Genomic DNA, 72,089 nt, shown 5'->3' on the forward strand with positions numbered 1-72,089 from the left:
GTTAAGCTCACGGTAATCGATGCACAGACGCATCGATCCATCCTTCTTTTTAACGAACAAGATTGGCGCTCCCCAAGGAGACGAGCTAGGTCTAATGAAACCTTTAGCTAACAAATCATCCAACTGCGTCCTCAACTCCTTCATCTCCGTTGGTGCCAATCTATATGGTGCTCTTGCTACAGGCGCCGCGCCTGGAATGATGTCTATTCGAAACTCCACTTGTCTATCCGGTGGCAACCCGGGTAGTTCTTCAGGGAATACCTCAGGGTATTCTGAGATAACAGGGATATCTTCAATCCTTGGCTTTGGCTCATCAATAGTGACTTGTGCCATATAAATGACACAACCCTTCTGCAAACATCTGGATGCCTTGAGCATGGACACTTGCTCCGGCAATCCGTGCTGTGTATCTCCTTGGATAGTGAGTGACTCACCAGACGGAGTCTTAACTACCACTTGCTTTCTGTTGCACACAATCTGGGCTTGGTTATGCGATAACCAATCCATGCCTATCACTATATCGAATCCAGCAAGCTTAAAGGGAAGCAAGGATAACGGGAAAGAATGATTCCTAATGGATATAACACACCCATCTAGGATAGTCGAGGCGGTTTCTATGGTTCCATCGGCTAATTCCACCTCATACTTCACACTTAAGGTTTTAACAGGTAGGTTTAACAATTTACAGAACTTATCATCTACAAATGACTTATCTGCTCCTGAATCAAATAGAACTCTAGCAAAAACATCATTTACAAGAAAAGTACCTGTAATGACGTTGTCATCTTGAATTGCTTCCTTGGCGTCCATCTTGAAGACTCTTGCATTGGTCTTCTTTCCATCATCGGCTTTCTTAGCGTTCTTTGGGCAATTCGGTCGGATGTGCCCTTTCTCAATGCAACCATAACAAGTTGCATCCTTAAGTTTCTTACAATCTAATGCCTTATGATCCGGGGACTTACAAATCCCACATAATTTCTGCTGAGATTGAGATCTAGACTCCTGCCTGCATCTCCCAAAATGATGCTTCCTACAAACCTTGCACCTGGGTTTCTCACCCGACTGATGATCTCCCTTCATGAATCCCGACCCTTTCCTGTGGTCGTTGTTCCCTCGGTGTCTTTTCTCTGATCTCCGTGAGGTGTCGTCCTCACGTTTCCTCTTGTTTTCCTCCGAGCTCTTAAGAGCTCTCAACCGGACTACATCCTGGGTGAGTGAGAGAGATAGATCAGCTACTGATCTGAACGTCGTAGGCCTCGATGCCTTAACGCTCGCCTTGATCTCTGGTGCCAAACCCCCAATAAAACGGGCGATCCTTCTCGGCTCTGGGGTTACCAGGTATGGCACTAGTCGAGATAGAGTGTTGAAAGTGGTAAGGTATGCCTGGCAGTCGAGGTTCTTCATTACTAGGGATACGAAATCTGATTCGATCCTTTCCACCTCATGTTGTGGGCAGAAATTTTCTTTGATCAGGGCTACAAACTGATCCCAAGTCAAACGGTAAAGAGTGGCCTTACCGGCAGCTTGTAGGAGAGATTTCCACCACGCCAGTGCATCTCCTTTGAACGACTGGGACACGTACTTTACTACGTCCCGATCAGCACACCCGCTGATATCAACAACCGTATCCATCTCATCTAACCATGTCATACAGTCGACTGCTCCCTTCTCCCCAGTGAAATCTCTGGGTTTGCATGAAACGAAATATTTATACGTACAGGACTTACTGTGCGTATCATGCTTCTGCTTGATTTCCTGTTTTGGGACACTGCTGTGGTTGGAGGAGTGATTATCCTCATCATTCTTCTTCGGCTTGTCTTTCTTAGAAGGCGGCTTGCTATGAGCCTCCGAATGAGTCTTGGGCTTGACGTGCGATGCGGTTCGGGTCCTACTTTGAGTCCCGCTCGATTCTCTGAATTGCCTATCAATGGCCCTGGCAACAGCATTTTCTACCAGTGCTTGTAGTTCCGCACCAGTTACATGAATCTTGGTGTTATCAGGTTGTTCCTCAGAACGACTGTTTGTTTCTTCCGATTTTGCCATGTAGCTTTAAGAGCTACAATAAAGTAAGGACAAGGTCTATTTAGAAACCTAACAGTATTATCGTTCTTGACGATTTATTAACCATGGTAATAATAGCCATAATAGTTAATTTATTTAATTTCATTCAGCACTTTTATTAGCAACTTTACCATAGAATGAAATATATATATTGGCACAATAGGCCTAGTCACTTGGACAAATTTCTAAATTTTAAATTTAGATTTTTATAGGATTAAAATTTGTATAATTAAACAAATAATCCTTTGCTTGGCAGGGAGTTTATAAACCACAGCTGCCTTTTTGTTTTATATGACATCAGTCATAACCCGTAGGCATCAAGTCATAATCAGACATGTATACAAATATAATTTGGACAATTTATTAAAAAGGGTGACATGTGTGATTTTACAGATCACGCTAGCCAAGAATGTTAACATGTTTACAGATGTTAACAGAGATTGAATCTTTTTAACCAGGTTTTACCATATTGGCCAGGCCTTTTAATAAGACATTCAAGCTAGGTTTTACCTTCTTAAGATTCTTATTTAAATGGTAAATCAAAATAATAATTGATATTTTTCATTTATTTGTATATTATAATCATGCATTTAGATAAAATGAAAAACTTAAATTAACCATTTTAAATAAAGTAGACTAGTACAACTTTGCCCTAAACGGGACTTTTACTCAAATAACATGCCCACGCAGGAGCTAAGCAAATAACAAACAAACAAAACAAACAAACAAAACAAACCCACGCAGGGGTTAAACAGAACAACATACCCACGCAGGGGTAGAACAAGAGAAATATACCCACGCAGGGGTAGAGTACAGGAATAAATGTCCTCGCAGGGACATGAGTAAATGAGCTAACAAACAAAGGATTTAATAATCCTTCTTGCTCTTACCCTTGATCAAGTCAACCATCTTCTTAAACATTCCGCGGTTATGTCGGCGATCTTCCCGCATTTCATGTCGCAATTCACGTCGCACGTCGTTTATCCCCTGAAGGATTTCTTGAACTTGTGGTGGCGACATCATCGGCGCCGGCGGCGGTGGTTGATACTGCGGTGGTTGAGGAGGCTGCGGCTGCTGGTATCCATGCGGTGGGTATCCAAAAGCGGATTGTCCCGTAGCCCAGGGACCTCCAAAAGCACTCTCCTGATTGAGGGGGTTGTAGCCCGAAGCTATCCAGTAAGGATCCCCTGTATAGTCATATCCTGGGGGAAGAGTCGGCTCAAAGGGATTAAATGCGGCCGCGCTAGCATAAGCCGGGATTGGGTTCCCAAAATCCTGTGGTGGTGGTGGCGCGATAGGCGCAGAAGTAACTTCTGAGACGGGATGCGAAGACTCTCCCATCTCTGGCTCCTCATGAAGGGGCGAATATCGGCTGCTACCAGAATGTGGAGGGGTGCCGATGCGTATCCCTCCTCGTGTGGACATCCGGGCGTTCCTTCCCCTTCGCCTCGGAGGCGGAGGAGGCAGAACCGGAGGTGGTGGCGGCGGCGGAGTGACTACGTCGCGCCAGAAACCCTCTGAAGGATCCTGCTGCTGAGGCTGCTGCTGGGAGAGATGCTGGGAGTGCACGGGAGAGCTGTGGTAGGACTGGTGCATGGGAGAGTTATGGTAACTGGGGTAAAAACCCAGTCGTGTTGCTTGAATCTCTCCTCGTAACTGTCGAGACCGTTGTAAGGTGATCCACTGAACGGTGACCCATCTGAAATCTCAATGGGGTGGTTCGGTGTGCCGGACGGTGGCATGGAAGGATCGGTGTCCTCATCGACCTCCATCTCGTTGCCACCCGGGAAGTGGTCTTCAGGTCCAAGTGGGTTATGACCCACTGGTTCTCCCAAGTAATCATCAGGGTTGTACAGGCCCTGATAGACAGGTGCTGGGTAATCATGAGGTGACTGGTGTAGAGGAATGTAGGATTGGTGAGAGTGATGGGGCTCATTTTCAGAATGGGGCCCAAAAGAGTGTGGTAGGGAAGGTGAGGTACTCAGTGAGTGCCTGGCAGGTTCAGCGAACGATCTCCAAAGGTTACGGGCATCCGCGTTATGGGATCCTGATGGGGTTCGCCTATGCGAGGGCCCAGCTTCATGGTCATGAGAGGTGGCGAATGCTCCTCGTCCCCTTCCTCGTACACGTGGCGGCATCTTGAACCTGTCAAAAATCAAACAAGTGGCACAACAAATATATATAAGACAAAGTTAGAAAAATAAAAGAAATTTGAACATTTTCTAAGTTCTTTGTCTAGACTCGAAAATCGAGGAATGTGCAATTGTGTAACTGAGATTAAACACAAAAGACTAGTGTTTAATTCACTCAGCGTTGGCTCTGATACCAACCTGTCACACCCCGATCTCCACGTGTCACCGGTGGGCCCGGTGTGGGGTATGGTGACGTAGTTGGCATCATCATAGACAAACAACACAATATAATAATGCACAGCGGAAGCAGAAATAGATTCATTTCAACTTTAAATAAAATGTAATATTAAATATCACGAGTAGTTGAAACGGATCCACAGGCGGATCAATAAAATAAGATAATTGTTCAACAGTTTTATTGCCGTCCGAGCTTGCGAGACTATTGTGGACGCTCTAGGAAACAGCCAGCCTAGTACGTGTAGTACCTGCACTTAACCTTTTGGGAAAATACGTCAGTTTACACTGGTAAATACAAATTAACTCACTCATTTTGAAAATGATTGAAAATTGATTTAAATGCACATGGCATAAAAATATTTTTATAACTTGGGCTAATTATGCATTAAAATCTTGTGAACGAATTACATGTTACTCGTGCGTTCAGTAGCCCGGGATCTTGTCCGGGTTAAAGATTAATAGACACACCACACTAAAGAGTTATACACGACGGGTGTACGCCTACACCCCGTGCTCTGGTCATGGTCATCTCGTAAGATAATGACAAGGATATCCGGGACATGGTCATTAACCCCCCAAAGGCTTAAAGTAAAACAAGACTGTTTAAACGAGCCGATCAAAATTATTCAATTGAACACCCAAGGGTGCAAGATTTTGTACGCTCGATCAAGCGGTATTCTATATACCGTAACCCAAGCCCGTATAGGGAAAATAAGTTAAAAGTATTTACCTGAGTAAGTATGAATCACAATTGGCAAGTGAGGGTAGCTTTTACTGGGCCTCCTATTCTGGAACAAAGGTTTATAATAACCTATTAGATTCCTAACGGGTCTTTTATTTAAGCCTAAGCTTAGACCGGTTAGTTTAAGGACGATACGGTTCAAGCGCACGATTAAGCGAAGACCGGATAGAATGTGATTTAGACCCGACAAGTTTGAATACTTGTATAATAAGGGTATACTAAATACATTCTGGATTTTGAGACAAAATGATAACGTTTGACCCGTTTCGGTCAATTTATGCAAACTAGTTACATAAACCGAACTGAGCGCTAAAAGAGCGTTACGGGTAACCAAAAGAGTCATATGCAAGTTCCGTGAGATAATATGCTTTAAATATGTTATAATATCAGCAAGTTATGTTCTATTATGCCCCGAATGAATTTAAACTCAATTTATACCTTATAAGGGCATTTTGGTCATTTAAAAGATTATAAAAGAGTTAAATTGGAAATCTGAGTTACAAGTCTGATTTACACAGTAAATATACTTAATTTGACATGTTATAACAGTAGGGTATGACCCATATACAAAACATATCATTTAAAATCAAACTATGCACCGTAGGGGTATTTTAGTAATTTTACAAGGGCTAAAAATGTCAAAACTGGAAATCTGGGTTCAAAAACTTATACTTACTGTTATTCTATAAAAATATGCTAAATACATCAGTAGGTATAATCCTTATATGTTTAATATGGGTATAACGCATACTATGCGCTAAAAACGCTTAGAAAGGCGTATTAGAGCCGTTTCCGGGTTTTCAAAAGAAAGCTGAGATTTTTATATTTCCAGAATGCTCAAAATAATTTATTTAACAAATAAAATCAGTAGAAAAAGGTTTGGGGTCAAAAGGATGTATAAAACTCATTTTGTGGCTTAAACGGTCAAAACCGGCATTAACCGAATTGACTTAGCGACCTATGATACGATCAGCCAAAAATTAAATAAAAATCATCAAAAATCCCAAAATATTATATAAGATCAGTGGGTAAAAAGTTTTATATCAAAAAGTGGCCTTAAATAGGTTATACGCTAAACGCGCCGTTTATTAAACATAAAGCTATAGTTTTACGATATCGGCCATAACTCAAAATCTGGACCTCCAACTGATCTCAAATTTTCGGTGCAAGTTTATAAATCAGTAATAAAGATTTCTACTCTTTCACTTTTCCAAAAATCACGTTTTATATCAAAAAGGGCAAAATAGTCAACTTTAAGCATAAATCGGAAACATGCATATGAGTCGGTTAAGCATAGACTCAAGTTGTAAAAATTCCAGAGAGTTAAACTTAAATAAAAATGGTCAAAAATAAACTCTAATACAGATCTCAAACATGCATGCACGGATCCGAATCGATAGTCAAAGAAAAAGTCGTTTTGTAAGACTTTCGGTTCCAATCCGGGCTTATACTAAAGATTGTCGAGTTGATCATGGTAAAACATATTCTTCTATTCTTTATGAAGTTATTTTTGATGATCAAACTGATTGCATGTCATCTACATTACCATTTATGCCATATTTCGCAAAAACACTTCCTGTTGACTTTTTAAGAACAACTTTGACTCGACAAATAACATGCTTAGAGTGGGAATCAGAGAATACCCTTTTGAGGGTTTATTTCCCACATAAATACCAACTTATAAGTGGTTTCAATTTGAGAAATGACAGAGCCAAATTCGTTTAATCGAAAAGTCAAACTATATTTACTACGGATTGACTTTTGGCTAATAATCTATGATAGAACGAATTAGAGAATGATATGAATGCTTACAAAGGTCCTAATGAAGCCTAGATAGCACTTGGAAGTGGCCTTGTCGATCAGAAAGCTCCTGGAATGCCTTGTGAACTTTTGCAAGTTGCTAGTGCTCTTGTTTCTCCAACTCAAGACCCCCAAATGAGCAATTTGATCAGATTAAGTGGTGAATTCAGGTGTTATAGGAAGCTCACAGGTGTCCATACTTGCATGTAATATGATTGGTGAGTCTTGGAGGTGGAAATAGCTGTTATGCACTCAAGAATCGGACTTAACAGCCCCTGCTCGCGAATTTTTGTATCTGGGCAAGTCATACGGACCGTAAGGTCCCTGCTATACGGTCCGCAAGGACCTGCTCTGCATAAGCAAACTTTTATTAATTGGCAGATTTGGCCCCTGTTCTTCGCACGCGAGTTTTTGACGCTTATCTTGACTCGTAAACCCCCAAACTTGGTTTTTAGGAACCTTGGGACATTTACCAACATGGTAAAGTCCTCGGTTAACTTTGCGCTCACCCGAAAAGTCATGAAATTCGACGTTGACGCTTTTAACCCCTCAAGTACGGTTTTGGCCATAACTTTCTCATACGATAACGAAACTTCATGAAATTTTTACCACATATTCTAGTGAGTATATTTTAGCATTACAAAGCTTCGGGTCTGCCAAAAGATCACTCAGAGGTATAAATTCAACATGTTGACACTTTTGGCCCCTGCAGTTTGAAATTTCTCACTTTCGTGCATTTCTCGCTTCGTATGATCCATGAACCATCCGTTTAGGGTTATAAACATTATGTAGGGTTATTATAGAGTCTATTTATCCATTTTTGACACTTTGGACCCTTACGTTCCATAGTTTTCACTTTTTGTCAACTTTAGTCCCTCTAAAGTTTGTTTTCGCATATGCAAAGTCTATGACACGTGTCAATGCATTATTGGACGAAATTTTTCAAGGTGTTACAACTATGGATTCGAATGAAATCTATCCGAGGAAGTTACTGCCAGTGGAGACTGTTCTTTCATCTGGAGTCTCTCGAGCTGGTGATACGAGTAAGTGGGAGCCGGTTGAAATTGAGAATGTGTTTATGGCAAGTTTTTCTATGACTGAGTCTATGACGACCGTATTGGACCTGTCAGGAGCTTCAATGGGCCTTTCATCTAACTAACTGATGAGAGGGCCACTGCAACTAGGTGGCTTGTTTGACATCTTAGCTTGTTCCTGGGAACAAAGGCTTGGAGAACTCTCATTGTCAAAGTTTTAGCTTATTCTTGGAACTATAGGCTTAGAGGATTTCCGCTGTTAAAGATTACTGGGATTACTTGATGACTGGGTTGATTTTTAGTGTGAATGGTGGGCTTGAGAATTCGCGAGGCCTTCAAGTGGGAGATTGTTGGGTTGGTGAAGTCCTTGGTTTATTAGGCATTTGGGGCTGACATTAGAAGACATGATCCATGCCCAGTTTAGTTTTCTTGGACTCTAAGTTGGTTAACCTAATTGTTCTCTCTCTATATATCCTAGTTATGAATTAAAATCTTTGGTCTGAGCTTAATGAGATAACCTAGTTGCATCCCGTGGATGTAGGTCCCTAACTGGGACCGAACAACGTACAATTCTTGTGTCGTATTTTAAGTATGCGTGTTATATCGTGTGTGTGTGTGTGTATGTAGTTCCGCTGTGCTATTTGAGACCTAACACTTGCAATAATGCACTTGAAGACCAATGAATACAATCAATACGTTTAGTGTGGGTATTTCGTTATTTCACTAACCAAGTCGACCTTTGTCAATTATGGACCACTTTGTTAAAACATTAACCCTGCTCCTTTGCGTCTATGTTCTTGCAAGTTGCAGTTTGTAGGCCATTTGTGATATTGGACCACCATGCATATTGAGAACGATTATGATAATTGTTTTCTTGGTCCCTGCCTGTGTTACTGTATTTTGATATATTTAATATTTAATTTAATGTGGGAAGACCTTATCTATTTCGTTTTAAATGCTGAAACATATAAAAGGTACCTTGTTGCTAATATGCATTATATATTTTAATTATTGATCCTATGATGCCACCGTACTTGCCGTTACACTAGAAAGTCACATGGGAAAGAAAAGCCACAAGGATGTGACACATATACATACCGTATCAAGGGGTAAATTCATAATGAAAAGTGGGCATCGAACGCACATAGGGCTAGCATAATGGGGGTAGATTCACCGCGTAATACGAATTTAAGAGAGAAAAGTATAGCAGGGGCATCGAACGCACATAGGGCTAGCATAATGGGGTAGATTCACTGCGTAATACGAATTTAAGAGAGAAAAATATAGCGATAGTACACTCGAAATAAAGATAAACAAAATGTTCAATTTTATGGTGTAATATTTAAAAAAATAGTTAGGTACATAAAATTTTTTATGTTCAATAAAAGCGATTGAACTAGATAAAGGTCGTACGATAGTCGCTATTCATTTCCCTCTTTCAACGATAATTATGAAAAAAATTATTACAAATTGTCACCACCTCATCTTAGCCACTGACTCCCTTGATCAAATGTAGAGATTTCTATATGTAATTATGCAGACATACACACAGAGAGATTCACTACAAATCAATTTTATATAGAGAATTTTGATACGCGTAACACATATGTAAGCATATATACTTTTGGAAATGATTATAAAGATCAATAAATTTCGATTTAGCCCCAGTGGCGGACCCATAAATTTTTCCATAGGGGTGCGGAACATTTTTAAAAATTTTAGGCCCCAAGGTATATAAGTAAAAAATCGGTTCGTATCGGGTCGGGTCATATAAAACAAAAGAACATCGAACTAAATTTATATAATCATCAAAAATATGTCAAACCTTGTTACAAACATAATTAAAACGTCACCCTACGGGTTTTCATTTTTTGAAATCAATATCCCAAACATGGCTCCATAACATATTAAATAATATATTAACTATTCAAGCCCCTAGAAATCATAATGTAAATAACCCTAAAAATCATTTAAAGAACATATACACCATAAAAAGAAAAAGCCAAACATTCTTCACTAAAATTCCAAGAGATGCGAACGGAAAATTCCAAGGGGTGCGGACGGAAAATTCCAAGAGGTGCGGACGGGATTTTCGACGGAACTTAGCACTAAAATTTGTTTTCCCGGGGGTGCGCCCGCCCACCTTGAATTTGTCTTAAGTCCGCCCTTGTTTAGCCCATGCCACAAAAAAAAAAAAAAAAAAAAAAAAATCCTCTAAATCTAATCACGTCATCTTCAGATTACTTTGCATCATTTAAACCTGAAAACCATACAAATAAAATCCTTCAGGTTATAGTGCTTCATTGTAGTAATTTTCCCACAGGATTTAAGAAATATAAAGACTGTTGAAAATGAAATCAATCAAGATGTCTAAACATAATCAAATTAGCTAGTTTGTGATTTGCATGGTATGAGAAGCCAGGTTTATCGGTTACATAACTTGGAACGAGGCATGTAAACATAGTCAATAATTTTAAATTTGTTATAAAGAAAGTTGAACATTAAGTTATATATATTTAAAATATCCATTAAACATTTTTGTCATATTTATTTTAGGGTGTACATATTCAGACACCTTATTCCCTAAATCCACACCCTTCTAGACGCCTCGTATAGCCCTATACGAGGCGTATAGGTTTGCTTTTCCCGACCGGCTTCTGCACCTCGTACAACGTCACATCAGTCAACTTATACGGGGAGTCTAGCCCTGTACGAGGGGTCAATACGAAGGTACTTAGACGCCTCGTATAGGTCTATACGAGGCGTCTTGGACTGACCGATTTGACTATGATGAGACTATGCCCGACATGACTTAAAGGCATACGGGGAGTAAAGACCTATACGAGGCGTCTTTAGCTCACATAAAATGCAACCTACAGTGCGTTCTTGGTCCACATCCGAGCATTCAACAAACAAACACTCACATTCTGTTTCTTCTTTTATTTGTCTTTGCGTTATTATCATCCCGGAGTGTTGAAATGTCATCATATTGGGACGGCAACTATATCTTCGGGCAGTATTCTAGCGAAAAGTGGGGGCACGAAAGCGTTCCGGTAACAGTTATTAGCGTAAATGTTTTAATTACTTGTTGTTTTAGTTTATTATTTACTAATGATGATACGGTTGTCTATTTTGGAGGAGTCTGGCGTTCCCGATTCTAATGAGCAAGAGGAGGTTGTGTCTAGTATACAAGGAAAACAAAACAGCCCGTTTCTAGATTTGAACAAGCATCCTCCTGTTGATGAAACAGCCCCTGTAGATGACTCATACCATGCTAGTGGATACGGAGGAGACGGTGGATACGGAGGAGACGGTGGATACGGAGGAGACGGTGGATACGGAGGAGACGGTGGATACGGAGGAGACGGTGGATACGGAGGACACGGTGGATACGGAGGACACGGTGGATACGGAGGAGACGGTGGATACGGAGGAGACGGTGGATACGGAGGAGACGGTGGATACAGAGGAGACGGTGGATACGGAGGAGACAGTGGATATGGTGGATACGGTGGATACGGGGGATACGGTGGATACGGAGGAGACGGTGATCATCAGCAATTCATTTCCCCGGGCACTCCTTACGTTCATCAAAACAATTCGGACGTTGGAGGATATGGTGGTTATGGTGGATATGGTAGATATGGTGGTGAAGCACCTCCCATTCTGGACAGTCTGTACTTAAAAAAGACGGTATAAATTACTATTTTATTATTAATATTTTTATTATTTTTATTATTATTATTATTATTATATTATTATTATTATTATTATTATTATTATTATTATTATTATTATTATTATTAATATTGTCGATGTTACAGGTTTTCAACTCCTTAGATGAACTAAAGAAACGGATACAAGAAATAGCAAATGCGGATGGTTTCGTTATTGTCACCCGTCGATCAAAGAAAATCGGGGGAAGAACCGGGAGGGTATGGCTTGAATGTGATCGTGGTGGTGAGCACCAGAGTACAGCAACACTTAGAAAAGCTGGAAGCAAAAAAACCGGTTGCCCGTTTTACCTGCTGGCTGTCCGAAACCACCCGTATGAAACCTGGGAGATAAAAGACGGAACAATTGAACATAACCACGAACTTTGTGAGGACCTGTCGGCCCACGCGTTTGTGCGAAGGTTTACTCCAAGCGAAATGAAACTGATCGAGCAGCTGACAGCTCAAAACATGGAGCCGCGCAAAATATTTCAAACGATAAGGAAGCAGGACCCCGACAGGTTTCATGTTCAGAAAGACGTTCAAAACGTTGTAGCGAAGATTAGAGCCGAACAAAGACAAGGATTGACTCCCATGCAGTCACTAGAAAATGTGCTGATAAACAACGACTTTATTTACGAGACACGGGAAGAACCCGGAACAGAGATCGTAACAGAGATCTTCTTTCTTCACCAGGACTCGAGAGTCATGTGGCGTGCATTCCCCCACGTCATGATGATCGATGCAACGTACAAGACAAACATATACAATATGCCCTTTATCCAGATTGTTGGTATGACGCCTACCAACAAATCGTTTATTATCGCGCATGCCGTTGTTAGTAAAGAACGGGGTGATAACTTTGTGTGGGTGCTTGAGAGGGTTAAGTCAATGTTGGATGAATGTATGGAGCCACGTGTGATTTTAACGGATAGAGACCTAGCCCTTATGGGCGCGTGTGCTAAAGTATTTCCAGACGCCTCCAGGCTTCTTTGCAGGTGGCACATACAACAGAATGTTATGAAGCACTGCAAGGGTGCCTTCACAGACGACGACTGGAAGAAATTTATGTCATTCTGGGGGACATTGATTGAGTCTCCATCCATACCCATCTACGACTACCACTTGCGCAACATGCGAAAGCGACTTGTGGAGTGCAAACGTTCTAGTAAGTTTTTCTAATAACATACGACTCACCTATGCAAATTTTATTAAATTATTTTTACTTTTTAGGAGTCTTCAAATACGTGTACGATAACTGGCTAAAAGACTATAAGGAGATGTTTGTCTTTGCGTGGACTGATAAGAGGCGCAACTTTGGTAATCGTACTACAAACAGAGTTGAGAGCCAACATGCCAACTTAAAGAGATACGTCGAAGAAAGGAGCTCGCTGGACCGTATAGTTGGTTGTGTCCGGGATATAGTTGAGACACAGTTCGGTGAAATAAGGAAGACTTTTCGAGAAAGCATCGAAAAAACAATGAAACACCACAAACACCCGATGTTTCAACACCTACTTGGAAAAGTATCCCACAAAGCCCTTGACTTGTTGCATGGAGAGGCAATTAGGAAGCTAGATGTCTTGGAGCGCTTTAATTCATCATGTGGTTGCCAAATGTGGCACAGCTGTGGGTTGCCCTGTGCTTGTAGGATAGAAAAGTACATGCGTGAAGGTAATAATTGTTGAACGTACAACACTTGTGTGATATATTTCCTTTTTTTCATTTTACTTAAACAATATTGTTTTTAACCGTGCAGAGCGTCCGATTCAACTCGAAGACATAGACGTCTTCTGGCGGAAACTTAACTTCCAAAGTTGTAAATTGATAGACGACTCCCTTGACGTGGTCGAAGAGCTAGATGTTGTTAGACAACAATTACAGTCGCACCCCCCAGCTCAGCAAAAAAGCCTGCTTTCAAAGATTAAAGCGGTGTTGACTCCAACGAAATCTACCAAGAAACCACCGGTTGTCCAACAAAATACTCGTGGCCGACCAACAACAAAGCAGGTACAAGAAAGGTTGGACGAGGCCTCTCGTATAGATGAAGAATTGAGGAGAAGCTCCTTCGGTCATGCAAACACGTGCTTTGAAGGTTCACGACAAAGTAAGTACGATAAACCTCGCCACAGCTCGTACGTTCCGTCTCAGGCCTCACAACAGTCGGTTATAAGGTCCCAAAAACCCAAAGCGACCCTAAGCCGTTCAAAGAGTTCTAAGAAGAAAGAGACACGAGATGATCACGGTTTTCCTTTAATCATTGGGGACGAGTACGTGGGAATCATCGAACGGTTTAAGTCTGACATTCCGCCAGTGTTCCATCCGTACGTCTCGTGCATACGAGATGTGATGCCGGACGGTCATTGTGGGTTTCGGTCTGTGGCTGTGGGCTTAGGGATGGATCAGAGTTCATGGGGGCTTATTAGGAGGGACCTTGTCCAAGAAATGGATCAGAACGAATCGATCTGGTTCCCAATATTTGAAGCATGGGCTGATGGTTATTTTTACACGCATCGTCAGGGCCTAATTTGGGATTCAGTGGCCGGTTGTGGGGAGAATCACTGGATGGACTTCCCCTTTGCAGGACTTCTTATTGCACAAACGTACGGTATCGGGGTGCACCTGTTAACGACAACCATGGGTGCGAGTTCCACTTACTTCCCAATACTAAGTCCTCCGGCTAATCAACAACCACTATTCATAACGCTTACACATGTTAACGAGAACCACTTCATACATGTTAAGCTGGAAGGGGTATACTGAGCGTCTATTAGAGCGGGTTTTTGAAAATTTAAATTTTGAATATCTGAATTTCAAAATTTGATTTTTTTGAAAATGGACGCTTCGTATAGACCTGTACGAGGCGTCTATTTGAGCGGTAACAATTCTTTTCTTTTAAATTTGAATTTTGAAAATATTTTTGGTTAATTACTATTTTACCCCTGTTTAGACCCCAGTATAGCCATTTAGCAGGGGCTCAAAGGTAATTTCAAGCCTATACGATGCGTACAGGTCTGTACGAGGAGTACAACTGAGGCGACTACTTTATCACCTTTTCCTTTTTTAATTATTAAAAAGTATTATTAAATGACCATTTTGCCCCTGTATAGCCCTCCGTATAGCCCTTTTTCAGGGGCAAAATGGTAATTAACCATTCCAGAAATATCTTTTTGGTTTGGTTAATTACCATTTTGCCCCTGAAAAAAGGCTATACGGAGGGCTAAACAGGGGCAAAATGGTCATTTAACAAAAAGAATAGACGCCTCGTATAGATCTATACGAGGCGTCTAGGCTTCGTATAACACAGGGGGGGGGCCTAGACGACACAGATCACACACCCAAACAAAAAACACACACATACGCTGCTGCTTGATCTATACGCCTCGGACGTATTTTCAACCGTATTTTTGAAGAATCGAAGCATCACCGGTACGTATTTCATCCCGTAGTTAAGTATTTTTGTCTCGTTTATGCCTTTAGACCGTAGGTTTGCCCTAAAATTTGAATTTTGTTGGGTTTTGGGGGTTTGAGTATGAGGATGATGATGAACTTGTAGAACAGGACGCCGAGTATAGCCCTATACGAGGGCTATACGAGGGTCTGAATTTTTTTTTATTATTATTATTGTTATTATTGTTTATTGTTATTATTATTATTATTAATTATTATTATTGTTATTATTATTATTATTATTATTTATTAATTATATTATTAAATATTATTATTATTATTTATTAATTATTATATTATTATTATTATTATTTATTAATTATTATTATTAAAAACATTATTATTATTGTTATTTATTATTTATTAATTATTATTATATTATTATTATATTATTATTATATTATTATTATTATTATTATTAATATTATTATTGTTATTAAATATTATTATTATTATTATTATTATTATTTATTAATTATTATTATTAAAAACATTATTATTATTGTTATTTATTATTTATTAATTATTATTATATTATTATTATATTATTATTATTATTATTATTATTTATTTATTTATTTATTTATTATTTTTTTATTTATTATTGTTTGTATACGTATACAGTATTTATTATGGAGGACGATCTGATACCGGGCGATGACATTCACATAGAGCCGGTTCAGCAGGGTCCACGACGGAGACAGCGACCGCCTGTGGATACGCTGCAGGGGCATCCATATCTTGAGTTTCCCGACGGCACTGACGCCGCCCGTCATTGCCAGAAGCTTAGGAGGATGCACGTTGGATCGCATGCATCGATCGACTGGGATGCGATGGAGGAGATTGCTGAGACGCCGAGAGTGCGTCAGTTTATACCTATCGATTCGCCATGGCATCGTCTTTTTGATTTGGCGCACACGCCGACCTACAGGGAGCTGCTGGTCGAGTTCCTTTCGTCATTCACATTTCACCCTCCTGGGGAGCCAGTGCCGCTTCCGTACCCAGGTGCTCCCCATCCGCCTGAGGTTTCTTTCAGGCTTGCTGGCGTTATGCGTTCGATGACGCTAGCACAGTTTGCGGTGCATTGTGGTTTATACATGCAGGAGGAGATCGAGACTGAGATTTACACAGCGGGGCTAGTGGTGGTTGAAAAACCCACTCTTGTAGGGTTTTGGCAGGTGATTGCGGGGGCGGATCATTGGGAGCACGAAAAGTCGAAGGGGAGGGTGTCGTTTGTTAGGGACCCACTATACAGGTATGTACGTTTATTATTGCAATTATTGTGATTATATGCACTGTTTATTAATCTCTGTTTTTGTATTTCGCTAACACTATCTGCAGGTATCTGCACCATTTGCTCGCCACTTCTATTTCAGCGCGCGGCTACAGCCGTGAGTGGTGTACGACCACAGATCTTTTTTTCCTTTACTGTTTGTTGTATAGGAGGCCGTGCGCGCTAGCACACGGTCTAGCCCCGTACTTCGCCTCCGGCCATCACCGGCAAGAGCGCGGATTTTTGTATGGCGGGCCGTACGTGACCGTCATTGCCCGTTCATTGGGCCTCGTACCACACCAGGACCCACATCTACGGACGCCGGCCATCATGCCGACGCGGATGGGTATGCAGTCGCTATGGGGGATGAGGGTTATCAAGAGGTTCCCCGTTGGCCCGCGGTTTAAAAACCGCGACGGGGGCGTATGGAGAGAGGAGGCCCTACCAGAGCATTTCGAGCCCGTTCATCCTCCTGCAGATCCTGCTGATGTAGTGCCCGTGGAGGACCCTCCGGAGGATCTAGACGGTGCAGCGGAGCCACAGCCACCGCCACCTGCCGGGGCACCTCAGTTTCCACGTCACGTTATTCGAGGTCGTGCCCCAGGAGCTGCGCTACATCCGGATGTACGAGCCAAGCTTGACAGGCTCGACGATTTGGTAGGTTGGCTGGTACGGGTGGAGCAGGATAGACGAGAGAGAGAGGGATTACCCCCGATACCGCTTCCACCGGTTCGAGCACCACATCAGCAGCACCAGCCGCAACAGCAGCATCAGGATTCAGATTCGGATTTGGATGCATAGACCTGTTGTTGTTTTTATTGTTATTATGGATGTACAAACTTATCTTATATATTTTTGTTATGGATGTAAACAGTTATCTTATATATGTCATATTTATGTTTGTTTTCAGTTATTCGGTTACTTAATGATTGTTGTCTTAAATTTAGATAATACGGAAACAATATAACCCCCTGAATATAATACGGAAACAATATTTGAAAGAAATAAAATTTTAATCGAAAGAATTATATTTAAAAAAGTAAAATGTTAAAAACAATATAATATTTAATCAATATAATATATTTAAAGAGCCGATTTTTAAAATAGTTGATTTAATCGATATAAAACAAAAACTTTTTTAAACTTTTTATAGTGTAAAAAACAAAAAAAAAAAAAACAAAACTTTTTTAAAAACCAAAAAAGAACGATTTTTAAAGGCAAATAGTTAATTTTTAAAAAACAAAAACTTTTTATAGTGTAAAAAAGAAAAAAAACTTTTTTTAAAACCAAAAAAAATTTCAATTAAAAAAACACATCTTCAAAAACTATCCAAAAAACCATACCAAAACCCACCAAAACACCCCTCATTTCAGCCAAAAAAAAAACCAAACATGGACGCCTCGTATAGCCCTATACCCTGCGTATAGGGTTCCTTAAACAACGTGCCTGACACCCTCTGAGACCCCATCGAATTCAGTGCATGTACGCCTCGTATAGAGCTATACGAGACGTCTAGGTTTAAAAAAGTGTGAAAATAGGCGCAGAAGGTGTCCAAATAGATCCAGCCTTGTTTTATTTCACTTATTGTATTTCCTACTAGAATAAGTTTAGTGTTGGCCTTTTAAGTTGTGCTAGATAATGTGAATATCCTACTAGAATCAGTTGAGGGTTGGCCTTTTATGGTGTGCTAGAAGTGCATTATCTAATATCTATATCTGAATTTATCCAAAGGACCAATCACATTTGGTGGAAGACAGGGATAAAGAAATATACCAACTATGCAACTTTCTTGGTTATTGAGCCTGGACCCATATATTGTTTAGAAAATCATTCCAACTTTTGTGCCTTAATTGGCATCATTCTTAGGGCTTAGGGCTGTAAACGAACGAACGAACACGAACAAGGCTTTGTTCGTGTTCGTTCGTTAAGGAAATAAATGTGTTCATGAATGGTTCATGAACACTTACCGAACGAGATTTTATGTTCATGTTCGTTCATTAAGGAAATGAGCGTGTTCGCGAACGGTTCACGAACACAAATAAATTTGGAGAACGCGACGAAGGATAAAGATAGATGGCCCAGAGAGTAGCACTCAAACTTGAATCCCTTATTGTGGAACGGATGTCGATCGTATTCGTGAATGTAAATAATGAGAAATGAAAGGGAAATGATGCATAAACAAGGTGAAAGTGGGTTTTCTAGTTTAATTGTTAGGGAAATAAAATAAATAAAAGTTTAATAATATAAAAAGTACAAAGATCTTCAATTAAAACACAAACATACGAACATAAACGAACGCAAATCAACGAATGTTCACGAACACGTTCACGAACACCTTACCGAACGTTCACGAACACAATCGAACGAACGAGACCTCTGTTCATGTTCGTTCATTTAACTAATCGAACGAAATTCCTTGTTCATGTTCGTTCGTTTATTAAACGAACGAAAGGAAACGAACTTCCCGCCGAACGGTTCACGAACTGTTCGCTGAACGTTGATCGGTTTGTTTACAGCCCTAAATTCATTCTATTATTTTTCTGACCTTTAAATTGCGGTTTTTTTTTTCCAATTCACTTTACCTGTAAATTGATGGGACTGAAATGGTATCAATCTTCCTTGTTCAAACTCCATTTTGTACAAATTCTGTAAATCAGCATCCCATGTTGCAGTTTGCTGTAACAAGAAAATGTTGGATCTTTGGTAAGAAAGATTATGCCAACATTGACCCGCATTTCAAGCTGTACTTTATGCCATATGGTTGTACTAGATTGATATGAACAATGCTCAAATATTTGACTTCATTTTTAACGGTCAACAAATTACAATTGAAAGAATAAAGGGGAAAGATCAGAAGAAATTACATTGAAAAAAGATGAATCCATAAATGTTTCAGGAATTGAAATAGGAGAACTAATACTTCTTAATCCCATTTCTGCTGAGTTAATTCCCATGTCTAAGCCGCGATATGAAACAACTTGATCCAATGAGTTCAACTGATCAAAATATGCAGAATTCGCTGAAGAGCACGCGAGTGCTGGAAATTCGCTTGTCGAGGAATCAAACATCTGATGATAGTATGAACATAAATCTTGTTAATAACAACTTAAACATCAAGGGAATCACGCAGTTCAATATTCTTACCTCTTTTGTGAATGTGTTATCCATGTTGAAATCTAGCTCTGGATTAACACTTGCAAGCTTCATGGACAGAAACTGTTGGGATCCAAATTACACAAACACTCAACATTTTTTCTAATTATTATTTTCTATAAATTTTTATACATATGCCTAAGAAATTTTATTTATTAATTACCTCCACTTGTTTTTGAAGGGACTGAACATAGTTAATGATTTCATCAAGCATTCCAGCTTTCCCTATGATCTTGTTGCAGCCTGGAACCAAATCCTGCAGGTACTTCATTCTTTCACTGATTTTCTCCCTCCTTACCTGTGTAATAATGACATAATTATACTCAATCATATAATCATCAATCTTTTGTAGAACAAAAAAAAATAATTATCACAAACTTTTGATAGTTTTTCGGTTCACATACTCTTTCTGCTAGACTATGGCTGTCTGTGGCTTGACCACGGCGTGCTCTAACATGAATATAATCTTTCTTTTGGTCCTCGGAAACCTTCGGTTTATCTTTAGATGTAGCTTTCGTAGAAGCTTCTTTGTTGTGGTTGTTACCGTTACTGTTATTGTTACCGTTACTATTTTGACGTGTGAGTTTAGAATCTCTGTCGCAACATCCTTTTATTTTCTTTTCTTTTTCAGAAACTACCTGAAAATGTCACACATCAAAACTTGTTAACACAACTTTATTAAATTAACTTATGTACCATATTTTATATAACTTAACATTACAACATAATAACATAAATAATAAACCTGTAGGGTTTGACCCTTATCAGCTTTCCTCTTCTTAGGTGACACTAAAACTGAACTTGCATTCCCATGTATATTTGACACCTTCAAAGCTGTGTTTTGGTTCAGATATCCATAACCCAACTGACCACCATACGCACCCGCATCGAACCCGACCCAACATTCCTCCATCTCCGGGTCCGGTTTCACGATGTTCAAGGCTGAATCTTTATCAACCATACCTAAAGTAAACATATCTTGAAGGTGATGATGATCATTCACACTGAAAAAAGCTTCTTGTTGTTGCATGAATCCCGGATTCATTTCAATGAAGAAATTGTGGATTAGGTAGGTTTCGTAGTACTTTGTACTATGTTTTACATGCCAAACTCACGTCCTCTCAAAACCCTAGATGCTTTTGCTTTTCTTTTTTGATGTAAAAAGACCTTTTTTGTACGTCAAAGTGTGTATATAACTTTTTTTTCCATGTAAGGGGGGTGGGTATGAAAGTATAAATATATAGAAGAGGAATAATGTCGCCGGAGAGTGACACCTGCCGGAGTGTGACACAAGTAGCCGGAATAAATAAGAGGATAGATGAGAGAGAAAGAATAGCCATCGAATGTAAACACAAGGAGTGGCCATGGGCAGTGGGACAGCCAATGACATGACTGCCACGTGGGTATGTCTTGCCCAACACTCAGATTATTATTTGTAATCATTTTACAAAAATAAAACTGGATAGGGCCTTTGGATTATCAAATCCCTGTACCCCACTTCATATCATTTTTTAAATACTATATAAGAATATCATGCATACACATTTATAGCTTTACTATATTCTTTTATGTATGCGTACAGTGGCATACATAATTTTTTTAGGGGTACAATAAGTTCAATTAGATGAGTAGAAAAGTAATAAGATAAACATCTTGCATGTTATCATGGTCATTATACGTTCAATTAGTGAAGAACTTCTCCAAAAAAAAGTATATATGGTAATTACAAGGTTTAAGTAACTATATGAGATTAAAAATAGTTATAGAGAGGCCGACCTAATTAGTGAGAACGTCTTGGTCAGATGTTAGATGTTGGTGTCTTCTCTGACGATTATAACTAAAAGATTCAACTAGTGTATTTTATAAAAAAAAAGTTCTTAAAATTTCATTGACTCCTTTCATCCATCATGGTTTTGTCCTGCCCAAACTCATAGCACTTTATTGACAACGGAAGCTAATTAAACATGGTTTATCGCAAGTCTTGGGTTTAAAATCAATTAGACTTTGAAAGACTTGGTTTTGTGTCTTGATAAATACTCTTATAGAAAGAGATCCATACATATTATTAAACTTGGAAGGAACACAATTTGATGAGCTCTAAAAGCTTGTGCTCGTTTAACTTCAACTTGGTTCAAGCTTCCAGTTAAGCACTCTCGAGTTGGTCATGAGTGGATTGATGGTGTACAAATTTAACCACAAATCCCGTGACGGTGTTGAAGCATGAAACAAAATATAATCACAGGACGAATGAATCATAATAATATTAAGAAACATATGATATAATGTAGTTCCCAAAGTCTATGTAATCAAGTAGTTAACGAGTGGAGTAAAGGGACAATTTATCTATTCTAAGATGGTACACGCTTCATAGTTTCATATGGTTGTTTACATAACACTTAGTAGAACCAGCCGAGGCGTTGCATCCTCATCTCCCACCGTTAATTATAAGAGCGATCAAGTAGTTCAAGTGTAACAAAACAAAATGGATTATTCTCTCTCAAGCTTGACATCATCTCTGTAACACCTTGTAAAATCGTGTCCAATAATGTATTGACACGTGTCCCTAATCCTAATTATGTCAAAAATTGGCTAAGAGGGACTATTTTCGTCAAAAATGAAAACTATGTCTATGGAGGGACTAAAAGTGTCAACATGCTAAAACTATGCCTCTGATTGACCTTACACCGTGTCCGTATTCTCAAATGAGCCACTTGTTAGACGAGAGGAGCCGTTTGCGTAATTGTTTGAAAGTTTGCGTGACGAAGGATTAAAAGCGTCAACATGTTAATTCTTACCTCTGAATGACCTTTTAACGAACCGGGAACTTCATGATGTTCAATCATACCCTCGGGAATGCCTAATATAGACCATTTAAGGGTTTTATGCCATTAAGTGATAATACGCGCAAGTTTGCAAGTTAGAGGGGTTAAAAGCGTCAACATGTTAATTCTTACCTCTGAGTGACCTTTTAACGAACTCAGAACATTTGATGCTCGGTCATACCCTGGGTATACCTAATATCTTGTATCTGGGCAGGGCGTAGGCTACGCCCCAGGACCGTAGTCTACGGTTCCTGGGCTGCGAGCTCTTGTTTTTTTTTTCTTTTTTTTTTTTTTGCCTTGGTGGCCACTCCAAGCATCATAAAACCTCCAAATCAATTCTATGGACTTGTAGGATGTTTTGTAAATGTTTAGGGACACTTGTAATCATCTCTAAGACCCTCTAAACACTGGAATCATCAGATTCAACCTCAAAAACTATAAATAGGTGATCTTGTTTCTTTGAAAACTTGCACCATTTCTCATAAATCCTTCTTTACTCCTCTTGTGGAAGTTCCTGAGCAATTGGGAGCATCCATTTGAGTTCTATTCAGTCCCTAGGACCACTTGTAAGTGCTTCTTTCGTCACTTGTTCATTTTATAGGCTTTTAAAGCCGAAAGTCGAGCATTTTCGATAAATGCTTTGACTTTCGGTTTAGACCTTATCGGTCCAACCATTGTTCACAACGAACATAGCTACGTGATCGTAATTAGGTAGGTGTTAATCCCTCAAAAGGGCACCTCCTAAGAATCACGTTTGATTGGTCAATTGACGAGTCAACATATTAATGTTTTAAAAAGTCAACGGGTCAGATTTCGAAATAATTACGATATGAGTTTAAAGATGTTCGAAAATACATTTTAACACATAAACAACTTGGTAATAATTATTAGAACATGTGTAAACGTGTTCGGTTTGGCTCGTCAATTCCAGTTTTAAGGTCGGTTCGCAGCCAAAAGTCGTGAAGTTTGACTTCTGCTTTGACTTTCGATTATGAACCAAATTAGACTAGTATGCTACTGATTTAAGGTCCTGTTATGATCGTAATATGATGTAGCATAACCCTCTGAGGTTATATTACACGATTGTAATAGTAATCTGAGTTTTATGCAAGTTTCCGTTAAAATGCCATGCTTTGACTATTTTGCCCTTTTTAGCAAAAACAAGGTTTTAATCACCAATGAACTTGCGGTTAGGTACTGATTTGTTAATATGTTTAACATATTTTGATGTTACATATCTGATCACAAACCGAGTTTTCGTATAATATCGTAAATTACGCTTTAAAGTGACCGAAATGCCCTTTCGGCGCATAGAACGGTTTTAAACGTAATTTCTTATGCCAAACTCATTACCTACTGATGTAATATCATAATAAGGATATTTTGAGATATCAAATCAGATTATAAACTGAGTTTACGTATAAGTTCTTATATTACGTTCTTAAATGATGATAATGCCCTTATGGCACATAAAATGGTTTTAAAGCATAATCTTCCTATAAAACCTTTTACCTACTGATGTATTATACTAAATAGCATAATTTGACCATATAAACCTGGTCATAACATCAGTTTTCATAAAACATCACAAATATCGTCATTTAACGACTTTAACGCCTTTTCGGCGCGTAGTATGGTTTTAAACCATATTTACCAACCAAGACTTATTACCTACTGATTTTATAACTTATTTAAAATGTTTTTACAGTAGGTGCATGTTATAAACTCAGAATCCCAAATTAGCTTTTAAAACTATGTGTGAAATGACCAAAATGCACCTACGGTGCATAGTTTGGTCTTAAACTATAAAACACACATATGTTTGATATCCTACTGATATTATATCATAAATTAAGTGTTTTCACATAATGTTTATGGTTGTAACATCAGATTATATGCAAATTCCTTTTATACATTGCTAAATGACCAAAACACCCTTATGAGGCATAGTTTGATTTAAAACCTTAACGTGCATACAAGTTGGTATCCTACTAATATTATAACATGTTTAAAGTATATTGGCATATGGAACTTGTTCATGAATCATTCGATTACCCGTTATCGCTTATACGTGTACGGTTAGACTTACGTAACTAGTTTACGTAAGTTTACCGAACCGGGTTTAACCGTATCATTTTCACTTCAAAATCCAGAATGTACTTTGTTTATCCATATTATACGAGTCCTAGTACTTGTTAGGTTTAAACCATATTCTATTCAGGATACACTTAATCTAGCGAACCTATTCTTAAGTATCGGGTCATATTTAAAGGAACTACCTTTGGCCCGTATACCTTCTAACAGATAATAAATCTGTTCATTCCAGACTTTAGTACCCCCCATATAATTGTACTTGGGTCAATAGTACTTAAACTTGCGGCTTTTTGCTAAATTTTAATCTTGTTGATTGGAAGCTAGCAAAAAGGTAAATACTCTTGACTTATTTTAGTTTTAAACTTGGGATGGAAATTATGCCACTTGGAGCGGGTATTACATACGTAAGTCGCCTATGATTGCGCAAAAATGTAAGAATCCGGTTTATTTTGTTTTGCTTGATAATTGAAATGATTGGGGGTTAATGGTACAGTGTCCAAACGTCCCAATGGGTTAATCAAGTAAGTAAATCTGGTAACCAGAATAAATCCCAAGAAATATTTAAAAAGATCACCTACGGGTTTTCTCTATGTATAAAACTCTTTACCAAAAACTGTTTTCCAAAGAGTCAGTTAATTGTATTTACCAGCCTTGGCTGACGTACTTTCAAAAGATTAAAACCGTAGATACCGAACCTTATTATAGGCTGGGAATATGGGTCGGCTAGAATGAAGGCTAAGGAATTTGCAACTCCTGATGCTTAAGGCCTATGATGTCTAAAGCTCTGTTTATTTAGATCCTGCCTGTGGGCTTGTATCGAACGCTTGTAATACATTTATATATATTCAAGCTTTAGTGATTTTACTTTTTCACTCCAATACTTCCGCTGCATATTATTATATTGTGATAATTGTTATCCAACCGTCACGATTGTACCCATCCGGGCCCACCGGGAATCGTGGTGTAACAGGTTAGTATCAGAGCTACAATTTGAGTGAATTAGACGCTAGCCTATTGTGTCTAATCTCAAATATCACAAATGCATATTCCTTAAAAACTCCGAGTCTAGCGCTGAATATAAGACTACTCTTATTATATTTAGTAGTTAATGATTTATGCCGCCAAGATGTCGCGAACAAGATGAAGAATCTATGAAGGGTCGCAGACTCAATGATCTCTACCTTTGAGTAGCTTGAAGTTCCATATTGTTGGTGCATGCATCTGTCGACTTCGTCTTGTATTGAGTCTAGAGTAGAATAGGTTAGTTCAGGGCACGAGAATCAAGAATTCATGTAAAGATGATTTCGCTCAAATGACCTGTGGTCATTGGAGCGAAACCCTTATCCTTGATTTCGCTCATAGGGTTATGGAACTGATTTCGCTTATGTTGAATATGCTTGATTTCGCTCATAGGGTCATGTATGTTAGAGCAAAATCAGGACAGCTATATATAGCCTGTCCTTTGAAGCGAAATCATTGAGTTAGTGTGTGTTTTCTTCCGGTGAGCCACGAAGTGCTGCCGAAGTGTTGTCAGGGTTGTAAACATCATCAGTATCAATAGAATCAACAGTTTAAAGGTGAATACTTGTTGGTGCATATTTGTGACAACAGCTTAGATTTGGTCTCTGGATATCTTGTAATTAGTTAAACGATAAACAGTTAGCGGGTTTAGCTTTGTATTAGTGAGATAATTGAGTTTAGGCTAAACTAAACCCAGATTGGGTGATGGGGGGCGAATTGGGTCTGTCCAATTCGCAGCCCAAGAGTGTTTAACCTAGCCCAGTTGTAACCTTGTGTTATATAAACAAGGTTAGGCTTTAGGGTTGAGGTTAATCAGCCAAAACAGTATTTGTGAGAGAGGAATTTCGTGAGAGTCATAGCTTGGACGAATTTGGAGTTGGTTAGGGTTTAGATTGATTGTAATTCTTGTGAGATTGATAATCAATAGAAACCCAGTTTGATTGAAATTGCTGTTTCTGTTTTTCTACTCATTCTGCTATATTCTGATCAAGTGGATTCCGCACTCTTGATTGGAAAGACAATTCTGTGAAGATCCATACACATCAAGGGGACCTACAATTGGTATCAGAGCGTTAGGCTCTTGAAGGTTCGGTTCAGAATTGTTGGTTGCAGAAGAACAAGGAGAATTTCGAAATTTTGAAACCTGAATTAGGGTTTCGAAATTTCTTGAGTTTTTGATAATTTTCAGCGAATTTGTTTGTGTTTCATGAGTTTGTGTGTGTGATTTTGCTGATTTGCAGGTTTTCGGGATAGGTTTTGCTGAATTTTGAAGAATATTTGGCTGGAATTCGAAGACTGTTCTTTGTGTTCTTCGCTAAGTTCATAAATATTTTCGAAAATTACTGCTGATTTGCTTGTACGATTTTGTAGGAATTTGTTTCAAGAATCTGGAAAATCATCACAATTTTCCATAGCGAAATTATTACGGTTTTCAGCGAGTTTACAGTCGTCGTAATAGCGAATTTGACAGCAAAATTAACCAGCGAAATTGACTGATCAGCGAAGTTGAACTTTTCAGCGAAATAGACTAGCAAAATTAACCAGTTGACCAGCGAAATTAACAGCATACCCAGCGAATTTATTAGCATAATTAAGGGGTGGAATTTTCGTTGGCAAGCGTCGGAAAAATTTCAGTATTTTGAAAATAGAAATTGATCCGTACCTCGTTTGACAGAACCGTTTGCGCCGTTAGATTCCTTGCATTTTTAGGACAAAAAAAAAAAAAAAACAAGAGCTCGCACATGACGAATTTGAATGCACCGGATTCGGTTTTTGACATTATATATCATTGGATTCGTCTTTTCGAGATGATTCTAAAGGTGTAATTTGGTAACCACTGTTTTCGGAGATATTTTGTACGGTTTTACCAGTCTGTTGCGTTTAAAATGTCGAACATGACAAATTTGAATGCACCTAAGATGATGAAGGTGGAGAACTATCTTACATGGAAGGACAACTTCAAATCCTTCATTAAATCTCATGATGCACGCATGTGGATATGTATTGAAGATGGGTACATAAACCCAGTACATGATTTTGAGGGCAGACCACGAGTAACAGCCTATGTCAACATGAAAGCTGATGATAAAAAGACGTACGAGGCTGAAAAGAGAGCTTTAGCTGCAATAAAGACATCCTTACCTGATAGCATCAAGCATACCGTTACGAAGTACACAAATTCAAAGTATATGTGGGATGCATTAGAAAAGAGGTATCAAGGCAATGAAGATGTCAAAAGGAATAAAGCTGCGAGCTCTACATCACAAGAAGGTTCAAATGATGGTAGCGTTCATATGGAAGATAATAAGAATGCCGCTCAGGCATTCATGGCAGAGATAGTGCAACTTGATGAGGCTGAAACTACTGTGAGTGATGCTAAATCTCAAGTGAAGAATGCTGAAGTAAAAGTGGATGCAGAAGTAGATAAAGAGAGTGAAGCTGAAAAGGTTGTTGCTGATGAAACTACAGAAGTTCATGAGAAAGAGGTACAATCTAATTCTGTATGTTTAAGATGTCGTGAATTACAGGGTGAACTTGACAGGTTGTAAGCACAAAACCAAAGTCTGGTGAGTGAGATGTCTAGCATAAAAGAGTCAAACTTTTTTGCTAAAAGAAATGAATCTCTATACTTGAAGAAGATAAAAGGTTATGAAAGTGAAATCGAAGCTTTAACATGCAAATTAAACAAAAAACTTCAAGTAATAGACTTAGCTCACGAAATGATGGCTGAGAAAACAAAAGAGAATTCTGAAAAATGCAAAGAGTTGTCAGATGCACAACTCAAAATTATTGAACTTGAACAGAAATTAAGTCAATTCAGAGATTCGTCTTTTGTTATGAAACACATGATGGGTGGGTTAAAGAAAAGTAATGACAAGACCACTGTGGGCTTCCAGGGCTTTAATGAAGTCCCACCTCCTCTTAGTCATGACTATTCTTTCCTGCCTGATGAAGACGAGCTAGCAGCCTATATGTCAACTGCACCAAGTAGTTTCGCATCTACATCAAGTCATGGTGAGGGGTCTGAGAGTGGTGATGCTAAGAAGAACAATAATAGGGAACCTTTGAAAAAGAAAAATTCACCTCCTAAGAGCAAAAATCAAACTTTTGTTAAAAAGATTAATTTTGTTCAAAGTAGTGATATGAAAAATGAAACTGCTGTTATTGAAAAAGAATCAAATGTAGAGTTTGCTAAAAATAAAAACAAAGAAATATCATTAAAGCAAACTGAACAAAATTCTTCCAAGGCATCATCACCTTCTGATAAGGGATCTACCTCAGAGACTCCAGCTAAGAAGTCTTTGAAAAGGAGATCGTGCTTTCGGTGTCACATTAAGGGACATGTAGCTAGCTGCTGTCCTAACAAAAATAGTGAAGCACAAATGAGTGACAAACAGAGAGGGAAATTACTAGAGAAGAGTGGTGATAGTGAGAAGAAAGGTTCAAATTCTCCAAATAAGTCTGCTCCTAAGCAACCAGTGAATGTTGCTGTCGGTGTAGATAAGGCTGGAACATGAACTCCACAAGTTCCACGTTTTCAAAGAAATCAACCAAGATTTCAGCCTAGATCTCCACCAGGCAGATTTCAGAGACCTAGAAGCAGTTCACCAAGAATGAACAATTTTAATTCTAATAATTTCAGAAGACAATGTCAATATCAAAATCGATACCAGAATAATGGTGGTCGAACTTTTTATAACAATGGCTTTAGAAATTACAACAAAAATGCTTCTTGGAATCAAAATTCAAGGTTTCAAAATCAAATTCCAACAGGTCTGAGATCCATGACTCCAGTTAGGAGTAATGGATATTGGATGGATGTTCAGGTAGTTGGTGAATTTGGACAACCCAAGACCATTAAGGTTTGGGTCCCCCAATCTAACTAATTTCTTAAGTTAGTGTGTGCAGGAGCTGCTAAGGAGGATTATCAACTTATGTTGATAGTGGCTGCTCTAGGCACATGAAGGGGGGGGGTGTGAGATTGTTGATATATATTTTTTAAATGATTTAAATTGAAGTTCAAAGTGTTGAGTCGACACAGAAGATAACCTGGCAGATCTTTATACTAAAGCATTTGATAGGGCTCGCTTTGAACACTTAGTCGAACTCAACGGGATGAGGAATCCTGAATAACTGGTTTTTCATAAGAATTTTTGTAAATAGTTTACTGCTTTTCTTAAAAATCAAAAACATAAAAAAATTGAAAAATAAAAAAAAACATAAAAAATAGAAATAAAAAATGAGATTTCACTGTGTGAAAAAGAAGAAATGATAGTACATCAGCAAGTTAGACTGTCACACTAAAATTGAACCAATATTGCTTAAGTGTGATAGCAGCTTCATTATATGATGTACCAGTAGGCAAAAAGCATGAAATAATCAACTTACCAATGTGATATAAACTTAAATGAACTGAATATGAGTGGGGAACACATCAGTGGTGTATGGTTTAATGACCTTAATTCTTGTGTTGATAGATTGCCAAATTCTGAAGTTTTTGGTCTTTATACTGTCTTTTCATCTGGGGATATCTTGGCTATCTTTCTGTACAGAACTAAAATTGTACATGACCCCAGGAAAGAAAGTCACTTGGAATTAGCTCATTTCTATTTGAATGTCTGTATGTTGTCTCGATACACACAATTTTGATCTGATTCTGAAATCTTCTCTGAAAAAAGTCGTGTACCTCCTCTGCTGCATCCAGATATATGCTGACCTGGAGGTGCTAGGCAATGACAGCTTCTGCTGCATCCAGATACATGCTGACCTAGCTGTACGTTGTCGCGCTATAGATCTAATACACCCGAAAGAGGCCCTCAAGTGCCCAAAAGAAACCCAAGAAACCTATATCAAACTGAGAAAATCTCATTTGATCTGTATATTATACCATCTCTGCTAAAGATCTATTCTGTTCTCTTCTCAACCTATTCCCAGTTAAGATTTCAGAAATCTGGATTGGACTTGTGAAATATGTGGTAGGGAAGATACTTGCATGATAGAGTGTGTTGTTTATATTTCCAGGATTTGATTAGTATTTCTTTGGGTGTTCATAGTTAAGCAATCAAAACATGATAAAACAGATTATATGCAGACCTAGACACAGTCAGGATATCTTAAAGGATGAATTCAGTATACTCACCTACTACGATGAATCTTTGTGCATACCTTGATCGCGGGGGTATATGCTGAAGTGGGACACACTAGTATATCAGTAATAAAATTACCTTAACGTATCATACGGTAATGGTACTTGAAATGTTCATGCATTCTGTTTAGGTGGACAAACATACTGGTAATCGTCTTGGACTGCTTTTCACGAAAAATTAAAATAAGAATTATCTAATTGTGTGAAACAGTTTGATTGTGCTGATATGATCTTCTTACCAGTGATTCTCACAAAAATAGAGTGTTTATTGTTTTTGTTATTTACTTGCTTTCAAAAAATACAAAAATCCAAAAATAGTGTTTTTTTTTCTGTTTAAAATTGTTAACGTACAGAAAACTGTTATTCTTGGAGGAATTGTTACTGATAGGGGGAGACGGTGTTAGAAAGTGAGTTCAAATTTTTAAATCATGCAGGTTCTCGTGTGTTGAACAAAAAGTTTTGCGTGTTGGTGATAAGTTGAAAAAGCTTAATCTGTGATACAGTTTAACTATCTCTTGAAAAATAATAATTTATTTAACTTATGTTGAAAAATTCTTATGGTTTCTCGAGATGTTTGTTTTATAGTATACAGATTGAAGCAGTATGTTGCTGAGAAGTTGCTGAGAAGATGAGAGTTTGATTGGATGCATGGTAGATCCTCCTTTCTATATTGCAGACCAGATTGAAGAGTTTGAAGATTGCTGTGCAAATGCTCAACTGGAGTTTACTCAAGTGCTAATGTTTTGAAGATTTAGTGATTGGATGCATTAGCTTAGGGGGAGTCTGTTGCTGACAGTCTGTTGCTGACAGAAGCTATTGAAGCTGAAGCTATCCAAAGACCAAAGACAGTGCAAGACTACGTGAAGATTGCAAGAAGACTGAAGACAAAGTTTAAGAAGACTGAAGACAAAATTTTTATGAAGCTATTTTCAAGGGGGAGTTTGTTGGTGCATATTTGTGACAATAGCTTAGATTTGGTCTTTGGATATCTTGTAATTAGTTAAACGATAAACAGTTAGCGGGTTTAGCTTTGTATTAGTGAGATAATTGAGTTTGGGCTAAACTAAACCCAGATTGGGTGATGGGGGGCGAATTGGGCCTGTCCAATTCGCAGCCCAAGAGTGTTTAACCTAGCCCAGTTGTAACCTTGTGTTATATAAACAAGGTTAGGCTTTAGGGTTGAGGTTAATCAGCCAAAACAGTTGTTAGTGAGATTTTCGTGAGAGCTTTACTGCTTGGACGAATTTGAGAGGGAGAGTTAGGGTTTTGATTGATTGTAATCAGTCTTGATAGATAATCAATAAAACCCGGTTTGATTGAATTGTTGTTTCTATTCTTCTACTTGTTTCTGAGATATTCTGATCAAGAGGATTCCGCACTCTTGATCGGATTGACAATTCTGTGAAGATCCATACACATCAAGGGGACCTACAATACTTGCTGAATTGAACCTGATTTGTTTGTTTCCGCCGCTCAAATCAGGATAAGCTCTTCTGATTGACTCAATTGGGTCAGAGAACGATCCTACAAGTGGTATCAGAGCTAAGGAGGAAGAGCACTTGCCAATTCAGTCGAAATTTCTGGTTTTTTACCTTTTCTTCACTGATGTTTGAAAATTAACCGTGGAAAAATGATCGAATTGGTCTGATTTTTATACACCTTGCTCGGAATTAGTGTCTAACAAATCCCTGAAAGTTTCAACAGTTAATTCAAAGTAAAACTTGTCTAAATAGTGATTTCTCCTGAAACGATCTCGAGAAACGATGACGTCATGTGTTAATTTTGCTCATAAAACAGAAAAACAGAAAAATGAAAAATATGTTCGTGATTTTAAATCCAAAATGACATTTGTTTCAGGTACGTCAGCAGACGAAGAAGAAAAGAAAGATTTCTGGAGGCAGTCAAACAATGAGTTCCTTGCAAAGAAGCAAGATGAAATGAAGAAGATGGCTGAGCAGAAGAAAGATACGAGAACCTGTTTCCAATGCAACATTGTTGGACCTATTACCAGAGATTGTTCTAAGGCAATACAATCAAAATAGGGAGTATCTCGTTAACTCAAAGAGAAAGTGGTTGAGTTTGAACCACCAATTGATAGAATCAAATTGTTTAAAAATTCTACATTTGAAATTGGTGAATGTTCAAACAAGTTTTACAAAAAGAGAGCTAAATCTGGCAACCAGAAATGGGTTGTTAAGAAAGCTGTTGAAAGCTCTAGCGATGATTCTGATAGGTCAAAATCAGAGGAGCTATCTTCTGGCAATGAATCTGACTCCACAAAGTCAGATGAGCCACAAGTTGTTTCAAAAAGTGAAGCTAGTTTAAAAGATGAAAAATCAGTTCCGATGGTGAATGATGAGGATTTTCCATCACTTCGGGCTGAAGATTATAAGAAGAAAATTGGTAAAGTTGAAATTTCTAACCAATTTTATAATGACAAACAGGATTTTGATGCTGAGAAGGTCTTTAACCCCAAGGTAAAGCATATCTTTGGTAAGATGATTGATCGAAAAGTCAAAGGGGTTAAAGAATTTTATGAGAAGAAGAGAGAAGGTAAGAAACCGAGTGATGGTGACTCGGTGACACCCAAGGCTGGTCAGGCTTGGGTGGATATTTTCTTCGACTAAAAACCTGACTTGCCGGAGCTCCCAGGTTGGTAAGCGAGGAACAGGTATCGACATCTTTCTTGAGGAATTTACCTCGGTAATGTCAACCATACAAACGGTAAAGAGGTTTGTTTGTGTTTGTTTACAAGAGGTTAGAAGATTTGGTTGTGCATACTTGCATATGGTAAATCAAGGACATTAATTTGTACTTGCATTTTCCTACAAGTGGTTGAAAGACAATATGATGAACCACATCCCCAAACCTATAATTGATATACCTAAAAGTGGTAAAATCATCCAAACTTATTTTCCGGAAAACCATTTGTTAAAACAAACTTAAGTGTTTTGAAATCTAAATGGGAAAATAGTTTGTTGAGTGAATGGCGAATTGAGGCGATTTGATGTCGGTTGTCATATTTCTGTACAGTTTGTTTTCAATTTTTGTTAATGTGTTTGCATTTTAGGGGGAGTAAAAAAATTTCAGAAAATCCAAAAACATTAGAAAATTTGAAAAAGCCAAAAACATGATAAAACAAAAAATGAGTTTTGTTATGAAAAAGAGGAAATGATATTACATCAGTGGACTGTCACAACATGCTAAAGAAATGTAAAGATAAAATGTGATAAACAATCTCACTATGGATATGCCAGTAGGTTTTTACACACTTAGTAAATTGTGACGAGATATAAACCTAAAATTTCAAACTTGCTTGTTCTGTGGGTTAACATCTTCTTGAATATATAGGTAACCCCTGAAATCTTGTTTGAAAGGTCCCTTATTCTGAGATACTAGGTCTTTATGCTCAGTGATATCTGGGGTATTATCCCGGGACTTCTGCTGTGTGGAAGTACTGACCTAGTCCACGGATAATACTTTCTGCAAATGCTTGAAACACAGCATCGCCCTCAGCAAGCTGATGAAACAATAAAATTGATAGTCGCTGCTGTTGAAACAAAAAGATCCTCTAAAGGGGACACACCGAAAAGTCGAAGCCGTCATCTCTTTGCGTATACGGAAGTATCGACCTGAGCTCTCACGGCCCTCGCAATTAACCCCTGAACAGGTATCAGTTGTGGTATACTCACCTGTAAGACTGAATATTAGGATCTGGATACGGGAGTATATTCAAGTAGTGGGACACACGGATAAGTTCAAGAGCTTAAAACATTAATTACATATCTCAGATCAGTTGAACTTTGTGTGAAAATTTAAGTGGACAAATATACTGACAATCTAGGTGAATTGTTTAGAACTTAAAATGATATGAAGCTTAACGGTGTTGGTGATTTGTCTCATAAACTGATATGATCCTCTTACACAAACTCACAAAAATATTGTCTGTAAATATTACTTTACTGCATTTTATTTTGGTTATTTCACAAAAATTCAAAAGGATTTTCGGTGTGTTTTAGCATAAAATTTGAAAAAAATTCAAAAAGTTTCTCGACAACTGATATTGAAAAGCTGATTTTCAAAATTCCAAGTGTTAAACATGATGAATTGATGGTTTGAGAGAGTGTGTTGTTTGGATAAGAAAAACGATATAGTTGCAAGTGGTTCATCAGAAACAAATTGATATACTTGTTTGTGATAGTTACAAATGGTGTCTATATGTTTAAATGTTTATCATAAAACTTATGTTTGTGGTAGAAGTTTTATGCAGGATGAGTCAACATTTGAGGGGGAGTGCATGTTGATGATGATGAATTTAAAGATGTCAACATCTAAGAGAAGAAGTTTGTTGGTGATAAAAGAGAAAGAGAAGAGATAAAGTTTGAGGATGTTTACAGCGTCAAACATTTCAAAGAGAAGTTCAAAGACTGATCAAGACCGAAGATGCAAAGTCATGACATTGTCAAAGACTCGACATGTGCGACTCGTCAACATCTGAGGGGGAGTCTGTTGGTGCATGCATCTGTCGACTTCGTCTTGTATCGAGTCTAGAGTAGAATAGGTTAGTTCAGGGCACGAGAATCAAGAATTCATGTAAAGATGATTTCGCTCAAATGACCTGTGGTCATTGGAGCGAAACCCTTATCCTTGATTTCGCTCATAGGGTTATGGAACTGATTTCGCTCATGTTGAATATGCTTGATTTCGCTCATAGGGTCATGTATGTTAGAGCGAAATCAGGACAGCAATATATAGCCTGTCCTTTGAAGCAAAATCATTGAGTTAGTGTGTGTGTGTTTTCTTCCGGTGAGCCACGAAGTGCTGCCGAAGTGTTGTCAGGGCTGTAAACGTCATCAGTATCAATAGAATCAATAGTTTAAAGGTGAATACTTGCTGAATTGAACCTGATTCCGTCGCTCAAATCAGGATAAGCTCTTCTGATTGACTCAATTGGGTCAGAGAACGATCCTACACATATGGTGAACTACTTTGTTTTGGAAACGATGACTCCGATGTGAGGATGCTAAACCTCGTCACCTTATATTATATCTTTTAATATTCCTGTGATATCTCACCAGCTGATTAAAACAGCAACAACTATGGAAAGTCGTATCATGGCAAGGATATCCGTGCACCTTTGCACCAAAATTCTATTCTTTGATTCAAAAATTCTCTCATTCTAGAGAATAAGTAGAAAAAGGAATCACTTTTTCTGATTCATGCTTAAAGCATATAATCTCGAGTCTTGGAACTCGATTATTCAAACCCATTTGGGTATATTATATAATATAAGTTCGGGAACTCTCACCGACAAATTTCTCCACTGGAGTACGACAATGATTTTTATTTCATTGATTTTTAGCAACTACGAATGCCAAACTTAGTTTGATAGAAGAGCCATATGATAATTGGCAGTAATTTTAGTGTGTCCCATAGATTGCTTTCATGCCTGGACAGTATGAAGGTTTAATGCATGGAACCACTAAGATCTCCCAACGGTCATATTGTATTGATATTGGCTAATAGTAAGCATCTAATATATTTTGGCGATATTACTGCCATAAGAAAAATCATTGATTTTATGGAGCCCATTATATTATTTTCCTTCAAATGATATGAAGGTCACATTTGTTGCTCCTACCGTATCAAACAGACCTCTTGATTACGCGATAGACGAAGGCCAAAAGCACATGTTCCCACCAATGAGTGGTTGAAAAGTGCAAATTTTCGTTGAAATATGAGACGACATAGCCCAAATCTCCCAATGTGGAGAAGGACTTGTATTTAAACGGTGACTGTATTGAGTCGTCTTAGATACGCTGACTGTATTGAGGCGTATCTCTGAATATCCCAATGTGGAGAAAGGGCATGTATTTAAACGATGGCTGTATTGAGCCGTATTGTATATGCTGACTGTATTGAGGCGTATCCCCGAATATCCCAATGTGGAGAAAGGGCATATATCTAAACGGTGACTGTATTGAGGCGTATCCCCGAATATCCCAATGTGGAGAAAGGGCATGTATTTAAACGGTGACTGTATTGAGCCGTATCATATACGCTGACTGTATTGAGGCATATCCCCGAATATCCCAATGTGGAGAAAGGGCATGTATTTAAACGTTGACTATATTGATCCGTATCATATATGCTGACTGTATTGAGGCGTATCCCCAAATATCCCAATGTGGAGAAGGGCATATATTTAAAACGGTGACTGTATTGAGGCGTATCCCCAAATCTCCCAATGTGGAGAAGGGCATATATTTAAAACAGCGACTGTATTGAGCCGTATTATATGCGTTGAATGAATTGAGGTGTATACCAAATCTCCAACTAAGGAGTAGAGCATGTATTTAAAACGTCAAATAAGACGTGTCCTGGAATCTCCAACTAATCCCAACTGTGTGGAAGGAGAAGGACTAAAAGTGCCAACTCTATTGGGTGAAGACAATTAGTCGTAGGACCACTAGCAATCAAGCAAATAAATTTCTTTTAAATATTACTCGGTCTACTAGTTCTTATATAATTAAGGCAAGTGAATAAGACCATGATGAAAGACTCTGTCTTAAATATATATTTCCCACCAATGGTAGTGGTTGAAAAGGTGATAGAAGTGGAAAACTGATTCCCTCACACCAATAAATCTTAAAAATCTTTAAGTGATTCTCGTCTAACTATGGGATGACACTTATCTAAAATCTCCAACTAATTCTCGATTGTGTGGAAAGGAGATAGAAATTTCATCCAACTATGTGATGTTAATCATTCCCAAATCTCCCACTGTGGAGAAGGGCACATATTTAAATGGTGACTGTATTAAGCCGTATCCCAAGTCTCCCACTGAGGAGAAGGACATGTATACTAAAACACTGACAGTATTGAGGCGTATCCCAAATCTCCCACTGAGGAGAAGGGCATATACTAAAACGCTGACTGAATAGAGGCGTATCCCGAATCTCCCACTATGGAGAAGGGCATGTATTTAAACGCTAACTGAATTGAGGCGTATCCCAAATCTCCCACTATGGAGAGGGACTTATATTTTAAACGTCAACTGAGACGCATCTCCAACCGAGGAGAAGGATTTATATTCAATACGTTGACTGAAACGTATCATTAAATCTCCAACTAATTCCTGACTATATGGAAAGGAGAAAATCTTCGCCAACTTTGTGAGGATACTTGTTCCAAATCTCCAATTATTCCCAACTATGTGGAAGGAGAGGAGTCATAATACTACATTGTCAGTCAAAATAAGGACAGTTGTGGTCCTATGACTCCCTGTCCAAGGTGGTGGGCCATGCCCAAGCCTCATAGTCTATATGATCAGTGCGATCATGACTAATATCATCAGTATGATGATTATATTATTAACATCCTTAGTGATGAAGTGCCTGCGGGCTATACTTTACTCTATTGTCGATAAGACAATGACAGATGTGACCTCTATGGTTCCCTGTCCAAGGTGGTGGGCTATACCCAAGCCACATAGTCTATATGATCAATGCGATCATGACTAATATCATCATGTGATGATTGTTATTATTGGAACATCCTTTTGTGATGTCAATTGAATTGCCTACGGGCCATATTATATCATCAATTGTGACGATAGTTGTGGTCTACGACCCCTTATCCAAAGGTAATGAACTATGTTCAAACCTTAAAGCCCTTTGATCAAATGAGATCGCAACTTATGTATTTTAATTGTCCTATGTGACAAGGCCTTGTGCCTTATTTTAACGTCCTTTGTGACCAGGCCTCTTGTGCCATATCTTTTAATGTCCTTCGTGACAAGGCTTTAGAGCCATATCATTTAATGTCCTTCGTGACGAGGCCTTTGTGCCATATCTTTCACAATCCTCGTGACAGGCCTATGTGCCAATTTTAATGTCCAGCATGACAAGCCGATGTGCTACATCTATATGTCTTTCGTGATAGGCCAATGTGCCGTATCCTAAATTTCCTTCGTGACAGGCCAATATGTCGTATTTAAATGTCCTTTGTGACAAGCCAATGAGCTATATAGCTAGGCCCATTACCAATTGTGGTAAGCCGGGCTAGTGAAACTAATATATACATATATATATCTGAAAGATCTAATGCAAATAAATTGATTTGCTATTTAGTTTTCGAAATATTACTGATGGCTATATTATTTCAGGTAAGCTAATGGCAAGCCCCAACATTGGCGAAGCAAGTAAGAAAACGGTGGCGACGATTTAGAGCACCAAAACCGAAATATCGAAGAGAATCATCTTCGATCCATAGTTGGCGATGAAGTCGGTAAAGCCCTGACTGGATTTATGGCCACACTTAAAGGGCCAGAGCCATCAGTACAGAAAGAGAACTCCGTTTCTAAACCCCGTTCTAATACTCATAAGACTGAAAGGTCTCATTTCTCCTCAACTAAGAGTGAACAGAGTATTAAGAGTATCAAGAAAGCTGAGTCGCTTGACTCTAAGAAGGGGTGTACCTATAAGTACTTTGTTTCTTGTAAACCCCGTGACTTTACAGGTGAGAATGGAGCTATTGATGCTCTAAAGTGGCTGGATGAAATGGAAACCGTTGTTGATATAAGCAGTTGTGATGCGAATGACACTGTTAAATACGTGTCCCAATCGTTCAAGGAGGATGCTCTGACTTGGTGGAAGGCACTGATCCAATCCACTGGCAAGGTTGCAATGTACAATCTGAGTTGGTCTGAGTTCGTGGAGCTGATCCGCGAAACTTACTTCCCACCTCACGAGGTGGAGAAAGTTGAATCTGACTTTCTAAAGCTGACCATGAAAGGCCTCGAGTGTCGAGCCTATGTATCTGAATACAACTCTTTATAAAGACTCGTGTTGTACTTAATTACCCCCGAGCCTAAGCGCATTGCGCGGTTTATTGGAGGACTCACTCCAGAAATCAAGGGGATGGTTAAATCCTCCAAACCCGCAACTTTTAGATCCGTTGTGGATCTCGCTCTATCTCTCACTAAAGATGAAATCAGAGCAAGGGCGATTAAGGCTGAGGAGGATCACAAGCGAAAGCGTGATAAACCCTAAGTAAGGATTACAAAAAGGGTAAGACCAGTTCGAATTATAACCAGACCAAGCCGAATGAGGCAAAACCCAAATGTAAAACCTACGGGAAGCAACACTTCGGAAGATGTTTCCATGAGCAGACCAATGGTTGTGGCATCGGTAAGGAGATGGACCACAAGTCTCATGAATGCAAAAGCTTAAAAGACGCCACCTGCTATGGATGTGGCGAGAAAGGGCACATAAAGAACCGCTGCCCAAAGAAGGCGACTGACGGGAAGAACAAGGCCACTGATGGCAAGAAAGGCAATGCTTGAGCCTTCCAATCTACTACAACAGAAGCAGTTCAAGATATATCATTACGAATCTATTTCTCGTGAAGGAGTTATTTACTAGAAACTCGTTTTAAACTCTGGAACTAGTTAAACCTTCATCGATTGTAGATTTAATAAAATTTTAATTCCGTCTTTCAAGGCTTAAATATTAATTATAAAATCAAGTGGCCAATCTAGATGGTTTCACATATGATATATCCTTCACGAATAAATTTGTCTTTGATAATCTTTTATTTATAAATCCTGCGGGATTCGATATGGTTTTAGACATGGATTGGTTAGTTCAAAAACCAAATCCACATTGTCCGCAGTAAGAAACTTATCAAAATTAAAATCCCCATCTGCTGATATACTCACCATTCGTGGAAGAACAAACATTATGGATTGCCCGAAGAAGCTTTTATGCTTAAGGTATCCAAGTGATTGAATGGAGGATGTGTCATCCATATGACAGAAGTAAATTCTGACAAATTAAAGTCGAAAGCTGAAGACCTTTGTGTGGATAGATGTGAAAAGTCCATAGCCACCTAGGAAGCATAATGCTTAGAATGTTCTCAAGTGAGTCGAACAGCGTAGACCATTTTTGGTCTGCATAATGAACTGGAAAATCCCACATAGATTTGGGAAATGGTAACAATGGATCTAATCTCCAAGTTACCTAAGATAAATCGTGGCAACGACGCGATGTGAATTATAGTCGACAGACTTACTAAGTCGGTGCTTCTTGTCAATTAAGGAAAATTTATAATTCCGACAAGTTAAGCTATAGAAAGATAACACTGAGTCTCCTTATGGAGTACTGTCGTCTATAGTATCCGATTAAGATACTAAATATACTCTTATATCTGGAAAATTCCAGCAAAGTGCTTAGCTGATAAGCACTTGTCATGTTTCGCCATGACGTTTAAATGTGAGCTTAAGGTTTATCAAAAAACCTTATCCATTATGGACCATGGGATTTAAAAGTCCCAAGCTTCCCTTGTAAATGTGAAATGGGATTCCCATGGTGGCCCAGGATACTCTTGAGAGGCTGAAACCTACTATGATACGGAAACTAACCGTATTACTCTGAACAAATCTCGAGATTGAGATTTCTTTTAGGGGGTGAGGATGTAACACCATGTAAAATCGTGTCCAATAATTTATTGACACGTGTCCCTAATCCTAATTATGTCAAAAATTGGCTAAGGGGGACTATTTTCGTCAAAAATGAAAACTATGTCTATGAAGGGACTAAAAGTGTCAACATGCTAAAACTATGCCTCTGAGTGACCTTACACGGTGTCCATTTTCTCAAATGAGCCACTTGTTAGATGAGAGGAGCCGTTTGCGTAGTTGTTTGAAAGTTTGCACGACGAAGGATTAAAAGTGTCAACATATTAATTCTTACCTCTGAATGACCTTTTAACGAACCGGGAACTTCATGATGTTCAATCATACTCTCGTGAATGCCTAATATTGTCCATTTAAGGGTTTTATGCCATTAAGTGATAATACGCGCAAGTTTGCAAGTTAATTCTTACCTCTGAGTGACCTTTTAACGAACCCGGAACATTTGATGCTCGGTCATACTCCGGGTATACCTAATATCTTGTATTTTATTGATAAGAATGCAAAAATATCATTCATTGCGCAATTTCGGTCGTTTTCGCGTTAGTTAAAGTGTTCGTCACAATTAAGCGTTCATTCATTGGACATCCACGATATTTTTGGGCATAATTCAAGTTACATATGCCTTAACATCCTTATAGATCCTAACAATTAGGTTAAGGCGTGTTAAAAGTGACAAAACGGGACGAAACAAGTCAAGGGGCCTGAATTGACAATGTTTGAAAGTTGTTGTATCTAGGCAGGGCGTAGGCTACGCCCCAGGACCGTAGGCTACAGTTCCTGGGCTGCCAGCTCTTGTTTTTTTTTTTTTTTTTTTTTTTTTTTTTTTTTTTGGCTTGGTGGCCACTCCAAGCATCATAAAACCTCCAAATCAATTCTATGGGCTTGTAGGATGTTTTGTAAATGTTTAGGGACACTTGTAATCATCTCCTAGACCCTCTAAACACCTGGAATCATCAGATTCAATCTCAAAAACTATAAATAGGTGATCTTGTTTCTTTGAAAACTTGCACCATTTCTCACAAATCCTTCAATACTCCTCTTGTGGAAGTTCCTGAGCAATTGGGAACATCCCTTTGAGTTCTATTCAGTCCCTAGGACCACTTGTAACTGTTCCTTTCGTGACTTGTTAATTTTATAGGTTTTTAAAGCCGAAAGTCGAGCATTTTCGATAAATGCTTTGACTTTCGGTTTAGACCTTATCGGTCCAGCCATTGTTCGCAACGAACATGGCTATGTGATCGTAATTAGGTAGGCATTAATCCCTCAAAAGGGCACCTCCTAAGAATCACGTTTGCTTGGCCAGTTGGCGAGTCAACATATTAATATTTTAAAAACTCAACGGGACAGATTTTGAAATAATTATGATCTGAGTTTAAAGATGTTCTAAAATACATTTTAACACATAAACAACTTGGTAATAATTATTAGAACATGTGTAAACATGTTCGGCTCGTCAATTCCAGTTTTAAGGTCGGTTCGCAACCGAAAGTCGCAATGTTTGACTTCTGCTTTGACTATCGATTATGAACCGAATTAGACTAGTATGCTACTGATTTAAAGTCCCGTTGTGATCGTAATATGATGTAGCATAACCCTCTGAGGTTATATTACACGGTCGTAATAGTAATCTGAGTTTTATGCATGTTTCCGTTAAAATGTCATACTTTGACTATTTTGTCCTTTTTAGCAAAAACAAGGTTTTAATCACCAAGGAACTTTCAAATGACTTGGGTACTGATATGCTAACATGTTTAACATATGTTTATGTTACAAATCTGATCATAAACCGAGTTTTCGTATAATATCGTTAATTACGCTTTAAAGTGACCGAAATGCCCTTTCGGCGGCGCATAGAACGGTTTTAAACGTAATTTCTTATAGCAAACTCATTACCTACTGATGTAATATCATAATTAAGATATTTTGGGATATCAAATCAGATTATAAACTGAGTTTACATATAAGTTGTTATATTACGTTCTTAAATGGCGATAATGCCCTTTATGGCACATAAAATGGTTTTAAAGCATAATCTTCCTATAAAACCTTTTACCTACTAATGTATTATACTAAATATCATATTTTGACCATACAAACATGGTCATAACATCAGTTTTCATAAAACATCACAAATATCGTCATTTAACGACTTTAACGCCTTTTCAGCGCGTAGTATGGTTTTAAACCATATTTACCAACCAAAACTTGTTACCTACTGATTTTATAACTTATTTAAAATTTTTTTACAGTAGGTACATGTTAAACTCAGAATCCCAAATTAGCTTTTAAAACTATGTGTGAAATGACCAAAATGCCCCTATGGTGGATAGTATGGTCTTAAACTATAAAACACACATATGTTTGATATCCTACTGATATTATATCATAAATTAAGTGTTTTCACAAAATGTTTATGGTCGTAACATCAGATTATATGCAAGTTCCTTTTATACATCGCTAAATGACCAAAACGCCCTTATGAGGCATAGTTTGATTTTAAAACCTTAACGGGCATACAAGTTGGTATCCTACTGATATTATAACTTGTTTAAAGTATATTGGCTAATGGAACTTGTTCATGACTCATCCGGTTACTCGTTATCGCTTATACGCGTACGGTTAGACTTACGTAACTAGTTTCGTAAGTTTACTGAAACATGTTTAACCTTATCATTTTCACTTCAAAATCCAGAGTGTACTTTGTTTACCCATATTATACAAGTTCCTAGTACTTATTGGGTTTAAACCACATTCTATTCGGTATACACTTAATCTAGCGAACCTATTCTTAAGTATCGGGTCATATTTAAAGGAACTACCTTTGGCCCATGTACATTCTAACAGATAATAAATCTGTTCATTCCAGACTATAGTACCCCCCAGATAATCGGACTTGGGTCAATAGTACTTAGACTTGTGGCTTTTTGCTAAATTATAATCTTGTTGATTGGAAGCTAGCAAAAAAGGTAAATACTCTTGACTTATTTTAGTTTTAAACTTGGGATGACAATTATGCCACCTGGAGCGAGTATTACATAAGTAAGTCGCCTATGATTGCGCCAAAATGTAAGAATCCGGGTTATTCCGTTTTGCTTGATAGCTGAAATGATGGGGGGTTAATGGTACCGTGTCCGAACGTCCCAATGGGTTAATCCAGTATGTAAATCTGGTAACAAGTATAAATCCCAAGAATTATTTAAAAAGATCACCTACGGGTTTTCTCTATGTATAAAATTCTTTTCGAAAAACTGTTTTCCAAAGAGTTAGTTAATTGTATTTACCAGCCTTGGCTGACGTATTTTCAAAAGACTGAAATCGCAGGTACCGAACCTTATTATAGGCTGGGAATACAGGTCGGCTAGAATAAAGGTTAAGGAATTTGCAACTCCTGATGCTTAAGGCCTATGATGTCTAAAGCTCTGTTTATTTAGGTCCTACATGTGGGCTTGTATCGAACGCTTGTATATTCAAGCTTTAGTGAATTTTACATTTTCACTCCAATACTTCCGCTGCATATTATTATATTGTGATAACTGTTATCCAACCGTCACGACTATACCCATCCAAACACACCGGGAATCGGGGTGTGACAGTCTCATAACCATCTAGAAATTTAATTGAATCTATGTAAAACAACTTCTTTATCGTCACCACCTTAGTAAACATGCATGCAAGATTCTTTGTTCGAGTTATGTGCCTGAATATCGTTATTGACAATAAATCGATATCGATCTATTTGAATTTGTTTCGTCATATTGTCAATAACCATATATACTATATAAGATGAATGGTGCTATGATTGCCATAATAAAGAGCAGTTCATCATGTTTTTTTCCCAAACTATGGTAAAACATTCTTCAAGCTATTCTTTTATTCACTTTTTCAAGAATGATTACAAAGAGACAATAAAAAAATGAATCAACAACTAAGAAGCCTCTAATTAGGTAACTAACTCCCTATTAATAACCAAAGCATGGTTATAACTAGTAACAAATGTGAGCCAAGTTACAAAAGTACCTTTATTACATGAGATTGAGAATAGGCTGACAAATTGGCTTTAATACCTCGTTGACTATCACTGATTCCTTTTCATATCATCACTATAACTATACAAAGAAGATTATCAAGGACCATTGCAACACCCCAGATAAATCCTATATCGGTTATGGCCATGAGAGATTCTTGTTACATAAGAAATGCCATGTCTCTTAAGTCAATGACGCATTTTAGGCGCATTGGCTGTGGAGCACATGAAAACTCCACAGTTAAGCGTGCTCAGGTGAGAGTAGTAGTAGGATGAGTGAGCTCCTAGAAAGTCTCCACCAAAGCAGACAATATTGGTATGGGAAGGACCAAATGTTACAAATGGTATCATAGTCACTCTACATCGTTCGGGATTGTGGGCCAAACCTCAGCGAGGACGATGAGTCCCTTGGGGGTGATTGTAACGATACAAAGAAGATTAATACAGACATTTGTAACACCCTAGGCAAATCAACAAGAAAGACTTTCAATGGACTGAAGAAGCAGGGGAAGCCTTCAACCAAATGAAGCAACACTTGGCCTCACTCCCAGACATTGTTGCTCCGGAAACAGGGGAACTAATCTCTGTCTATCTTTCGGTTGCTGAGGAAGCCATAAGTGCGGTCCTGACCATTGAATGAAACAAGGCTCAGGTACCCGTTTACTTCTTAAGTAAAACTCTAAGGTTGGCAGAGACCAAGTATCCTCCATTGGAAAAACTTGCCCTAGCCCTGGTGAAAACAGCCAGAAGGCTTCGAAGGTACTTTCAAACACACTCAATACAAGTGATCACCGACTGTTGGTGCACTGAATGTCTGTTTACTGCGTCTTAATCGAGCCTTAGGTCTAGATAGTTTGTTTAGGAGTTGAAAACATGAAAAGTGGTTTTTAGTGTTAATTCCGCTTGAAATGACATAGTTCATTTCAAGCGAAATCAGGTTGTGATGAGATTCCGCTCCAGATGGCAATCTGATGATGCCGCTCGTACAGGCTATTTAGGTATTCCGCTTGAAGTTGTTATGTTGTTTCAAGCAGAATCAGGCTTGCTATAAATAGGTCAGTGTCGAGTTCATTTTTAACGTTGGAGCGGAATCAGGTCATGTAATTAGAGATGAGGTGCTGCCAAAATTTGTTCAGAATTCATTGTAAAGTCTCAGCAAAGCAATAGAAAGAAAGTTAAAAGGATCTAAGCTGTATTGACGTTGTTTACTTTGTTTCCGCCTCTGTAAACAATGATGAACTGCCTTTACTGACTGTTTAGGGTCACGCACACGGTCCTACAAGTGGTATCAGAGCTCAGGACGAGGAGTTCATACCATTACAGCTTGAAATCATCGGATTCTCATTCTTCTACCCTTTCTTTTCTGATTTGAACTTGTTTCAGTGGTGAAAATGACCTGAATTTGACATATATTAAGCAAAACACAGTGATAACTAATCCCTGAGAGAATTTGACTTAAAATCAATCAAATTCACACAAAAATTTGATATTTCGCTTGAAAATTGTTAGATAAAAGATGATGTCATCAGATTCCGCTTGAAAAGTTCAAGCGAAACCCCCTATAAAAGCTAATTCCGCTTGAGAGTTTCATCTGATTTCGCTCGAAAACGAAGATTCCGCTTGAAATACTTGTATTTTCAAGCGAAATCAGTTCAGAGTCATATTCCGCTTGAAAAATATTTCTGATTCCGCTTGAAATCAGAATAATTCTTATTCTGCTTAAAAAGTAAAGTCTTCGCTTGAATCTTCATTCTGATCTCGCTTGAATTTCATTCTAATTTCGCTTGAAGAGATTCCATTTCAAGTGATTTCGCTTGAAATTTCTGTTTTTCAAAACTTAAAAATTTTTCTAAGTGTTTGCTGATTTTTCAGGTACTTGCAAGATGGACGATCCATTCATGAATCCATTTAGCGACATGTATGCTTTTGCTGGAAATTCTGGAGACGGTACTTCTTCTGACAACACCAATGAGAACACTCCAAATACAAAGAAGAGTTTTTCGGATACTTTGGGAATGGAAAGTGTTTTTGGAACTCATAACAAACCCCCGAGGTTGATGGCTATTGAAGAGTACAGTCGGTGGGCAAAGAAGTTTGAAGAATGGTTAAAGGCTTTCGCTTATCCAAGCTGGAAGAGTCTAAAGAATGGATACGGTGATGGAGGCAAAAAAGGTGAAAGTTTGACGACAAATGAAGAAATAGAATCGTTTGTTGCTGAGCAAAAATGCATCGCACTGTTATTTCAATCTGTCCGAGAAGATATAATATCCTTGATAGAATACACCAATTCTACAGATCTCTGGAAAAAGTTGAACACAGAATGCTTGGGAAGTACAGAAATTGTAAAAAACAAAAAGAAACTGCTAAGAAAAGAGTTTGATTTATTTGGTTGTCTAAAGAATGAATCAGTTAGTAAAATGATTGAGAGGTTTGGGCACCTGAAGCTGGAACTGGCGAGACATGAAATCTTTTATTCTCGAGAAGAGCTAGTCGACAAATTATTTGATGCATTGCCAGATGAGATGGATTGGCAATACTATGCCTTAATGTTGAAAAATACTATCAAGCCACCAGAAGCGTTGACTGTAGATTTGCTGATTGAGAGACTAGAGAGTCACGAGCTGGAGTTAAGGAAGACACACAAAGTCAATCACTCATCATACCAGCAAAACTTAGATTTGTATTATCCAAAAAGCATGATGCCAAAGAATACATCTCCCAAAACTGTGTTTTCTGCTGAGAATTCAAATCAATCAAGCAAAGAGACTCAAAGCAGTGGTTTTCACAGTGGATCTTCGTCATCTGCTAACCAATCTGATGCAAAGAACCTATTTCAATGCAACATTGTTGTAGACTTAAAGAACGCTCAAAACTTTAGCGAGGAATTGGCAAAGCAACAGATGGTTTTCTTAGCATCTGTGCTAGAATCTTATGAAAGTCTTGTAGCAGGGAAGATAGGCAACACCAACCTGATGAAGGAAGATTATGATCAGATTGATCCTGAGGAGATGGAACTGATCGACATAAGGTGGTGTATGGCTAGTGCAGTTCGACGAGCACAGCGTTTCATGGAGATAACCGGAAGGAAGTCAATTGGTGGACCTTCTACCAAGTTGGGCTTTGACAAGTCTAAGGTGACGTGCTTCAAGTGCAAGCAGAAAGGTCACTTTAAGCGTGAATGCTGAAATGCTTATGCTGATGATTCTAAGAACCCGTTCAGAGAAGACTACTACAAGAAAGTGATTTATCATCAGAATAAATCGGAGCCGCCGAGAATGAAGCAGCTTGAAGATAACAAAGAGAAATCTAGAGCTCTTGCGGTAATTCATGACGATGAAGGTTTCGACTGGAGCGAGTTGTTACCTGAGGAGGATGCGGTTGGATATGCTTTTATGGAAAAATCCGTTGAACATGTTCCTTATAAAGACAACAGAAATGAACAACAGAAGTATGTGAATAGAAAGATGTTAGCAGAATACAGAATGATCAGAATATCTGGTATCTTTTCTGAAGCAAAAAGAGCGAGGAGATGGGATCCAGACAGAGAATGTTATCTTGACCCCATGGGATATATTGCTATTGATCATAACACTCTCGATCTTGAAACCATAATTAAAGAAATTGCTGATGAAGAAGAGTTTTGGCAAAGAAAATGGTGGGGAAGCGGAGATGAGAAAGAAGAGAAAGAGAAATAAGAGAAAAAAAAAGAAGAGAAAGAGAAAGAAGAAAAGTCAAAGAAGATTGATGATGGAATCATTGACACGACGTAGGAATTGAATGCTGAAAACATGGGAAAGATGGCTGACAAGGTGCTGGCTGTTAAGGCACTTGAGGTAGACTCTCAATCTGTCTCTGAGTCTAAAAGCCAGGTCAGTTCAAACGCGTCAACGACTGAGTCAAGTAAGAAAGTCAGTGTGATGATGACTGCAAAAGTTGCATCAAAGAATGCAAAGTTTGTAGTACAATCACCTATCTCAATGGTAAGAAGGTTGATGATCTGACTGCAAGAGTCAGAAGTGTTGAGGATCAGATCCTTGATCGTGATAAAATGTTGAAAGCTTCAACTGACAGATTAAAAGAATTAACTAACAAAATTGAAAATGATAAAACTGACCAAGAAAAAGTTAGAAAAGAAAATGAACAGTTAGTTCTTGAAAATCGTCAGATCACTGAAAAATTTGAGAAGCTTAAACGCACGGTTAAAGATGATAATGATAGAAACGGTAAGACATATAAAGAAAATGTTCATCTGACAACAGTGCTTCGGTTAAAAGAAGAATTAATCAATTAACAACTAGATGAAATCGCAAAATTGAAGCTTAAATTTCAAGAAGCTGAAATTGAAAATGAGCGAATCCAGTTGAAGCTAAAAAACTACAACTCCGCAAGCTTTGTTTTGCAACACATTGTTCCAAAACCCATAGGCAAAAACAAAGCTGGCGAAGATGTCTTTTCAGATGGAACCGGGGTGCGTTTTCATCAAGTTCCACCACCAGTTCTAGAAAATTATTCGAAAAAGCAATCTGGGTTGGTTGATCTTGAAGAAGAAAATGAAGTGAAACTTCCGGATTCAATTGATGTTACTTTTTCTTCTTCATCGTCTGATGATAGTGTTCAGACAGAGATTGTTAAAAGCACAGCTGAAAGTGTTTTGATGTCTGAAAGTGATTCAGTTGAAGATGATGGATGTTTCTTGGACAAATACATTCCGAAACAAAAGTTCAAAAACAACTTAAATGATGAACCTACTCTTGTCATGTACAAGATGTTGGGATCTGATAAGTTGTATTTGGATTCTGAGTTTCCTCTGAAGAATGTAAATGTTTCAAAATTGACAAATGTGTTCAAAATGGTTGAAATCGATTTGGCTGAAGTGAAAAGTTTAAAACAAACAAAAAGGCAAATGAACTTTGAGAAAGATAAAGCTTATTACAAGAAACCTGTTATTCCACCGCGTTTTTATAACAACAATCGAAACAATTGGTTGGGTGGTTATCAGGGTGGTAAGGGTTATCAAAAGAGAAATGTTAAAAACAAGAAGTGTGTTGAACAGTTCAAGTTCGCTTTCTGATGAAGAGAAAAAGATTTTTTCAAAATCAAATGAAGAGTTCTTTGAGATGAAAGCTTCACAGTCTCTGTCTGAAGGCACAAGTCGAGTAGTTGACACTCGAACATGTTTTAGATGTAATCAAATTGGACATATTGCACGAAAGTGTACTAACTTGAAGTCTAAGACTGAAGTTGTGAAGATTCAAAAAGAGAAAGTTGTTGAATTTCAAAAGAAGAAAGTTGATCCTAAGGGAAAAGCTCCATTGTTTGTTGAGAAAAAAGATTTTGAAAAATGAAAACATCAAATTCAAAAATGAACTTGTTAAAAATGTGGTAACTAAAAGTGACAAGTTTTACAAACGGGTTGCATCACCTCAACAAATTTGGAAGCCTAAAACAGAGAAACAAATTCCTATTTCACATGTGAAAAAGGTGATGAATTCTGTCCCAATTGTGGATGATAAAAATTTTCCACCATTGCAAGCTAAAAATTCTAAGAAACAAAATGGGAAAATTGAAGGCAACACAGTAACACCCAAGGCTGGTCAGGCTTGGGTAGATATATTCTTCGTTGAATAAAAACCTGACTTGCCGGAGCTTCCTTGATCGCGAAGCATGAATCGGCATCTTTATTGAATTTTTTAATCAATTTGTGATATGTGCAGGATCTTCCGAGATTAGTTTCACGATGGATTATGGATAGTGGAGTGTCTCGACATATGACAGGGAAGACTACATTGTTGTATGATGTTAGGAATTTCAATGGAGGATATGTAGGATTCACGGGAAATCAAGGAGGTAGGATTATTGGTGAAGGAACGTTATCAAATGGGATTGTTACGTTTGAAAGAGTTAACTACATTGCTGAGCTGGAGAACAATCTGCTGAGTATCTCGCAGATCTGTGACAGGATGTATACCACTCACTTTACTGACAAGGAATGTTTGATCTTGAAGCCAGGATTTGTTATCCCTGAAGAATGGATTATCATGAGGGCACCAAGAGTCAATGATCTGTATGTGTTGGACATGAGCGTAGCTACTACAACCACGGGTCAGGCTCATTGTTTTGTGTCCAGAGCAACAGAGAAGGAATCAAGATTGTGGCACCGCAAGATGGGGCATATACATCTTAGAAAAATGAATCACTTGGTGCACAATGATTTGGTTACTGGAGTTCATGTAAAAGGTTTTCATCTGGAAGGGGAGTGCATTAGCTGCATCAAAGGCAAGCAAAAGAAAAAGTCACACCCTAAAAAGCAAGTCAATTCAGTCTCAAGACCTCCGAAGAGACTTCACATGGATTTGTTTGGTCCTGTGAATGTCAAAAGTATTACAAGAGATGTTTACTGTCTTGTGGTTACTGATGATTATTCCAGATTTTCGTGGGTTTCATTCTTGAAGTTGAAAGATGAAACGTTTGACAGTTTGATGGCGTTGTTCAAGAAAACTGAAAATCTGTACCAAAGTCGTATCAAAAGAATTCGAAGTGATAATGGTACCGAATTCAAGAACAACAAGATGGAAGAATTTTGTGATGAAAAAGGTATAATGCATGAGTTTAGTGCTCCGTACACTCCGCAACAGAATGGAGTCGCAGAACGCAAAAACCGGACACTAATCGAGACGGCTAGAACAATGCTCGCAGATTCAAAACTACCGATAAATTTTTGGGCAGCAGCGGTTTCAGCTGCATGCTATACGCTCAACAGAGTTCTCACTGTCAAGAAGTTCAACAAAACATGCTTTGAGTTGATCAATAACCGCAAACCGAATCTGAAGTATCTTGAACCGTTCGGGTCACCCTGTACAGTTCTAGAGCCTTTTGGAAAGTTTGGTCCGAAGAGTATTGAAAGAATATTCATTGGTTATAACAGTCCATTACGACGTGTATTCGTTCCAAGCTTGAAGCGGATTATTGAAGCTCCAAATGTTGAATGTCAAGGTTAGACAATGCCGCTACAGAATCCTGGAGATTCATGGCGTTATCATTATGACAAGTTGTGGGATTCATTTGACATGATGGAAGAACAAGAGGAAGAAGAAGATTTCTTTGATGAGTTGGATATTTTGCGTGAGTATGAGTCATCGCAGGAAAGGTTAGCTGAGTATTCATGGAGACCACGACAAACTTTGAACGACAATGAAGTAGGTCTAAGCAATGCTGGTGAACATGATGATGTCCAACAAGATGAAGTTGCTCAAGAAAATCAGACGGCAGAGAATGATAATCAATAATCTGAAAATATACCCGTATTTGATCATGGTGATTCAGATTCTGAGGGGGAGCAAATTCAGATTTCGAGTCAAACAAAGTCAGTCGGTGAACATGGTGCAAATCAGAATGTTACTAATCTGGAAGGCGGTGTAGATGTTCCAAGTGAAGTAATGCCACGAACTCTTTCATACCATCTAGAGGAGCTGATCATTGGAGAGTTGCAATCAGGCGTTCGCACGAGACGTCAAATTGACCAAGGGCTTACATGTTTTTATTCTACAGTAGCACCTTTACAAACTGAATTTTCATTGAGTTTTTTTATTTCGCAGATCGAACCGCGAACTTATAAAGAGGCGCTTACTGAAGATTCTTGGGTCAATGCGATGCAAGAAGAGTTGAGTCAGTTTGAAAAGTTAGGAGTGTGGAAGCTAGTGGATTTGCCAGATGGTCACAGGAAGATCAACACAAAATGGGCATTTAAGTGTAAGAGAGATGATCGAGGAGTAGTTGTGTGAAACAAGGCTCGACTCGTAGTCCAGGGCTTTAGTCAGCAGGAGGGGATTGATTTTACTGAAGTGTACGCTCCTGTAGCTCGACTAGAAGCAATCAGAATCTTCCTGGCATGTGCATCATGGAAAAACTTCAAAGTATATCAGCTAGATGTAAAATCGGCGTTTCTTTATGGGAAGGTTAGAGAGGAGGTTTATGTCGGACAGCCGCCGGGCTTCACCGACCCAATCCACAAAAAAAAGGTTTATCTGCTGGACAAAGCATTGTATGGTTTACACCAGGCCCGGAGAGCTTGGTACGAGACTTTGTCTCAACACCTACTAGCCAACAGCTTTATCCGTGGGAAAGTGGATGCCACTCTCTTCACCAAATAGGTCAACGGACATCTTCTGATAGTGCAGATATACGTGGATGACATAATATTTGGGTCAACGAATGAGAATCTGTGCAAAGATTTTGAATCAGTGATGAAGCAAAAATTCGAAATGTCATCAATTGGGGAGATGAAATTCTTTTTGGGACTTCAAGTTGAACAACTACCTGAGGGAATTTTCATTCACCAGTCGAAGTACGTGCATGATATTCTAGAGAAATTTGGAATGTCAAGTTCTACTCCAGCTGCTACCCCTCTAGCAACGAATCATGGGATACACCCAGATCTCACCGGAGACAGGGCTGATGAGACGTTTTATCGTTCCATGATAGGTTCATTGATGTACTTAACTGCTTCACGTCCTGATATCATGTACCCAACGTGCCTTGCAGCAAGATATCAATCTAACCCGAGAGCTTCACACATGATTATTGTGAAGAGGATATTACACTACCTGAAAGGAACTCCAACATTGGGGTTGTGGTATCCTAGAAAAGGCGACTTTACGCTCGAAGGGTATTCCGACTCGGATTTCGGATGTTGCAAAGTCAATTCAAAATCAACAACAGCAGGATGCCAGTTCTTTCGACCTCGCTTGGTTACCTGGCAGTGTAAGAAACAAACGTCTGTGGCGCTATCCACATGTGAAGCGGAGTACATTTCTGCTAGCAGTTGTTGCTCTCAGATCCTGTGGATACAGCAACAGATGCGCGACTACGGTTTGCAGTTTCTTAACACACCTCTATTTGTTGATAATGAGGCCGCAATAAATATAACAAGAAATCCAGTACATCACGCTAAAACTAAACATATAGAAATTAGACATCACTTCATCCGAGATTGCTTTGAGAAGAAGTTGATTCGAATTGATAAAATCCACACTGACAATCAGAAAGCTGGTTTACATACCAAAGCTTTTGACAAAACACGTTTTAAATTTCTTTTAAAACTAAATGGTATGAAGCTTCTCTCGGTGTCGGATGGCATTATTGGCGTTGATGAAGGTACTGTTGTGGATGACGATGAGAAACAATCTGCAATGGTTTGTCAAATTTTTACTTGTTTTCGTATTTAGGGGGAGTAGATATATTTTTTAGAAAAATACAAAAACAGTAAAAAAATTCAAAAATACAAAAACATGAGAAAATTCAAAAATCCAAAAACAATAGAAAACTGAGAAAGAGCTTGTGTGAAAAAGGGAAAATGATAGAACATAAGTTTGACAGTCAATGTACGCTAAAGATTTGTAAAGTTTAAAGCGCTAAACAGTCTCACTAATGATGTGTCTATAGGTTTTTACACATTTAGTAGGTTTGTTCGGGATATAAACCTAAAATTTCAAACTTACTTATTTCGTGGGGAACACTACTTGGATATATAGGTAACCCCTGAAATCTCGTTTGAAAGGTCCCTCTTTCTGAAATATTAGGTCTTTATACTCAGTGATATCTGGGGTATTATTTCGGGACTTCTGCTGAATGGAAGTTCTGACCTAGTCCTCGAATAATACTTTCCGCATTGCTTGAAACATAGCATCACCCTCAGAAAATTGATTAAACAATAAAATTGATAATCACTGCTGTTGAAACAAAAGATCCTCTAAAGGGGACACACCGAAAAGAGGAAGCCGTCATCTCTCTGCGTATACGGAAGTATCGACCTGAGCTCTCACGGCCCTCGCATCTAACCCCTTACAGATATCATCTGTGGTATACTCACCTGTAAGACTGAATATTGGGATTCTGACTACGGGAGTATATTCAAGAGGTAGGACACATGAATAAGTTTAAGTTCTTAATTCACCTAAATCGTATCCTGATCAGATTGAACATTGTGTGAGAATTTAAGTGGACCAGCATATCGACAATCTTCGTGTATTGTTTAATTCTGAGTATGAAATTAAAGCTTAATGGTACTAGTGATTTGTCTGATAGCTGATATGATTCCCTGACACGCTCACCAAAAATATGTTTGTAAATAGTTTACTTTCTTTACATTCTGCAATTTAAGTTTCAGTATTTCATTTCCTAGTTTAGAAACATTGTTAAAAATCCAAAAAGATTTTACATTTCTGCTTTATTTTCTGACAAACCAGAGTAGAAAGTTGATTGTCTGAATCTCAAAGTTGAAGCAGATGTAGGAAATTTCTATACTGGAGAATGAGGAGAGCTTATTTAGTTAGAATCTGATTGTTGAAAATTCAAAAACAAGTTCATTAACTTGAAACTTGTTATTTTCAGAAAATGTTTGAAAATTTATTGAACTAAATCAGTTTGATTTGTCTGAAATCAACCAAGGTCATTAAGTTGAACTTGGTAGATTAATTGAGTAATCAGGGTCATTAACTTGGACCTGAATACTTAAGTGGATTTCTGAAACTGATAGATTGTGATTTATTGTTAAAAATCAATAGATTGTAATGTTATATGTTTGAGAAACAGGTTGTGGATTTCATCATCCCCATGGCTCAAAAGTCAAAGTTTGAACTATAATTCAAGTCCCAGCATTCCGAGAGGGGGAGTCTGTGAAAGGGGGAGTCTAGAGTTATGGTTCAACAGTCAAAGGGGAGATTGTAGATAGAGCTAGGTCAAGATCCTGAACCTGTGTGAAGAGATTTTTTACAATGAAAAGACAAAGTTAGAAAGATACAAAGACTGAAGACTCGACGCCAAAGACTTCGTCAACATCCAAGGGGGAGTCTGTTGGTGCACTGAATGTCTGTTTACTGCGTCTTAATCGAGTCTTAGGTCTAGATAGTTTGTTTAGGAGTTGAAAACATGAAAAGTGGTTTTTAGTGTTAATTCCGCTTGAAATGACATAGTTCATTTCAAGCGAAATCAGGTTGTGATGAGATTCCGCTCTAGATGGCAATCTAATGATTCCGCTCGTACAGGCTATTTAGGTATTCCGCTTGAAGTTGTTATGTTGTTTCAAGCGGAATCAGGCTTGCTATAAATAGGTCAGTGTCGAGTTCATTTTTAACGTTGGAGCAGAATCAGGTCATGTAATTAGAGACGAGGTGCTGCCAAAATTTGTTCAGAATTCATTGTAAAGTCTCAGCAAACAATAGAAAGAAAGTTAAAAGGATCTAAGCTGTATTGACGTTGTTTACTTTGTTTCCGCCTCTGTAAACAATGATGAACTGCCTTTACTGACTGTTTAGGGTCACGCACACGGTCTTACACCGACCAACCCATCAAGAGTGTGCTTGAGAAACCGGAAACTTCGGGGCGATTAGCCAAATGGGCTGTGGAACTAGGAGAATACAACATCACATATGTTCCAAGAAAGGCTGTCAAAGCCCAAATCTTGGCTGATTTCATTTTAGAAATTTCAAAAAGAAACCACAACGGAAGTTAACACTACCACAACTAAATCATCTGACCCTGATACCTAGAAGCTTTTTACCGATGGAGCTTCCAGCCTTGAAGGGTCGAGTGTTGGGCTAGTCCTAATCAACCCTGAAGGGTTAGAATTTACATATGCTCTCCAGCTTGAATTTCAGACAACCAATAATGAAGCCGAGTATGAAGCATTGATTTCCGGGCTCAAGCTAGCCAAATGGATGGGTGTTCAAAAGCTTCAAGTCTTCACAGACTCCTTGCTTGTCTCAAACCAAGTAAACGATAGCTACATAGCCAAGGAGCCTAACATGAAGAAGTACAAGGAGAAGGCAAAGGAACTCATGAGTACATTCCAATCATGTACTATCAAACAGTTTCCGAGATCACAAAACAAGAAGGCTGATGCATTGAGCAAGCTTGCATCCCTCACATTTTCTCATCTCACCAAGAAAGTGTTAGTTGAGGTATTAAAAACACCACCCATTCAAGAGCTTGAAATGCAAGAGGTAATTATCGAGGAAGGGCCAAACTGGATGACCCCTTTGATCAAATTCCTAAGAAATGGTGAGTTGCCTAATGATCAAATGGAGGCTGAAAAGGTTCGTATCAACTCAAGGCAGTGTGTGTTGCAAGGAGAAATCCTTTACAAAAAAGGTTACCATGCACCACTACTTAGATGTGTTGGCCCAGAACAAAGCCAGTATCTGATCAAGGAAGTTCATGAGGGAATATGTGGGGCTCATTATGGCCCAAGATCGGTGGTCTAAAAATTGATGAACCTTGGATACTTTTAGCCTTCCATGCACCGAGACACTTCCGAACAGTTGCGGAAATATGAAGCTTGTCAGCTGCATGCCCCAGTACCTAAAAGCCCCATGCATGAATTTGTTTCCATCTCCTCAGCTTAGCCATTCCACAAATGGGGAATGGACATTGTTGGTCCATTCCCACCAGCCAAGGGAGGAGTTAAATTCTTGTTGGTAACCGTAGACTAGTTCAACAAGTGGCAAGAAGTAAAACCATTGGCCAAACTTTTAGGGATACAAATCATTGATTTTGTTTGGGAAAGTATAATTTGTTGTTTCGGGCTCCCGAGGGTACTGGTCACGGAAAATGGAAAGCAATTTTCCGAGAAGCCTTTTAGCTCATGGTGTAAAGAGTTCCGAATTACTCAAGTATTCATCTCGGTTGCTTATCCTTAGTCGAACGGCCAGGTTGAAAGGACAAATCGAAGCATCGTAGAAGGGATTAAAGCCCGGTTGGGAAGATACGACAACAACTGGCTTGAAGAGCTTCCCAACGTCCTATGGGCGAAATGACCAAAAAGACAAGCCACAAGAAAACACCCTACAGTCTAGTGTTTGGGTCGGAGGCCGTCATTCCAGCAGAAATGGGAGTTACAACACAATGAACATTCAACATTGACCTTGAGTCAACAAAACGGAAACCATGTTGAATTTGGAACTCCTAGAAGAAGCTCGTGGTCAAGCCGCTATACGGGAAGCCACGTACAAGCAAAAGATGGAATCCTATTACAATGCCCGGGTGAAGCATGAACGATTCAAGCCTGGGGACTTGGTGCTTCGAAACAATGAAGCAAGTAAGAAGGAAAGTCAAGGAAAACTTGGCCCTAAGTGGAAGGGCCATACACCATCCTTGAAGCTCACAAGGGAGGATCATACAAACTGGCTGTTGCACAAGGTAAAAAGCTTCCCCGCCACTAGAACGGCAAAAACCTTAAAAGGTTCCACGTATAGACGAAATGTCTCAGGAAATATTTCAAGAATTGTTCTACCCTCCCTTGTAATCTAAACACTTTTGAATGAATGAATGATGAAATTTTCTATCAAAATTTGTCTTTCTATCCTATAATCAGGTTGAGAACCTTGCAAAAAACTCCATGGTAAGGGCCATGTAAGGGATGAGCTCCCAGCCACATCGCTCAATAGGTTCAAGGGTTGAATAGACCTATATAAGGGGTGAGTTCCTAAATCAACACAACTCCATGAGACTTAGAAAAATTTTAAAATATGTCTTATAGATGGGTTTGAGCAGCCTACATCAAATGTTCCTTAAGCCTCAACAATGGCTTACGAACCAAAAAGACACCAAGTGAGTGTTATAAATAGGATAGGCAATGTATCTTCTTGTTAAAAATACTTTAAGGCTAAGTGACTGCAGCACTGAACCCTTCATGGTATAAATAGCAAAAGATGTCCAACCAAAAATAAAGGCAATACATAAAACCAACAAAAACACAAGGGAATAACAGAATAATATAACATCAAATTAAAAGTTCAAACATAGCAAGGGCCATTAAACCTACATATTGTTCCATAAGCCTTGAAGGCTTCAACCATTAAAGGGACCTAAACGGTTCCCTGAAAGACAACATGTTGAAAATACACAACATAATATTGTTTAAAGTGCTAAGAGAGCTGCGAATAAAAGTTTAAAGTCATTTAGCATCATCAGAGACAATAGGCTTCGCTGCTTCAACCTCCTTCACGTTTGCATCACTAGCCTTGGATTTCTTGGCCTTCTTCTTTTTCCTCTCACTAGCCGAGTGTACAAACCGAGAAGTAAACGACAATAGCAACCTGTTTGGTGGTGATTACTACGTAAAGGATATCTACCACAAAAATTCTCAACATCCACCAAATATGTCAAGGTCGATCCCGATTGAAGACGGGTCCAATTCGAGACATGGCTTTGGTTGTAACCCAAGAAGATGAAGGGTTCAATTGGAATAATCTCATTCCTAAAACAAATAGTCTTGCACTTATGGTTGAATTGGTTGAATTAGGAGAACCTGAAAAGAGTGTGGATGAAGAGAAAGTTGAGAAAGCTGCTGAAGATACTTGTGCTGAAGTTAAATTTGATGAAAGTCTAAAAGAAGTTGTTGAGCTGAAACATCAGTTTTGGATATTGAAAATTTCCAAATTCCTACTAAAGAGGTTATTAACAATGCATTTAGATACTAAAGAGGTTATTCACAATGCATTTAGATCTATCATACCTCATGATGTTTTCAAATCTTTTGTAGGTTTCTTTGGTGAGGAGGGGAACTATAGTGATTTACACTTCAGTGATGATAAGAAAGAACCTGTAGAAGAAATCATCGACGTGTCTAAGGAAATGAATGTTGAAAATTTGACCGAGATTGCTGAAAAGGCCATGATGGCGCAACTGAAAGAGGTAGTGAAAACCTATGAAGAACAACAGAAAGTGAAGAAATGGATGTTCTTAAATTTAGAAAATATTCGTTAACACATGATCCAAGATTCAGATGCTCTAGAACAAAATGAATTCATGAACCATTGTGTGAATAGGCTAGATAGAGCGTGTATTGAATATTGTATAGTTATGATACGAACACATGACTTTGGAGAGGACGAGAGTGGCTCGCACGAATGAGATTAGTTCGTACGGATGAGACTCATCAGCATGGATGAGCTCATCCACACGGACAAGCACATCCATCCCAAACCTCATGTATATATATAGTGTCATGTGTTCATTAGTTGAAAAAGTTTTTGAATCTAGGGGAGATGCTGGAGAGTTTGCGTGACGCTCTCTCCAACTTGTAAATGGTGTATGCTTGTTGGTGCACTTGTGTCTGTACTTTGTCTGTATTCGGTCTGTATGTAAACAATGTCCTAAGTTAGTCTGTAAGTTGACCAAGTCAACTATCCTCCTAGTTTGACTTGGCCAATAAGTTGTAATATGTTTGTCTGTATCGAAGGATAGCCTCGAAGGATACTGTTGATCCTTCGAGGTGCTCGATAGATATGGTTCGACTGTTAGACCTCGAAGGATCATCCTTCGAGGTCCCTGCTCATCCTTCGAATGAAATGTACTCGATAGATGATCTTTCGGACCATCTATCGGATCCTTCGGGATAGACAACATGAGCTGGGTATAAATACCCATGCAGTGTGTTGAGTGAAGACAGATGCACACAAACAGAAAGTTAGGAAGTTGAGAGCATTCTGTCCGAAACACACACACACACACTTTGAGAGTTTGCAAACTGATTGTAAACATTGTGCTTGTAACCATAACCTTTCATACGTATTAATACAAGTGGTGTTAATCGTTGAGTCTTGTGTGTTCTTGTGTTTGTTCTTGCATCATCCCGGTTTGCTTGCTAGCTTGGATTCCGCACTCGCTAGTGAGTTAGTATAGCAAGGTTTAGGTTTGTTCTCGATCCTCCGAGAGGGACCTACAAGTGGTATCAGAGCTTGGCTCTTTACCTTGTTTAAAACCGGGTTGTTCGAGTTCTTTGGTGTGTTTGGACACTTGGTTTAGCACTCGTTTTTGGTAGTTTCCTTGCATTTTGAAACTGAAAAACGTGTTCTAAACCTTTCGGGAGTGTTCAAGGTCGGTTTGGGTAACATAAAATTTGTTTTTGTGAAACTTTGTATTTTCCGGCCATTTTTCCGGTCATATCTCCGGTGACTGGTTGAGGATAAGGTTTGCTTATTTGGGTAAACTTTTTGAAAGTCAAAAAGTTGGTGGGAAAGGCAAGGGCAGACCATATCCTTTCTGCCGAAAAGTACTTCACCAACCCATCACCTTTTCACCAACCTGTCACGTCAGTGTTAGTGTGTCAGTGAGCTTCCGAAAGATATCTTTCGACTTCGAAAGATCATCTATCGATCAGAGACAGCTCGAAGGATTATAATCCTTCGAGTAGTCTTTCGAAGTCTAAGCATTATCTTTCGTGTTTGGAATCTTTTCGAAAGATTGGTTGTCCGAAAGATAAGGATTCATCTCGAAAGATAAGGATCTTTCAGTGTGAATCTTTCGAGATCAGTATTCGAAAGATAAAGATCTTTCGAACTGTGAATCTTTCGTGATAATTGGTAGTGAGTTAGTATAGCAAGGTTTAGGTTTGTTCTCGATCCTCCGAGAGGGACCTACAAGTGGTATCAGAGCTTGGCTCTTTACCTTGTTTAAAACCGGGTTGTTCGAGTTCTTTGGTGTGTTTGGACACTTGGTTTAGCACTCGTTTTTGGTAGTTTCCTTGCATTTTGAAACTGAAAAACGTGTTCTAAACCTTTCGGGAGTGTTCAAGGTCGGTTTGGGTAACATAAAATTTGTTTTTGTGAAACTTTTTATTTTCCGGCCATTTTTCCGGTCATATCTCCGGTGACTGGTTGAGGATAAGGTTTGCTTATTTGGGTAAACTTTTTGAAAGTCAAAAAGTTGGTGGGAAAGGCAAGGGCAGACCATATCCTTTCTGCCGAAAAGTACTTCACCAACCCATCACCTTTTCACCAACCTGTCACGTCAGTGTCAGTGTGTCAGTGAGCTTCCGAAAGATATCTTTCGACTTCGAAAGATCATCTATCGATCAGAGACAGCTCGAAGGATTATAATCCTTCGAGTAGTCTTTCGAAGTCTAAGCATTATCTTTCGTGTTTGGAATCTTTTCGAAAGATTGGTTGTCCGAAAGATAAGGATTCATCTCGAAAGATAAGGATCTTTCAGTGTGAATCTTTCGAGATCAGTATTCGAAAGATAAAGATCTTTCGAACTGTGAATCTTTCGTGATAATTGGTCGAAAGATAAGGATCCTTCATTGTGAATCTTTCGAAGACTTTGCTCGAAACTCAACAGTAATCTTTCGATCACTGTTGATCCTTCGAACTAGTCTTGATCTTTCGAACAAGGTTGTATCTTTCGATTTGTGTCTGTGTACACTTAACAGTTTGTGCTTGTGTAGATCTTCGATTAATATTTGATCAAAATGAGCTGTACAAGTCCCTGGGATTGGAGTTTGGACTCACGATCCAATCAAGAGTTAGTCACTACTGCAGATTGGGCAAAGAGTATGTTACCTTCTCCATCAATCAGTCCAAGTCAATGGGCTTTGGTATCCAATCAAAGTCAAAGCATTCAAAACCTTTTGATCAGTGAAAGCGAAACGGGCAGTAACAATCGTCCACCAAAGCTAAATCATATGAATGAGTTTCCATCATGGAAAAACCGTTTTCACACGTATGTCCAAGGGCAAAGCACCGATCTTTGGACGTGTTTCATCAATGCATTCAATGAAAATCTGGAGACTGCTGCGTCCACTTCTGAGGGTTATGCCAATATACTTGAAAAAGACAAGAAGGCTTATGAATTGGAGAAAAAGGCCTTTGCCACACTTACTCAAGCACTCAATAAAGACATCTACCATCAGTTCTCATACTGCAAGTCTACGAAAGCATTGTGGGATTGTTTAGTAGCTAGAGGAGAAGGCAATGCAGCTGCTAGAAAGTCTCGGCATGATTTGTTGAAGAAAGAGTTTGAATCTTTTCAGTTTTTGGAAAACGAGACTCTGAATGATATGACCACATGTTTCTATCATTTGATTAGTGAAATGTGTGCTTATGGAGTTGTCTCTACTCAACAAGACATGGTGAGTAGGTTTGCTGACGCCTTACCTCCAAAGTGGAGCTCCTTCATTGAGCTGTTGAAGCATACTGGAACTCTAGACACGGTTAATATCTACGAGTTCATTCAGAAACTGGAACACAAAAATGATGAAGAAATCAGGAAAGCCAGGAGAGCTCCCGCCCCTCAAAATACAGAAATGTATCTTCCGGGTTTCGATGCTCTAGCTAGAGCAGCTGCAGCCCAGCAACCTAAACTGCAGACTGCATTTGTCTCCAACACAAGTTCCTTTCCATTTCCTCAATCAACAACTGCTCCACCACAACCTCAATTTGATCCGAGGTCTTACATTCCTGTACCAACACAGCCACAACCACAACCTCAACAACAGCAAGCTCATTATGCAAGCAATCCTAAACCTCAACCCCAAAATCCTAACACAATCCGAGTCGACAACTCAAATCTTTCACACCTTAGCATTGAAGTTGCTAAGGAGCATATGGAAATTATCAACACCATGGTCAGTGCTTACTGTGGTTTGGTAGCCGGTCAGCTTGGAAACATCAACATGACCAATGAAGACTACCAACAGATCGACAAGGAAGAAATGGAGTTGATGGATATTAAGTGGGCTTTTGCAAGTGCGGTTAGAAGGGCCAAAGACTTCATGGCTCGTACTGGTAGAACTTCGTTGGAAGGAAAGAAAGATACGAAGTATGGGTTTGATATCAACGTCGTTACATGCTTCAACTGTGGTAACAAAGGGCACTTCAAACGTGAGTGCACTTTACCAACAAAACACGGCAATCACAACCCTTTCAGAAACCAGACGAATGTGAATGCCCAACAAGAAAACCGTGAACGGAGGATGGTGGCAGTGAATAATAATCAGGGACAGCCTGGAACTACAAATCACAATCGGGCTTTGGCTGTTCAAGCTGATGAAGGATGTGACTGGTCAGTGCAGTTTGGTGAAGGTGATCAGGGAAGTGGAACAGCTTTGTATGCTAAGGTCATCGAGCATATTCATAAAGAAGAGTCTTCTGGAAGTGATGACAGTTCTGGTTATTCTGGAAGTTCTGATGAAGAAGGCTCTGTTTCTGGGGATAATCACTCAGAGCCTGATGAGAAGGAGGAAGGAGATGATGATATTCAGGAGCTACTGAATGAAGCTGATGAGCTTAAATGTCAGAAATCAATTCTGATTAGGAAGGCTGCTACTGCATCAAAGGAAATGGAGAAGCTATTTTCTGAAGATGGAGCTTTTTCTTTTCAAACTGCCTTTATGGCAAACGGTTCAGCCTCTTCTAGTCAGGTAAATTCTGAACCTCCTGCTCCTAGTATTTGTAATTCATGTGTTGATATGAAGCTTGAATCAGAAAAGCTTCATAGTCATAACCAGAATTTGGTTATTGAACTGTCGAAATGCAAAGAGGCAAACATGGCTTTAACTCGGAATGAAAAAGAATTTAAATCTGTAATAGAAACATTAAAGAAAGATGTGTCCGAGGTTAACAAAGTAGTTTATCACAAGCAAGTAAGTATAAATGAATATATTAACATTGTGGAAGAAACTAAAAAGCAATTAGCCATTGCCCAATGCGAAAATGATGCGATCAAACAGAAATTGGATAGTTATTCTAACTCCCAATTTGTGCTTGATCACATCATCGATGTTCAACAACCAAAGGGAAATCAGAAAGGCATAGGGTATAATAAATGTCCGCCCCCCTTGATGAACAACTATACCAAGATGCCTGATGAGGAAGAAATGCCTCGGTATGAACCCAGTGTTCCTCTTGATGTTGAGGAGTTTGCTACTGGACTTGGGTTCAAACCGGAAAATTCTTCAAACACAGCCTCTAAGGAACAAGAAACTTCATCATCCATGAAGCAGAGTCCTCCAATTATCGAGGACTATGAGACATCGGATGATGAATCAGAAGTGGCTGTAAGTGATCAGGATAAATCACTTAGCAAGATGAAAGGAGTAGATATTCCACGAGAAAATCACATCCTTTGTGATCCTGATACTCCTGAGGTTCCATCTGTTAAGAAGCAAGTGATTGATCCTGTCAAAGTTGATAAGACAGGTGTGACTACTGTTAAAAGCAGTAATGTGTTGTATACTTTGGTTGGAGATAATAAAATCTACTCAGATCATGTTTTCCCAATTAAAAATGTAAATAAATCTTTGATTGACAAAGTCTTTGAAGACAACACAAACAAATTTTTGGGAAAAACACTTCCGGGAATTGTGGTAACACAATGTGATCCAATTCCTAAGGCTGAGATTAGAAAACAGTTTGGTAATCAAAAATCTCCAACCACTCAACAACCTACTGCTTCTAAGGGTAAACAACAACAGCGAGCTCCAAAGCCAAAGGCTAAGGTTGAATCAAAAGGAGCTCGTTACATGAAGAAAGGAAAAGATGTTAAATTTGTAGCATCAAAAGGTACAGATAAAATTGAGACTTTTGAAAACAAATCAAACACTGATTTTGTACAACAAGTCAAGATTTTGAAACGTAACAGTGATAACAATTACACCCAACACACAAACGGGTGTGATGAAAGAGCAAGTACCTCAGGTTCTACAGGTTCAACATCTGGTAGTCGATCAAGTTCTCCTAAGTCTGTTGAAAGGAAACTTGTTTCAAATGTGGAGAAATTGGGCACATTATCAGAAACTGCCCAAATGCTCCGAAGAAGAAATTTGTTGAGAAAGCTCCACCTGAAACAGTTCACCCTCAACGTCGGACAGTTTCACCTAAACATGATAAACGAACTGTAAAAGAACAAGAAACTAAACAACGACGTAAGAACATGAAAACTGTTGAAAAAGCTTTAAAATCTGAGATTAAAACAGTTCAAAGGGAACCAAGTGTGTCACAACCTGTAAAACCAGAATCTTCAAAAACTGGTAGGCACAGACGAACTTGGTTACCTAAGTCGGGTGACAATTCAGGGGGAGCAATTATTCTTGAAAACCATCAAGAGATCGAGCTCACGTTTCGTGATGCTAAGGGACGACCCAAGACCACTAAGGCTTGGGTCCCCATTCTCAACTGATGTGTTTAATTGACATGTGCAGGATGTTCTAGGAGGAACTATTAATAGTCATTGGATTGTTGATAGTGGAGCATCCAGGCACATGACTGGCGACTTACGGCTCCTATACGACGTGAGAAATATTAGAGGAGGGTTTGTTGCTTTTGCGGGTGACAAAGGCGGTTTTATCACTGGAGAGGGAAGTATCTCCAATGGCATCGTGTGCTTTGATAAGATCAATTATGTGAAGCAAATTGATCACAATCTTCTCAGTGTGTCGCAAATCTGTGATAAGAAATTCACCGTGCATTTTGATGATGCCGGCTGCTATGTGCTTAAACCTGGATTCAAAATTCCACAAGAATGGATTCTCTTATCGGCTCCGAGAGTTAATGATCTTTATATTCTCGACATGAGCCAAGCGATTACAACATCTGCACAAGTCACTTGCTTTGTCTCAAAAGCCACGGAAAAGGAGTCTATATCTTGGCACAGAAGAATGGGACACATTCACTTGAGGAAGATGAACCATTTGGTGAAAAATAATCTTGTGAATGGTGTGCCTGTGAGAAGTTTTCATCTACAAGATATCTGTGTCTCGTGCCAAAAGGGGAAGCAAACAAAGAAGTCTCACCCTTTGAAGAAAATCAACACTGTCAGCATGCCTCTCGAACGTCTTCATATGGACCTTTTTGGACCTATGAAGCACAAGACAACGTTTGGTGATGCCTATTGTTTAGTAGTTACTGATGACTACTCTAGATTTTCTTGGGTATCCTTCATGGCACACAAGAGTCAAACTCCTGGCATCCTCAAGGATCTTCTTACAATGTTGGAGAATCTCTATTCATTGAAAGTGAAGAGGATCCGAAGCGACAATGGAACCGAATTCAAGAATCAAGTTATGGATGAGTTTTGTACTTCTAAAGGCATTCTTCATGAGTACAGTTCTCGTTATACTCCACAACAAAATGGTGTCGCTGAGAGGAAGAATCGGACGATTATAGAAACTGCAAGAACAATGTTAGTAGAGTCGGAACTCCCTATTCAATTCTGGGGGGAGGCTGTATCGGCTGCATGCTACACGTTAAACAGAGTTCTTACAGTAAAGAGACATGGCAAAACTTGTTTCGAACTCCTTCAGAAAAGGAAACCGGATCTTTCTTACCTAGAACCGTTTGGTGCTCCATGTACTATGATTGAACCGGATGGAAAGTTTGGAGCAAGAGCAATCGAGGGTTTCTTCCTTGGATATGCCACTCCGAATTTTCGTGTTTGGAATCTAGCTACCAAGAAGATTGAGCTATGGAGTGAAGTTAGGGTTCAAAGGTATACGAGTCCTGTTAGGGCTCCGGGTGATCCGTGGATGTTCGATTATGATGGGCTATTTGACTCCTTCAATCTGCCAACCTTTGACGAAGAATCAGCAGCGGCTCGAATGTTGTTGGAAAGTGACAACGCTGCTGTCTCGCCATTGGTTAGACCTATTGTTGTTGACCCTCAAGCTTCTTCGTCAGTCAACGATATGGTTCAAAATGAGGTTTATGAAGATGCTGCTGACTATAATGACTCTTCTGAAGATGATGAATATCATGATGCAGCTGAAGGATCTTCGGCTCCAGCTGCTCCTGTTCAAGGTGCTTCTGTAGATACACCTCATACGCAAAATGTAGACACTGCTGAAGGGAATGCATCCACCTCTACCCACATTCCTGGTGTGGAGTTGGTTGTTGATCTTAATCTTACCAACTTGGGTATCAATGCTCGTGTGCCAGATAATCCTGAAATGAGGATTCACGATACCCATCCCCAGCAGAACATAATAGGAGATGTCCATCGCGGTGTGCAGACGCGTAATCAGCTGAGAAACAACCGGAATGCTGGTTTGTATTCAGCTATAAGAGAATTTGGTCAACAAAATGACTGGTCCTTCGCGTGTTACGTGTCACAAGAAGAACCAAAGTAGTGGAAAGAAGCATTGAAAGACAGTGCTTGGGTTGAAGCCATGCAGGAAGAATTACAGCAATTTCACAAGCTTGGTGTTTGGAAGCTTGTTGAAAAGCCTGAGAACTACAAGAAGATTGGCACTCGATGGGTCTTCAAATGCAAGAAAGACGACCGTGGAGTGGTTATTCGGAACAAAGCTCGTTTAGTCGCTCAAGGTTTTCGTCAGATAGAAGGGATCGACTACAACGAAGTCTATGCACCAGTTGCACGTCTGGAAGCTATTCGGATCTTTCTGGCTTATGCCTCATTCAAAGGATTCAAGGTTTACCAGATGGACGTCAAGAGTGCATTTCTACATGGTGTGGTTGAAGAAGAGGTATATGTCGAACAGCCTCCAGGTTTTGAAGATCCTGTCCATCCCGATCGGGTTTGGTTGCTCAACAAAGCTCTCTATGGTCTTCATCAAGCGCCACGAGCTTGGTATGCAACCTTATCTACATATCTGCTGGAGAACGGTTTTCGAAGAGGTCTTATCGATTGTACTCTCTTCATCAAAGAACAAGATGGAGATCTTCTTCTGGTTCAGGTATATGTTGATGATATTATTTTTGGTTCTACTAATGATGCTTTGTGTAGGAATTTCGAGTGCATTATGCAGGATAAATTCGAGATGAGTGTTATGGGGGAAATGAATTTCTTCTTGGGCCTACAAGTGCAACAAACGGAGTCTGGGATATTCATCCATCAGACTAAATATGTTGGTGACATCTTGAGCCGGTTCCAGATGTCCGATGCAACGCCCATTGGTACCCCATTGCCAACTAATCACGGAATTACTCCTGACTTGAAGGGTGAACCTGTTAGCCCTTCATACTATCGCGCGATGATCGGATCCCTTATGTACCTCACAGCATCAAGGCCAGACATAATGTACCCAACGTGCCTACTCGCCAGATATCAAGTCAACCCGAAGGCCTCTCATCTTGCAGCTGTCAAAAGGATTTTTCGTTATTTGAAGGCTTACCCCGACACCGGTCTGTGGTATCCTAGGGATAATAACTTTGACTTGGTCGCTTTCAGTGATTCTGATTTTGGCGGATGCAAAATCGACGGCAAATCCACAACGGCTGGATGTCAGTTTTTAGGAAATCGCCTAGTCACATGGCAGTGCAAGAAGCAGACGTGTGTGGCTACATCAACATGCGAAGCTGAATACATTGCTGCCTCAAGTTGTTGCTCACAAGTTCTTTGGATCCAACAACAATTGCGGGACTACGGTTTTGAATCCCTAACTACTCCTATTTACGTTGATAATTCTGCTGCTTTAGATATCACTAGAAATCCTGTGCAGCATTCAAAGACCAAACACATCGAAATCAAATATCACTTCATACGTGATTGCTTTGAGAAAAGGCTAATCGATGTTGTTAAGGTCCACACCGATGACCAACGTGCCGACTTATTTACCAAAGCTTTTGACAAATCCAGATTTGACTTCTTATTATTGGTAAACGGCATTAAGGTCAAGCAAGAGTAAAACCAACATCGGAAAATCATTTTTGTAAATATCTTTGTGTGTTTTTAAATTTCTCTTAGTTTATTGATTTTAGGGGGAGTAAATCCAAAAATCTGAAAATCCAAAAACATCGAAAAATTTCAAAAACACAAAAACAATAGAAAAACAAAAATGAGTTTCCTGGCGAGCAAAAGAGAAAATGATAGTACATCAGTGGTCTATCCAAACTTCTTTAAACCTTAAATGAAAAACGATAAGCAGCTCTATATAAGATGTATCGGTAGGCTCACAATCATTTTAAAGTGTGTAGGGTGATATAAACCTTAAATCGACTGAAGACCAGGTGGGAACCATTCATTGGCATATGGTCTTAGTACCGAAATTTCGTTTGAGAGATTGCCGAGGTTCTGAGATATTCGGTCTTTATGCTGCTTATCATCTGGGTATCATGGTTGTATCTTTTACCGAAAAATAACGGGGACGCAAGTCTAGATCTTCCATGATACTATACATACGTGTACATACTGCATTCGACCTCAATAAGTGATAAACAATCACATGTCCAAATCAAATAAGTGATAAAATATCACATTTTTCCGGGTGTCAAGTTCGTCTCTCTGCTGTACGGAAGTACTGACCTGTTCACGGACTTGCACCTGTGCCCTCATGCATATGAAAATCAAGTTCCTCATCAATAAGTGATTATATCACATAGGGCTTGTTTTCAAATCAAAATAAGTGAGTATCTCACATTTTATACGGTCAAACAGATGATAATCGGTATACTCACCGGTAAGATGAACCCTCGTGCATACCTTGATACGGGAATGTGTCGTGATGTGGATGAACACCGGTCGGTAAGTATAAATCATATCTTAACGTATCCTTTCGCCATGATTACATCTGATAAGTTGAGTTTAAGTGGACAACAATACCGATAATTGTTATAGGATTCTTATCTTAATATTAACTAACTGAACAACAAGAGTGTTTTGGCATGACCGTACACTGATATGATTCTCTTACCCTCGAAACTCGCAAAAAGAATGTCTGTATATATTTATTTACTGCTTAACTTTTATTGTTTTCTTTTAAACAGTTTCGTCGTTTGGTGCATATCAGCATGACATTAGCGGTGATGTCGTTTGATAACACTCAAAGGATATTAAAATTGTTGTCTTTCGTAATATTAAAACACACCTAAAATCTGTTTTAATATAAACTTTATAAAAGCCAAAAAGATTTTCTTTCTACTTTATTTTCGATCGTACGATGTTGGAGCTCGAGTCTTCGTTACCTGAAACCTGACTGAAAACCGAACTGACTAAATCTTCATAAACGGTCGAAATTTGCAGATTTTGAAAGTTAGAATTTAAAATTGATAAATTTATTAAACTTTCAAACTGTCGGACGGTGGTTGATTATGACATGGTCATTCGTGTGTCATTTGGTTATACTAACTATTCCAAGCAGTTGTTCTCATTACGCGTTTAGATTTCTTGCATGTGCAGACTCTAAAGGCTAGGAGAACATGGTCGATGACAAGCTTTGGAATGAAGACACGACGAGAAGGCGCTCAAAAGATGAAGATGATCGAGTTGCCGCTGGCCATCATCAACACCACAAGGATCTCACTTCATAAAGATCAAGTCATTCACGAGCATAACTCAAGGGGGAGCTTATGTTAAGGGGGAGTTTGTCAACACACTTCCTACATGATACGGGTAGTTTGTCGATACACTCTCTACTTTCAATACGTGAAGACTTTCAAGATCCTCCGACATTGAAGACGTGAAAGGACATCAGAGTTTTGAGAACTCGAAGACCAAAGACCATCGAAGTTCGAGACGAGTCTACAATTATAGAAGATAAAGACAAAGCTACAGCCAAGGGGGAGTTTGTTGGTGCACTTGTGTCTGTACTTTGTCTGTATTCGGTCTGTATGTAAACGATGTCCTAAGTTAGTCTGTAAGTTGACCAAGTCAACTATCCTCCTAGTTTGACTTGGCCAATAAGTTGTAATATGTTTGTCTGTATCGAAGGATAGCCTCGAAGGATACTGTTGATCCTTCGAGGTGCTCGATAGATATGGTTCGACTGTTAGACCTCGAAGGATCATCCTTCGAGGTCCCTGCTCATCCTTCGAATGAAATGTACTCGATAGATGATCTTTCGGACCATCTATCGGATCCTTCAGGATAGACAACATGAGCTGGGTATAAATACCCATGCAGTGTGTTGAGTGAAGACAGATGCACACAAACAGAAAGTTAGGAAGTTGAGAGCATTCTGTCCGAAACACACACACACACTTTGAGAGTTTGCAAACTGATTGTAAACATTGTGCTTGTAACCGTAACCTTTCATACGTATTAATACAAGTGGTGTTAATCGTTGAGTCTTGTGTGTTCTTGTGTTTGTTCTTGCATCATCCCGGTTTGCTTGCTAGCTTGGATTCCGCACTCGCTAGTGAGTTAGTATAGCAAGGTTTAGGTTTGTTCTCGATCCTCCGAG

General features: G+C 38.9%; 1 protein-coding gene across 2 annotated transcripts; it reads right to left on the reverse strand.

Annotated features, from left to right (window-relative positions):
* Positions 1-9,814: 9,814 nt before the first annotated feature.
* Positions 9,815-20,980, reverse strand: LOC110895418 (transcription factor BEE 3). Of its 2 annotated transcripts, XM_022142729.2 has the most exons (7): positions 20,341-20,979; positions 20,000-20,233; positions 19,759-19,893; positions 19,587-19,658; positions 19,307-19,510; positions 19,025-19,118; positions 9,815-10,266 (listed from the first exon to the last, which is right to left on the reverse strand). In XM_022142729.2, the coding sequence occupies exons 1-7, from the start codon at positions 20,638-20,640 to the stop codon at positions 10,247-10,249; spliced, it is 1,059 nt and encodes a 352-aa protein (XP_021998421.1). In that variant the 5' UTR covers positions 20,641-20,979; the 3' UTR covers positions 9,815-10,246. The 2 variants fall into 2 exon arrangements, with proteins under 2 accessions (XP_021998421.1, XP_021998420.1); XM_022142728.2 differs by lacking the exon at positions 9,815-10,266 and having other exon boundaries at positions 18,956-19,118; positions 20,341-20,980.
* Between the last annotated feature and the right edge of the window lie 51,109 nt (positions 20,981-72,089).

This window comes from Helianthus annuus, chromosome 12 (assembly GCF_002127325.2).
Source record: "Helianthus annuus cultivar XRQ/B chromosome 12, HanXRQr2.0-SUNRISE, whole genome shotgun sequence".
NCBI lineage: Eukaryota > Viridiplantae > Streptophyta > Magnoliopsida > Asterales > Asteraceae > Helianthus > Helianthus annuus.

What these genes read in the sequence shown, in the direction of transcription:
- LOC110895418 (XM_022142728.2), bottom strand. Translation starts at nt 20,640, where the DNA reads ATGAATCCGGGATTCATGCAACAACAAGAAGCTTTTTTCAGTGTGAAT. An exon ending in CCCTTCAAAAACAAGTGGAG is followed by an intron (nt 19,659 to 19,758) that starts GTAATTAATAAA and finishes GGATCCCAACAG; the next exon opens with TTTCTGTCCATGAAGCTTGC. An exon ending in ATAACACATTCACAAAAGAG is followed by an intron (nt 19,511 to 19,586) that starts GTAAGAATATTG and finishes TACTATCATCAG; the next exon opens with ATGTTTGATTCCTCGACAAG.